Source organism: Leucopleurus acutus, assembly GCF_964270905.1.
Source record: "Leucopleurus acutus genome assembly, chromosome: 17".
Taxonomy (NCBI): domain Eukaryota; kingdom Metazoa; phylum Chordata; class Mammalia; order Artiodactyla; family Delphinidae; genus Leucopleurus; species Leucopleurus acutus.
The window spans coordinates 41,196,309-41,268,397 of NC_139159.1; the positions used below are offsets into that span (position 1 = coordinate 41,196,309).

At 38.7% G+C, this 72,089-nt stretch overlaps 1 pseudogene across 1 annotated transcript; it reads right to left on the minus strand.

The window, feature by feature from the left end:
• Nucleotides 1-31,691: 31,691 nt before the first annotated feature.
• Nucleotides 31,692-53,539, minus strand: LOC309974384 (brain acid soluble protein 1-like; annotated as a pseudogene). Its single transcript has 2 exons — nt 53,389-53,539; nt 31,692-32,524 (listed from the first exon to the last, which is right to left on the minus strand). The product of its transcript is annotated as a brain acid soluble protein 1-like (transcript).
• Between the last annotated feature and the right edge of the window lie 18,550 nt (nt 53,540-72,089).

The window sequence follows — 72,089 nt, forward strand, 5'->3', positions numbered from 1 at the left end:
TTCCAACACTCAAGGACTCAGAAACCACAGCTGGCAGGATCAGGGAGAATAAATGAGTGTGCAAAGGAAAGAAAAAAAGAGCCAGTCAAAACTATTGCCTGCCACAAGCTTTGGGCCTCCAGTCTGAAAGAGACCCGGGCTCCAGTTCCACCTGTTGGGAGGAAAGATGTTAATGTTAAATAAGTGTCAGAGTTTTTATTATTATAAAACAAAAACTGATATATTATGAATTTACTTGATATTGTGTTTTGGGACTGAATGTGACTATAGGAACTTCTATCACCTAAAAGTGTTTAGAAATGAGAAATAGTGAATAGAATGAAAGTGAATAGAATGAAACATGAACTCTCTAGAGATCACTCTAGACCCCTTACGTCAACACCAAAGAAGATTCAATGGGAGAATATTCCAACCAAATAAGAGTGATTGGGTTGCATTCTTCCTCTTAGCCAAGAGTTCTAAACCTGAGGTCCATGGTCCCTTAAAAAGAACAAGAAATATTTTATGTACACATGTACATGTGCCGTTTTCTGGAGAGAGAGTCCACAGCTTTTATCAGGGTCACAAGAAAAGTTTAAAATTATTCCCAAATCAGAGAACTTTTGGAATCCCAAGATAATCTTAGGCTTCGGCTTTAGATCTGGTTTGTTTCTCCTCCAGAAACAAACATTGGCCAGTACCCAGCTGATTCTATTTTAAAGAGGACCTGAGAGATGGGACACAGACTAAACCATTCTCCAGAAAACCCTTTTGACATAGTTTCAGGACACGTATGGTTTAGATCAGGAGAAGGTAGAAATTAGCTTTGAAATTCAGGGTATAGTTTTCTAGGCTACAGAAACCTACATCTTCTAAGAACTTTGTGGCTCCCTGAGGTTACCTCTGTTCTGACTACATTTTGAATCTTTTCAGTGAATTGTGACATACATGGGTTTTGAACCTGTGTTTTGACATAAAATGCATGTAACCCAAGTGGTCTGATTTCCTAAGGCTCAGTTCCTGACTACTGGCCTTCCAAGGCATTGGTCTCTCTCTAGTGTCCACAGTGAGATTAGCTGCTGCCTGAAGGGTAATGCTAACCCAAAGCATCAGGTCTCCATCAGGGGGCAGAGTCAACATGGTGATTTGGGAAGACGCAGAGTTAGCATCTCCCCATGACTAGGGCGTCTGCTGGCTGCTGGTGGGCCCTGATGCCCAAGGAGCAGAGAGGAGCCCCCAAGCAAATTGGTAGGACGTGGGGGAACTGAGGTGGGGAGGAGAAGTGGAGGCCAGACAGGATCAGTGTCCCTGAGGCTGGGGAGATCAGGAGAAGCAGGTGGGAGGGGCCCTCCCAGAGGAGGATCCAAGGGCAATTGCCCTGCCCACTCAGGCCAGGGAGGCTGCTGAGCTCCCAGGCCAGTCCCCTGCCCTCCAAGGCCCCCCATCTCCCTGGCTGCCTTGGTCCTGGGGGCACAGGAAGGAGGCCAAGGGGAGAACAGGAGAGGCAGGTGGGAGGAGCCCTTCAGGACCAAAGGAGCAGGAGAGGAGAGTAGGGCATTTGCTCTGACCACTCAAGCCCAGGAAACCTTCTGGGCTCCCTGGTGAGGTCCCCTGCCCTCTGAGACCAGGAATGGGGGGCACGCCTGGGTCCCTTCTGTTCCATTGAGCCTAAGCCCCACTCCCCCACAGGCACCAGGGCCTTTCCAGCCTTGTGGATCCTAAGCATAGGCCCCACCCACTGCCCAAACCTCACCCTTGCTTAGGCACAGCCCTCCACAGCCAAGGCCTTTCCCTCCCTTTTTTTTTAATATTCTTTCTAACATATCTGTTAGTTTCCTAGTCTAATTTTATTTTTTACTTTGTTATTGTTCTCTCTACTTGTGTGTGCGTGTGTATGTGCCGACCCATGCAGCTGGGGGGATCTTGGTTCACAAGCTGGAGGTCAGGCTGAAGCTCCTGCCGTGGAAGCTCCAAGTCCAAACCACTGGACTAACAGAGAAATTCAGAACCCAGGGAATATTCATCAGAGTGAGGTCTCATGGAGTTCCTCATCTCAGCACCAAGACCCAGCTCTACCCAACAGCTTACAAACTCCAGTCTTGTAAGCCTCAGGCCAAACAACCAGTAAGACAGGAACACAGCCCCACTGATTAAAAAAAAAAAAAAAAAAAAGAGACAGCAAAAAATATATCACAGATGAAGAAGCAAGGTAAAAATGTACAAGATCAAATAAATGAAGAGGAAATAGGCAATCTACCTGAAATAGAATCCAGAGTAATGATAGTAAAGATGATCCAGAATCTCGGAAATAGAATGGAGATGTGGATTGAGAAAACACAAGAAATGTTTAGCAAAGATCGAGAAGGACTAAAGAACAAACAAACAGATGAACAACACAATAACTGAAATGAAAAATACACTGGAAGTAATCAATAACACAATAACTGAGGCAGAAGAACGAATAAGTGAGCTGGAAGACAAAATGGTGGAAATAACTGCCAAGCAGCAGAATAAAGAAAAATAGAATGAAAAGAATTGAAGACAATCTCAGAGGGCTCTGGGACAACACTAAATGCACCAACATTCAAATTACAGGGGTCCCAGAAGAAGAAGAGAAAAAGAAATGGTCTAAGAAAATATTTGATGAGATTATAGTTGAAAACTTCCCTAACATGGGAAAGGAAATAGTCACCCAAGTCCAGGAAGCACAGAGGGTCCTGTACAGGATAAACCCTAGGAAAAGTACACCAAGACACACACATAGTAATCAAACTAACAAAAATTAAATTCAAAGAAAAAATATTAAAAGCAGCAAGAGAAAAACAAAAAATAATATACAAAGGAATCCCCATAAGGTTATCAGCTGATTTTTCAGCAGAAACTCTGCAGGCCAGAAGGAAGTGGCAGGATACACTTAAAATGATGAAAGAGAAAAACCTACAACCAAGATTACTCTACCCAGCAAGGATCTCATTCAGATTCGACGGAGAAATCAAAAGCTTTTCAGACAAGCAAAAGCTAACAGAATTCAGCACCACCAAACCAGATTTACAGCGAATACTAAAGATACTTCTGTAGGCAAGAAACACAAGAGAAGAAAAAGATCCACAAAAACAAAAACAAAAAATTAAGAAAATGGTAATAGGAACACACATATTGATAATAACCTCAAATGTAAATGGATTAAATGCTCCAACCAAAAGACATAGACTGGCTGAATGGATACAGAAACAAAACCCATATATATGCTGTCTACAAGAGACTCACTTCAGACCTAGGGACACATACAGACTGAAAGTGAAGGTATGGAAAAATACATTCCATGCAAATGGAAATCAAAAGAAAGCTGCAGTAGCAATACTCATATCAGATAAAATAGACTTTAAAATAAAGACTGTTACAAGAGATAAGGAGGGACACTGTATAATGATCAAGGGATCAATCCAAGAAGAAGATATAACAATTGTAAATGTTTATGCACCCAACACAGGAGCACCTCAGTACATAAGGTAGAGGAGCTTCAAGATGGCAGAAGAGTAAGATATGGAGATCACCTTCCTCCCCACAAATACATCGGAAATACATATACATGTGGAACAATTCCTACAGAACACCTACTGAACGCTGGCAGAAAACCTCAGACCTCCCAAAAGGCAAGAAACTCCCCACGTACCTGGGTAGGGCAAAAGAAAAAACAGAGACAAAAGAATAGGGATGGGACATGCACCAGTGAGAGGGAGCTGTGAATGAGGAAAGTTTCCACACACTAGAAGCCCCTTCGCAGGAGGAGACTGTGCATGGTGGAGTGGGGGAAGCTTCGGAGCGATGGAGAAGAGTGCAGCAACAGGGGTGCGGAGGGCAAAGCGGAGAGATTCCTAAACAGAGGATTGGTGCTGACCAGCACTCACCAGCCCGAGAGACTTGTCTGCTCACCTGCCGGGGAGAGCAGGGGCTGGGAGCTGAGGCTCGGGCTTCGGAGGTCAGATCCCAGGGAGAGGACTGGGGTTGACTGCGTGAACACAGCCTGAAGGGAGCTAGTGCACCACAGCTAGCCAGGAGGGAGTCCGGGAAAATGTCTGGAGTTGCCGAAGAGACAAGAGACTTTTTCTTCCCTCTTTGTCTCCTGGTGCGCAAGGCGAGGGGATTAAGAGCACTGCTTAAAGGAGCTCCAGAGACAGGTGTGAGCCACGGCTATCAGCGTGGACCCCAGAGACGGGCATGAGACGCTAAGAGTGCTGCTGCAGTCACCAAGAAGCCTGTGTGTGAGCACAGGTTCACTATCCACACCACCCCTCCCAGGAGCCTGTGTAGCCCGCCACTGCCAGGGTCCCGTGATCCAGGGACACATTCCCCGGGAGAACACACAGCGTGCCTCAGGCTGGTGCAACATCACGCTGGCCTCTTCCACCACAGGATCGCCCCACATTCCGTACCCCTCCCTCCCCGCTGCCTGAGTGAGTCAGAGCCACTGAATCAGCTGCTCCTTTAACCCCGTCCTGTCTGCGTGCGAAGAACAGATGCCCTCAGGCTAACTACACACAGAGGCAGGTCCAAATCCAAAGCTGCACCCCAGGAGCTGTGTGAAAAAAGGAGAGAAAGGGAAATTTCTCCCAGCAGCCTCAGGAACAGAGGGTTATATCTCCACAATCAACTTGATGTACCCTGCATCTGTGGAATACCTGAATAGACAACGAATCATCCCAGATTGAGAAGGTGGCCACTGGGAACAACGATATATATATATTTTTTTTTCCCCTTTTTCTCTTTTGGTGAGTGTGTATGTGTATGCTTCTATTTGTGATTTTGTCTGTATAGCTCTGCTTTTGTCCTAGGGTTCTGTCTGTCCATTGTTGTATTTATTTATTTTTTTTTTAGTATAGCTTTTAGCACTTGTTATCATTGGTGGATTTGCTTTTTGGTTCAGTTGCTCTCTTCTTTCTTTTTTTTTTATTACTTAAAAAATTTTTTTAACAATTATTTTTTATTTTAATAACTTTATTTTATTTTACTATATTTTATTTTATTTTATCTTCTTCTTTCGTTCTTTCCTTTTTTTTCCCCTTTTATTCTGAGCTGTGTAGATGACAAGCACTTGGTGCTCCAGCCAGGCATCAGGGCTGTGCCTCTGAGGTGGGAGAGCAAAGTTAAGGACACTGGTCTACAAGAGACCTCCCAGCTCCATGTAATATCAAATGGTGAAAATCTCCCAGAGTTCTCCATCTCAATGCCAAGACCCAATTCCACTCAACGAACAGCAAGCTACAGTGCAGGACACCCTATGCCAAACAATGAGCAACACAGGAACACAACCCCATCCATTAGCAGAGAGACTGCCTAAAATCATAATAAGGCCACAGACACCCCAAAACACTCCACCAGACATGGACCTGCCCACCAGAAAGACAATATCCAGCCTCATCCACCAGAACACAGGCACTAGTCCCCTCCACCACGAAGCCTACAGAACCCACTGAAACAACCTTAGCCACTGGGGACAGACACCAAAAACAACAGGAACTATGTACCTGAAGCCTGTGAAAAGGAGACCACAAACACAGTAAGTTAAGCAAAATGAGAAGACAGATGAGAAGACAGAAACACACAGCAGATGAAGGAGCAAGGCAAAAACACACCAGAGCTAACAAATGAAGAGGAAATAGGCAGTCTACCTGAAGAAGAATTCAGAATAATGATAGTAAAGATGATCCAAAATCTTGGAAATGGAATGCAGAAAATACAAGAAATGTTTAAAAAGGACCCAGAAGAACTAAAGAACAAACAAACAGTGATAAACAACAAAATAAATGAAATTAAATATTCTCTAGAAGGGATCAATAGCAGGAAACCTGAGGCAGAAGAATCGATAAGTGAGCTGGAAGAAGGATAATGTAAATAACTACTGCAGAGAAGAATAAAGAAAAAAGAATGAAAAGAATTGAGGATAGTCTCATAGACCTCTGGGACAATATTAAATGCACCAACATTCAAATTATAGCGGTCCCAGAAGACGAAGAGGAAAAGAAAGGGACTGAGAACATATTTGAAGAGATTATAGTTGAAAACATCCTTAACATGGGAAAGGAAATAGTCACCCAAGTCCAGGAAGCACAGATGGTCCCATACAGGATAAACCCTAGGAAAAGCACACCAAGACACATATTAATCAAACTAACAAAAATTAAATACAAAGAAAAAAGTATTAAAAGCAGCAAGGGAAAAACAACAAATAACGTACAAGGGAATCACCATAAGGTTAACAGTTGATCTTTCAGCAGAAACTCTGCAACATAGAAGGGAGTGGCAGGACATATTTAAAGTGAAGAAGGAGAAAAACCTACAACCAAGATTACTCTACACAGCAAGTATATCATTCAGATTTGACAGAAAATTAAAAACTTTACAGACAAGTAAAAGTTAAGAGAATTCAGCACCACCAAACCAGCTTTACAACAAATGCTAAAGGAACTTCTCTAGGCAGGAAACACAAGAGAAGGAAAACACCTACAATAACAAACCCAAAACAATTAAGAAAATGGTAATAGGAACACACATATCGATAATTAAATTAAATGGAATAAATGCTCCCACCAAAAGTCACAGACTGGCTGAATGGATACAAAAATATGCTGTCTACAAGAGACCCACTTCAGAAATAGAGACACATACAGACTGAAAGTAAGGGGATGGAAAAAGATATTCCATGCAAATGGAAATCAGAAGAAAGCTGGAGTAGCAATTCTCGTATCAGAAAAAAATACACTTTAAAATAAAGACTATTACAAGAGACAAAGAAGGACACTATATAATGATCAAGGGATCAATCAAAGAAGAAGATATAACAATTGTAAATATTTATGCACCCAACATAGGAGCACCTCAAAGGCAAATACTAACAACCATAAAAGGGGAAATCGACAGGAACACAATCATAGTAGGGGACATTAACACCCCACTTTCACCACTGGACAGGTCATCCAAAATGAAAATAAATAAGGAAACACAAGCTTCAAATGATACATTAAATAAGATGGACTTAATTGATATTTATAGGACATTCCATTCAAAAACAACAGAATACACATTTTGCTCAAGTGCTCATGGGGCATTCTCCAAGATAGATCATATCTTGGGTCACAAATCTAGTCTTGGTAAATTTAAGAAAATTGAAATTGTATTAAGTATCTTTTCTGACCACAAAATATAAAACTAGATATCAATTACAGGAAAAGATCTGTAAAAAATACAAACACATAGAGGCTAAAAAATACACTACTTAATAACGAAGTGATCACTGAAGAAATCAAAGAGGAAATCAAAAAATACCTAGAAACAAATGACAATGGAGACACGATGACCCAAAACCTTATGGATGCAGCAAAAGCAGTTCTAAGAGGGAAGATTATAGCAATACAATCATACCTTAAGAAACAGGAAACATCTCAAAAAAACAACCTAATCTTGCACCTAAAGCAATTAGAGAAAGAACAAAAAAACCCCAAAGTTAACAGAAGGAAAGAAATCATAAAGATCAGATCAGAAATTAATGAAAAAGAAGGAAGGAAATGATACCAAAGATCAAAAACTAAAAGCTGGTTCTTTGAGAAGAGAAACAAAATTAATAAACCATTAGACAAATTCATCAAGAATAAAGGGGAGAAGACTCAAATCAAAGAATTAGAAATGAAAAAGTAGACGTAACAACTGACACTGCAGAAATATGAAGGATCACGAGAGATTACTACAAGCAACTCTATGCCAATAAAATAGACAACCTGGAAGAAATAGAGGAATTCTTAGAAATACACAACTTGCCAAGACTGAACCAGGAAGAAATAGAAAATATGAACAGACCAATCACAAGCACTGAAATCGAAACTGTGATGAAAATTCTTCCAAGAAACAAAAGCCCAGGACCAGATGGCTTCACAGGCGAATTCTATCAAACATTTAGAGAAGAGCTAACAACTATCCTTCTCAAACTCTTCCAAAATATAGCAGAGGGAGGAACACTCCCAAACTCATTCTACGAGGCCACCATCACCCTGATACTAAAACCAGACAAACATGTCACAAAGAAAGAAAACTACAAGCCGATATCTCTGATGAATATAGATGCAAAAAATCCTCAATAAAATACTAGCAAACAGAATCCAACAGCACATTAAAAGGATCATACACCATGATCAAGTGGGGTTTATTCCGGGAATGCAAGAATTCTTCAATATACGCAAATCAATCAACGTGATATGCCATATTAACAAATTGAAGGAGAAAAACCATATGATCATCTCAATAGATGCAGAGAAAGCTTTTGAGAAAATTCAACACCCATTTATGATAAAAACCCTGCAGAAAGTAGGCACAGAGGGAACTTTCCTCAACATAATAAAGTCCATATATGACAAACCCACAGCCAACATTGTCCTCAATGGTGAAAAACTGAAACCATTTCCACTAACATCAAGAACAAGACAAGGTTGCCCACTCTCACCACTATTATTCAACATAGTTTTGGAAGTTTTAGCCACAGCAATCAGAGAAGAAAAGGAAATAAAAGGAATCCAAATCAGAAAAGAAGAAGTAAAGCTGCCACTGTTTGCAGATGACATGATACTATACATAGAGAATCGTAAAGATGCTACCAGAAAACTACTAGAGCTAATCAATGAATTTGGTAAAGTAGCAGGATACAAAATTAATGCACAGAAATCTCTGGCATTCCTATATACTAATGATGAAAAATCTGAAAGTGAAATCAAGAAAACACTCCCATTTACCATTGCAACAAAAAGAATAAAATATCTAGGAATAAACTGACCTAAGGAGACAAAAGACCTGTATGCAGAAAATTAGAAGACACTGATGAAAGAAATTAAAGATGATACAAATAGATGGAGAGATATACCATGTTCTTGGATTGGAAGAATCAACATTGTGAAAATGACTCTACTACCCAAAGCAATCTACAGATTCAGTGCAATCCTTATCAAAGTACCACTGGCATTTTTCACAGAATTAAAACAAAAAATTTTCACAATTTGTATGGAAACACAAAAAACCCCGAATAACAAAAGCAATCTTGAGAACGAAAAATGGAGGTGGAGGAATCAGGCTCCCTGACTTCAGACTATACTACAAAACTACAGTAATCAAGACAGCCTGGTTCTGGCACAGAAACAGAAATATAGATCAATGGAACAGGATAGAAAGCCCAGAGATAAACCCATGCACATATGGTCACCTTATCTTTGATAAAGGAGGCAAAATATACAGTGGAGAAAAGAAAGCATCTTCAATAATTGGTGATGGGAAAACTGGACAGCTACATGTAAAAGTATGAATTTAGGACACTCCCTAACACCATACACAAAAATAAACTCAAAATGGATTAAGGACCTAAATGTAAGGCCAGACACTATCAAACTCTCAGAGGAAAACATAGGCAGAGCAGTCTATGACATAAATCACAGCAAGATCCTTTTTGACCCACCTCCTACAAAAATGGAAATAAAAGCAAAAATAAACAAATGGGACCTAATGAAACTTCAAAGCTTGTGCACAGCAAAGGAAACCATAAACAAGACCAAAAGACAACCTTCAGAATGGGAGAAAATATTTGCAAATGAAGCAACTGACAAAGGATTAATCTGCAAAATTTACAAGCAGCTCATGCAGCTCAATAACAAAAAACAAACAACCCAATCCAAAAATGGGCAGAAGACCTAAATAGACATTTATCCAAAGAAGATATACAGATTGCCAACAAACACATGAAAGAATGCTCAACATCATTAATCATTAGAGAAATGCAAATCAAAACTACAATGAGATATCAACTCACAACCATCAGAATGGCCATCATAAAAAATCTAGAAACAATAAATGTTGGAGAGGGTGTGGAGAAAAGGGAACACTCTTGCACTGTTGGTGGGAATGTAAATTGTTACAGCCACTATGGAGAACAGTATGGAAGTTCCTTAAAAAACTACAAATAGAACTACCATAAGACCCAGCAATCCCCCTACTGGGCATATACCCTGAGAAAACCATTATTCAAAAAAGTCATGTACCAAAATGTTCATTGCAGCTCTATTTACAATAACCAGGACATGGAAGCAACCTAAGTGTTCATCAACAGATGAATGGATAAAGAAGATGTGGCACATATATACAATGGAATATTACTCAGCCATAAAAAGAAATGAAATTGAGTTATTTGTAGTGAGTGGATGGACCTAGAGTCTGTCATACAGAGTGAAGTAAGTCAGAAAGAAAAAAACAAATACCGTATGCTAACACATATATATGGAATCTAAGAAATATATGTATGCTAACACATATATATGGAATCTAAGAAAAAAAATAAAAAGGTCATGAAAAACCTTGGAGTAAGACGGGAATAAAGACACAGGCCTAATAGAGCATGGACTTGAGGATATGGGGAGGGGGAAGGGTAAGCTGTGGCAAAGAGAGAGAGTGGCATGGACATACATACACTACCAAATGTAAAATTAATAGCTAGTGTGAAGCAGCTGCATAGCACAGGGAGATAAGCTAGGTGGATTGTGACCACCTAAAGGGTTGGGATAGGGAGGGTGGGAGGGAGGGAGATGCAAGAGGGAAGAGATATGGGAACATATGTGTATGTATAACTGATTCACTTTGTTATAAAGCAGAAACTAACACAACATTGTAAAGCAATTATACTCTAATGAAGTTGTATAAATAAATAAATAAATAAATAAATAAAATGGACAGCTAGTGGGAGGCAGCCGAAAAAAAAAAATACATAAGATAATAGCTAACAACCATGAAAGCAGAAATTGACATTAACACAATAATAGTAGGGTATTTTAACATCCCACTTACAACCAAACAGAAAATAAACAAGGAAACATGAGCTTTAAATGACACAATAGATCAGATAGATTTAATTTATATTTATAGAACATTCCACCTGAAAGTGGCAGAATACACTTTTTTCTCAAGCACACACAGAACATTTTCCAGGATAGACCATATCTTGGGTCACAAATCAAGCCTTGGAAAATTTTAAAAATTGAAATCATATCAAGCATCTTTTCTGAACACATCACTATAAGATAGGAAATCAATTACAGGAAAAAACAAACTATAAAAAACACAAATACATGCAGGCTAAACACTGCACTACTAAATAACCAAGAGATCACTGAAGAAATCAAAGAAGAAATAAAAAGATACACAGACACAAATGACAATGAAAACATGATGACACAAAAACTATGGGATGCAGCAAAAGCAGTTCTAAAAGGGAAGTTTATAGCAATTCAATCTCACCTCAAGAAAAGTCTCAAGTAAGCAATCTAAGGTTATACCTCAAGCAATTAGAGAAAGAAGAACAAAAAATCTCAAATAAGCAATCTAAGGTTACACCTAAAGCAATTAGAGAAAGAAGAACAAAAAAACCCCAAAATTAGCAGAGGGAAGGAAATCATAAAGTTCAGATCAGAAATAAATGATAAAGAAATGAAGGAAACAATAGCAAACTTCAATAAAACTAAAAGCTGGTTCTTTGAGTAGATTAAAAAAATTGATAAACCACTAGCCAAACTCATCAAAAAAAAAGAGAGGATGCAAATCAATAAAATTAGAAATGGCAAAGAAGCAACCACAACTGACACCTCAGAAATACAAAGTATTATAAGAGACTACTACAAACAACTATATGCCAACAAAATGGACAGCCACGAAGAAATGGACAAAATGTTGGAAAGGTCCAATTTTCCAAGACTGAACTAGGAAGAATTAGAAAATATAAACAAACCTATCATAAGTAATGAAATTGAAACTGTAATTAAAAATCTTCCAACAAACAAAAGTCCAGGACCAGAGATCTTCACAGGCAAATTCTATCAAACATTTAGAGATGAGCTAACACCGATCCTTCTCAAACTCTTCCAAAATACTGCAGAGGGAGAAACACTCCCAAATTCATTCTACAAAGCCACCATCACCCTGATACCAAAACCAGAAAAAGATATCACAAAAAAAAGAAAATTATAGACCAATATCACTGATGAACACAAATGCAAAAATCCTGAACAAAATACTAGCCAAAAGAATCCAACAACACATTAAAAGGATCATGATCAAGTGGGTTTTATCCCAGGGATGCAAGGATTCTTCAGTATATGCAAATCAATCAATGTGATACACCATATTAACAAATTAAGGAATAAAAACTATATGATCATCTCAGTAGATGCAGAAAAAGCTTTTGACAAAATTCAACACCGATTTATGATAAAAACTCTCCAGAAAATGGGCATAGAGGGAACCTACCTCAACATAATAAAGCTCATATATGACAAACCCACAGCAAACATCATACTCAATGGTGAGAAACTGAAAGCATTTCCACTGAGATCAGGAAAAACACAAGGATGTACACTCTCACCACTTATTCAACTTGGTTATGGAAGTCCTAGCCACCGCAATCAGAGAAGAAAAAGAAATAAAAGGAATCCAAATTGGAAAAGAAGAAGTAAAACTGTCACAGTTTGCAGATGACATGATACTATACATAGAGAATCCTAAAGATGCCACCAGAAAACTACAGAACTAATCAATGAATTTGGTAAGGTTGCAGGATTCAAAATTAATGCACAGAAATCTCTGGCATTCCTATACACCAACACTGAAAAATCAGAAAGAGAATTTAAGGAAACGATCCCATTTACCATCACAACTAAAAGAATAAAATACCTAGGAATAAACCTACCTAAAGAGGTAAAAGTCCTGTACTCAGAAATCTATAAGACATTCATAAAAGAAATCAAAGACAACACAAAGAGATGGAGAGGTATACCATGATTTTAGATGGGAAGAATCAACATTGTGAAAATGACTATACTACCCACGCAATCTACAGATTCAATGCAATCCCTGTCAAACTACCAATGGTACTCTTCACAGAATTAGAAAAAAAAATATTTTACAATTTGTATGGAAACACAAAAGACCCCAAATAGCCACAGCAATCTTGAGAAAGAAAAATGGAACTGGAGGAATCAGGCCCCCAAATTCCAACTATACCACAAGCAGTAATCAAGACAGTATGGTACTGGCACAAAAACAGGAATATAGATCAATGGTATACGATAGAATGCCCAGAGATAAACCCATGCACATATGGTCACCTTATCTTTGATAAAGGAGGCAAGAATATACAGTGGAGAAAAGACAGCCTCTTCAATAAGTGGTGATGGGAAAACTGGACAGCTACATGTAAAAGAATGAAATTAGAACACTACCTTACACCATACACAAAAATAAACTCAAAATGGATTAAAGACCTAAATGTAAGGCTAGACACTATCAAACTCTTAGAGGAAAATATAGGAAGAGCACTCTTTGACATAAACCACAGCAAGATCATTTTTGACCCACCTCCTAGAGTAATTGAAATAAAAACAAAAATAAACAAATGGGACTTAATTAAACTTAAAAGCTTTTGCACAGCAAAGGAAACCATAAGCAAGATGAAAAGATAATCTCAGAATGGGAGAAAATATTTACAATTGAAATGATGGACAATAGATTAATTTCCAAATATACAAAAAACTCATAATGCTCAATATCAAAAAAAACCAAACAATCCAAATAAAAAATGGGCAGAAGACCTAAAGAGACATTTCAGCAAGGAAGACATACAGCTGGCCAAGAGGCACATGAAAAGATGCTCAACATCACTAATTATTAGAGAAATGCAAATCAAAACTATCACCTCACACCGGTCAGAATGGCCATTATCAAAAAAGCTAGAAACAATAAATGCTGGCAAGGGAGTGGTGAAAAAGGAACCTTCCTGCACTGTTGATGGGAATGTAAATAGATACAACCATCACGGAAAACAGTATTGAGGGTCCTTAAAAAACTAAAAATAGAACTACCATATGACCAAGCAATCCCACTACTGGGCATATACCCTGAGAAAACAATTCAAAAAGAGACATGAACCACAGTGTTCATTGCAGCACTATTTACAATAGCCAGGACATGGAACCAACCTAAATGCCCATCAACAGATGAATGGATAAAGAAGATATGGCAAATATATACAATTGAATATTACTCAGCCATAAAAAGAAATGAAATTGAGTTATTTGTAGTGAGGTGGATTGACCTAGAGTCTGTCATACAGAGTGAAGGAAGTCAGACAGAGAAAAACAAATACCATATTGCTAATGCATATATATGGAATCTTAAAAAAAAAAAAAAGGTTCTGATGAACCTAGGGGCAAGACAGGAATAAAGACACAGACATAGAGAATGAATTTGAGGACACGGGGAGCAGGAAGGGTAAGCTGGGACAAAGTGAGAGAGTAGCATTGACATATATACACTACCAAATGTAAGATAGCTGGTGGGAAGAAGCTGCATCTCATGGGGAGATCAGCTTGGTGCTTTGTGACCACCTAGAGGGGTGGGATAGGGAGGGTGGATGGGAAACACAAAAGGCAGGGGATATGGGTATATATGTAAACATATAACTGATTCACATTGTTATACAGCAGACACTAACACAACATTGTAAATCAATTATATTCCAAGAAAGACATTAAAAAAAATAAAACAAACTTATGATTACCAGGTGGTAAAGGGGGGAAGGATAAATTGGGAGGTTGGGATTGACATATACACACTACTATATATAAAATAGATAACTAATAAGGACCTGCAGTAGAGCACAGGGAACTCTACTCAATACTCTGTAATGGCCTATATGGGAAAAGAATCTAAAAAAGAGTGGATATATGTATATGTTAAACTGATTCACTTTGCTGTACACCTGAAAGTAACACAACATTGTAAATCAACTATACTGCAATAAAAAATTTTTAAAATCATTAAAAAAAACAAATACCATACACTAACGCATATATATGGAATCTAAAAAAAAAAAAAGTGGTACAGATGAACCTAGTTGCAGGGCAGGAATAAAGAGGTAGACATAGAGAATGGACTTGAGGACACAGGGTGGGAGAGGGAAGCTAGGACGATGTAAGAGTAGCATCAACATATGTATACTACTGAATGTAAAATAGTTAGCTAGTGGGAAGTAGCAGCATAGCACAGGGAGATCAGCTCGGTGCTTTTCGATGACCTAGAGGGGTAGGATAGGTAGGATGGGAGGGAGGCTTAAGAGGGAGGGGATATGGGGATATATGTAGGCATATGACTGATTCACTTTGGTGTACAACAGAAACTAACACAGTATTGTAAAGCAATTATACTCCAAAAAAAGATCTATTAAAAATAAAAAGTATAGTTGATTTACAATGTTGTGCCAATCTCTGCTGTACAGCAAAGTGAATTAGTTCTACACATATATACATTCTTTTTTTAATATTCTTTTCCATTATGGTTTATCCCAGGAGACTGGTTATAGTTCCCTATGTTATACAGTAGGACCTTGGTGTTTATTCATTCTAAATCTAATAGTTTGCATCTACTAACCCCAAATTCCCAGTCCATCCCTCTCTGTCCCCACCTCTCCCTTGGTAACCACAAGTCTGTTCTTTATGTCTGTGAGTCTGTTTCTGTTTTGTAGATAGGTTCATTTGTGCCATATTTTAGAGTCCACATATAAATGATAACATATGATATTTTTCTTTCTCTTTCTGACTTACTTCACTTAGTACAATAATCTCTAGTTGTATCCATGTTGCTGCAAATGGCATTATTTTGTTCTTTTACATGGCTGAGTAGTATTCCATTGTATATATGTACCACATCTTTACCCATTCAACTGTCGATGGACATTTAGGTTGTTTCCATGTTTTGGCTATGGTGAATAGTCCTGCTATGAACATAGGGGTGCATGTATCTTTTTGAATTATTATGTCCAGATATATGCCCAGGAGTGGGATTGCTGGATCATATGGTAATTCTATTTTTAGTTGTTTTTTTTTTTAACATCTTTATTGGAGTATAATTGCTTTACAATGATGTGTTAGTTTCTGCTGTATAACAAAATGAATCAGCTATACATATACATATATCCCTATATCTCCTCCTTCTTGCGTCTCCCTCCCACCCTCCCTATCCCACCACTCTAGGTGCTCATAAAGCACCAAGCTGATCTCCCTGTGCTATGTGGCTGCTTCCCACTAGCTATCTATTTTACATTTGGTAATGTATATATGTCCATGCCACTCTCTCACTTTGTCCCAGCTTACCCTTCCCCCTCCCCATGTCCTCAAGTCCATTATTTACATCTGTGTCTTTATTCCTGTCCTGCCCCTAGGTTCTTCAGAACAATTTTTTTTTTTAGATTCCATATATATGTGTTAACATACTGTATTTGTTTTTCTTTTTCTGACTTACTTCACTCTGTATGACAGACTCTAGGTCCATCCACTATTTTTAGTTTTTTAGGGAACCTCCATACTGTTTTCCATAGTGGCTGTACCAATTTACATTCCCACCACCAGTGTAGGAGGGTTCCCTTTTTTCCACACCCTCTCCAGACTTTATCGTTTGTAGATATTTTGATGATGGCCATTCTGACTGGTGTGAGGTGGTACCTCACTGTAGTTTTGATTTGCATTTCTCTAATAATTAGTGATGTTGAGCATCTTTTCATGTGCATACTGGCTATCTGTATGTCTTCTTTGGAGAAATGTCTATTAAGGTCTTCTGCCCATTTTTTGATTGGGTCATTTGTTTTGTTGTTGTCGAGTTGTATAAGCTGTTTATATATTTTGGAGATTAAACTCTTGTCGGCCACATCATCTGCAAATATTTTCTCCCATTCTGTAGCTTGTCTTTTCATGTTTTTTTTCTTTAATAGTTTCCTTTGCTGTCAAAAAGCTTGTAAGTTTGATTAGATTCCATTTGTTTGTTTTTGTTTTTATTTCTATTGCCTTGGAAGACTGACCTAAGAAACCATTGGTATGGTTTATGCCAAAGAATATTTTGCCTTTGCTCTTTTCTAGGAGTTTTATGGTGTCATGTATTATGTTTAGTCTTTAACCATTTTGAGTTTATTTTTGTGCATGGTGTGAGGGTGTGTTCTAACTTCATTGATTTACATGCAGCTGTCCACCTTTCCCAGCAGCACTTGTTGAAGACACTGTCTTTTCCCCATTTTATATTCTTCCCTCCTTTGTTGATTTATTTCTGAGCTCTCTATTCTCTTCCATTGATCCATATGTCTGTTTTTGTACCAATACAACACTGTTTTGATTACTGTAGCTTTGTAGTATTGTCTGAAGTCTGGGAGTGTTATACCTCCTGCTTTGTTTTTGATCCTCGGATTGCTTTGGCAATTCTGGTCCTATGGTTCCATAAAAATTTTTGGATTATTTATTCTAGTTCTGTGAATAATGTCATTGGTAATTTGATAGGGATCACATTAAATCTGTAGATTGCTTTAGGTAGTACTGCCATTTTAACAATATTAATTCTTCCAATCCAAGAGCATGGGACATCTTTCCATTTCTTTGAATCCTCTTATTTCCTTTTGTAATGTTTCTCAGCATATAAGTCTTTCACCTCCTTGGTCAGGTTTATTCCCAGGGTTGGTTTTTTTTTTTTTTTGGTACATTTTTAAAGGGTATTTTTGTTGTTGTTGCTTTACATTCTCTTTCTGATATTTCATTGTTATTGTAAAGAAATGCAACCAATTTCTGAATGTTAATCATGTATCCTGCTACTTTGCTGAATTCATTTATTAGATTTGTAGTTTTTGTGTGGAGCCCTTAGTGATCTGCATGTAGTGACAATTTTACCTCTCCCCTTCTAAGTTGGATATCTTTTATTTCTTTTTCTTGCCTGACTGCTGTGGCTAGGACTTCCAATACTATGTTGAATTGATGTGGTAAGAGCATCAGGTCTTAATGAAGCTAGTAGCCCAACCTCTTCCATTTACCCAAATCATAGGTATTTTCTTCCATTTGAAAGGCTATCTGATTGTCTGTCTGTCCCTAGCAGCATCAGTCTGCTAATGGTCACAGCAAGTAAGTCATTAGTATCTCAAGCTAGAATTTCAGAAATGATTTCATAGAGTGTCATAGGATATGGTTAATTGGAAACACAACAAAGTAAATTGGGAAACATCAACTCTCTTTAAGAATGAAGCACAAATAATAAAATTAAAATTGATCTATAGAAGAGATCAATTGACTGCTAGAAATAGTATTTTACAGTCAGTTCTCAACTATCCATATTCAGAAAAAGTGGCACAGATAACTGAACACAGCAGTTAATTTTTAAATAGTATTTGTCTTTAGAACCCTTTATTTATTTATTTGTACCAAGGTTACCTTTCTAATAATGTTTTGCTTATATTAACTTTTAAATGAGGATGTAGCTCCCTAATAAGCAGCAATTGATTACAGAGTCATAGTCATACTAGCTAAGAGTAGGAAGTCAAATGAGAGATTAAAATTTTACTATGCATTACATTTTCCAAACTCAAATAATTGAGAATGAGCTCTAAGCTTCTTGAATATGACCTCTTCAGCAGCTGCTCTCTGACCTTCCAGTTATACATGCCTGTGTGGGCCTCTCAATCTTCTTTATTTCTTCAGAACACTTACCACTCCACATATAATTATATGCTCAAGCTCTGTTTTCCACACTGAAGCACGAACTCCAAAGAGGCAGAATAGAGTCTGCCTTGTTCTGTATTTTATCCCCAACATCTTGAAAGTTCACTGATACACAGTAGGTGTTCAACAAAAGTTTGTTCATTGAATGAATAAAATCTTCATCATTCTTCTAAATCATCTATGAAAAAATGAGAAATAATTATTTAACATTATACAGAATACATGATCATGTCCCCATGAGAAAGCCTGATCCAGGATGGAGGCTCCATGGACCCCAGTGGTCTTGTTCACTGCTGTGCACCAGCTCGGGGCACAGTCCTTGATTGACTGTAGGTTCTCAGAAAGTAGAATCAAGTTAGTAGGCCTACCACCCCCACTCTCCCAAATTATATGTGCTTTTCTCCTATTTAAGAGGCTATCTCACTTGTGTCCCCAGGCATTGCAGCATCAATCAGCTAACAGTCACAGAAACTGTTTGGGACAATGAACAAGAAGAACCAAGAAAAACTTGTAAGACAGACTGTGCATATCTTTCCCACCAAGTTGCAGAGAGACAAAAGGGAGGTGTGATAGTTTTAATTTTAGAGAGGGCTGGTAGGGCTGAGAGTTAGTAAAGCTTTGCCCAACTAAGAAGAGAACCTGGGGCTCCTGATGTTTATTTCAATGGTAAAGTCATTAATTTTCGCTCCCTCTCTCCCATCCCCTCTCTGTCTACAGCTGGCCTAATCTCTACTTATCTGTACTTCCATCATCTTCCTTGGGCACATCAGTACTTTAGAGTATGTGCAACCAATCTCTCAAAGTATTCTTTTGTTACTTTTAATTTTTTGTTACTATCCCACCCTAATGTTTCCCTCACATACAGTGTTCAGAATGGTAACCTTGCCATTAGAATAAGGGTGGTCAGTGATATACTACATATTTCTGCCATGAGATTCAGAGATGGAAGAAAGAGTGAGGGACTTGAAAATAAGTCAATACAGGTCCCATAACACAGCCTTACACAGCAAAATGAATGCATATGAAACTTCCATCTGTCCCAACAACCATGGAGACCACCTAGTGCAGTGTCCTCATTTTACAAATCAGGGACACTGAGGCCCAGGCAAAATGACCATAAAATTTCAGAACTCACGTGAGATCCCAAGAGTCACCTGGATAACAAGGGAAACATTTTCTCTTTGTGGCAACACTCTAATTCAATGGATGGCTCCGTCCCTTCAGTATGTAAATAGACAAAGTCAACCCAATATTGAAAAAGTAAAATACAAAAGGATGAAAGCTTCTCCCTCAAGCAACCATCCTATGTATCCTAACTTTCATAACCAAACTCCTAGAAATAGAATTTGGCACTTACTGGTTTTATTTTCTCCCCTTAATTCCTCTTCAGAATCCCCACCCACTCTCTCAGCTCTGTCCAGCTGCTAAGGGATCCACTCCAGATTCCAGCACTTAATTTATTCCTTCTCCTCCAGGATATCTGCTTTCACTTTTCCTCTTGGGAGGAGAGGGTGGGTTGCCAAAAGCCTATGAAACAATCCTAAAAACCTCTCAATTAAATAAGATAATATTTATTACTTTTAACCTAAAGGGCTCTTGTTTCAACAGAATACAATTTCACATCTGTGCAGATGGAGCCCAACTGATGGAAGACTCAGTAGATTGGTGGAGTTTTAATAAAATCATATTCTTCCTGGTGTTTGAATGGTCCTATTCTCCTGCTATATGCAGCCAAGAAGAGTAAGTCAGAGCCTGGCGCTGTAGTGATGAGCTGGCATGTGGATCTTGCATTCTCGTCCCCCAAATAAACAAAAATTTCTTTATTCAATCCAATTTTCTAAATTTTGCAAAATAGGCAGGATATCAGTCAAAATGAATCCTGACCAATTATTCACATCATTCAAATCACATGACATCCTTGCTCTATCAATTGCCATGAGGTTGGGAAGAAAAGGACAGGTCAGTTCTTGACTAGAAAAGTCTGGGCTTTGCTGTTGGTATTGCCACAATCACCAGCATCCTTAGTGACATGGGAGATAAATGTCTCAGCCTGGAAACAGAACCTGGACAAGGGTGCTTTATTTGAAAAGTGGAGTCCAGAGGCAGTGAGAGTTAATGAAAGGGGAATGTGACAGGGCAGGTTTGGGAAGCCACAGCGTGTCACTGCACTGACCACCGCTTTACCAAAGCGACAATACACACAGCTGGTGGCTCAGCAGGTGCAACTACTCAGCCACCTGGGATGTCTCCAGATGGGCTGTGCAGAGAAGCTACTCAAAGCAGTCCCTTCAAGGAGGAAGGAGAGGAAATCTTTCTGTTCAGCTCCTTCCCATCTTCAGTCTCCCAGCTTCACCACACAGGGAGTTCCTTCCCCAAATTCCAAGTCAGGTCATCCAACTCCCTCAATGGCTGCTGAAAAAGCCCATCCCAGTGATGCAGTGACCTGCTGCATCCAAGCCTGGATACGGCTGAGGAGCCAGAGACCCCAGGGGTACAGCTGGCCAGCCTCAGGTGGCAAAACTGGACAGGCCCACACAGAACCAATCAGTCTCATTAGCAGCTGAGGGCCTGGAAAGTAGGTGAGGTTTGGAGAATCTGATGAAGTATAAAAGATTATACTATACAACAGGAGTTAGGATTAAAATCATATCCAAAGCACAGAAATATATCCTCCTTCAACTTTTACCGAATATCTCTTTGTGCTTCGAGCCTGGACTATGTCCCTAATGACAAAAGTATAGTAAATATGCCAACCTAGGCATCCCAAAGGCTCAAACCAAATCACATGTTATGTACCTGGGTGTGTGAGAGTGTTTGTGTGCATTCTAATTCCTTGAAAAAGACCTTGTGGTCTACTGTGAAGGCCACCAATGAGCTCCTAAGCACTAAATGCAATGAGTACCTTTCAGTGTTTACTTAACTTGATCTCTTTACAATATTTCACACAGCTGAACCTCTTTTCAATGTGAAATTTTTTCATCCCTTGGATTCCAAACCTGGTTCTTTTCTGACTCTCCTCTTCCTTTTTAGTCTCCTTTGGTGGGTACTTTTCTTCTGCTGACCCTGTGAAAGCTGATCTTCCTTGGGTCTCCTTTCTCAGCCTGATGCCCTTTAGTCTACATGCTCTTTCTGGGGAAACTTTTCTGTATCATTGCCTAAAACAGCTCCTCTGCACTAAGGATTCCCAAAGCTCCAGACTTATAAGATGCAATCCTGGCCCTCTATAGGGAAAAAAACAAAAGACATCAATTACTAGGACAGAGTGTAGGACAGAGTGCTGTCCTAGAAGGTGCTATGATAGCATTTGCACATGGAGCACACTCAGTCTGAAAAATTTGTTTCAACTAAGTTGAAAGGATAAGAAGGAATTATTTTGAAGATGAGAAGAAGGAGAAAATTCAGGGGAAAAAAATCCCCCGAGAAACAGAGGTCTGAGAGAGCATGGAATCAGAAAAGAAGCAATGAATCTGAAAGGAGAGTGTGAACAATCTACAGAGACATCACTGGAAAGGCAAGAAAGGGAGGGTCATAGAGGCCTTACATGCCAGGCCACAGCATCTGGACATCATCCCGACAGCAGGATCAAGGCAAGGTCACCTTTTTATTTTCTAAATATTCCTGTGTGAAGACTGTGGTTTGAAGGAGACACCATGCAGGATGGAAACCAACTAGGAGACTGTTGCCACAACCCAAGCAAGACACTCTAAACGACTGAGTTTTGCAACAATGATCTTTGGTTTTACCATCTACAGTAAATTGCACAAGGCAAATTCTGAGCTAATTCCAACATTTTTGTCTATATACTTATGGACAATGAATTGCTTTCTTAATTTTCAAACATTTACTTGATTTCTGGGTATTCCAGGCAATTGTTCATTCAGGGCTCTCTAGCAACTCTGAGAGATTAAAATTATTTATAACTGTCCAAATCACATTTTTCTCTAGAAGCTCCTTATGAATTTTTAAATTCATTAAATAATATTTATTGAACAGATACAAGAGAAAAAGTCCCCTGTCAGTTACTGTGAGTTATACAAAGAAGAGTAAGACCCAAGTCCTCAGGAAGTCACAGTTTAGTAGGAGAGAGTCAGAAAGAGCATCAGTTGTGAATCAGGACAGATGAGAGAAGGGCCAGGATAGAGGTTCCAGCAGTGTGACATGCTTGACTGCTGAGGAAGAAGTATGTAGCTATGTTTGGGAGGTTTGGATTAGGCATGACCTTGAAATGACTAGGATCTCAATTAGGCAGGGATGAAGGGACAGGTGTCTCTGACAAAATCCCAGGAGCATGACATCACTGTTAATTGGCTAGGCTTAGTTAAAGTAGAATGTGTCCAGAGGGACCTAGTGAAGGAAAGAAAAATGGTGGACAGATCAGGAAGACCTGAAGATCCAGGTTCAGGCCATGGCAGTTGAGCAGTTTGAGCAGATGTCTCCTGGAGCAACTGTGGTCCCCATGAGAGCATTCCACAAAGCCATTTGCAATGTGCCGACTCAGCAAATTATTCCTACAACTGTTTGAATTGAAGCAAATTGAATCTATCTTCACATTGAGAGCACTGCCTCTTCTTCTTAACCCAAAGAAGACAAGAGTTTCCTCACCAGTAGCAGCAGTCTGAGCAAATATCTAGATGCATCCTCAGATGTTCCCAGTCCCCTCATGGCACCTGAATATAAGCCAGCTTGAGTGAGCATGCAGGGTTATCTAGATATAGATTTCTTTTCACTGAGAGGAACCTCCATTCTTTAGACTTTAGAGGACAGGGTTGCTATTTTATGAAGTCTGTATGAAGTCAAAGTTTCCTAATAAAACATCAATATGTAACCTACTTAAATCCAAGAGGCCCAAAGCTAAAATACACTAGTGAAGGGACAAGTTAATTTGTTGAACTAACATCCTAAATTGAATTGACTGAGGAGATCTAGAAATAAGATCAAGAAGACTTATCCCCTTTAAGGGAAACTTGAGGAACCCCACCTCAAAGTATGGTAAAAGAGAGAGAGAGAGAGAGAACAGAAACTAGGGACCAAGAACAAAGTCTCTGACTTCAATAAGGGCCAAAACAATATACTCCAGGCTGTTCAAGACTAAAAAAAAAAAAACTGTTTAAAATTAACTGATGTTATGCACACTGTTGTGTTTGTTTTTTCAGCAGCTTTGGCAAGACATAGAAATATTTTGTCCCTAATTTGATTGTATAGTCTACCTACTTCATCAAATGTTAAGGTTGTGAAAAAGAAATCACATTACTTTCTCATTGTTAATTTATACCTATCCTAGATTTGTGTCTGTTTTCTTCGTTTGTGTGTTTGTATATTTATTTTTCAGTTTCTTCCCAAGGCCAAAATGGTGGACAGGAGGCAAGTAAAAAGGAACAAGGAGAGATATCGTGGTAAGCGTGCCATAAGAAATGGTTCCTATCTTTCCTCACATGTTTGGAATTTAGAACTATTTGCTCTATCTTTTCTGTCACCTCCCAGTGTGTTTATGACCTCATGTGAGTGCAGAATGAGACATGGAGGATGAGCAAGCTAGACCATGTTCTACACGGCACACTGTTCTTTTTATTTTGGTATATAGGAACCATAGGAGTTAAAGGTTCCTGTATTAGTCTCCTGTGGCCATTAAATATAACAAGTTATACCACAAACCTGGTGCTTAAAACAATAAAAATTATTTTCTCACAGTCCTGCCGGCTGAAAGTCCAAAATCAAGGTATCCACCAAGCCACACTCCCTCAGGAGGCTCTGGGGAGAATCCTTCCTTACCTCTTCCAGCTTCTGGTGGCCACTGGCATTTCCCGACTTCCTGTAGCTGTGGCCGTATCATTCCAATCTCTTCTGTGTCTTCACATTGCCTTATCCTGTGTCCTTTCTTCTGTCTCAAATCTCCCCCTGCTTTTCTCTCATAAGGACATCATAAGGATTTAGGGCACACCACATAATCCAAGATGATCTCTTTATCTCAAGATCCTTGACTTACATTTGCAATGATGCTTTTTCCAAATAAGATAACATCCATAGATTTCAGGAATTAGGATGTGAGGATAACTTTTTGGAGGCCACCATTCAAAGCACTACAAGACCCACAGAGATAGAGGTAACTTTCATGATGGCCTCCAGAGCCCTGCCTCAAAGAATCAACCATTCTCCCAACCAGTGCCCACAAATATCTTCCCAAATCTGAGTCAAAGCACTAAATTGGTTAATGTGTTTCTAAGAAAAGCAAATGGCAGTCTGCTCCTCTTTGACAATTTAGACAAAGGCTATGAAATACCTGATGAGCAATTCTTTCAGCAGAAGGTAGGACTTTTGAACACTAGTATTTAGGTACTTTATTTACATGCCACTTATAAACTATTTTAATATGTATAGGCTATTGTTAGTATGAAGTCTTTTGGAAAGAAATATGCTCAAAATGGTAACATTTTACCTCAGAAATGACATAGAACACTTTGCCTTCATGTACATTACATTTCAAAAGAAGGTAGATATTATCTTGTCTTGTATCAAATGACCTTAAGATTTTTTTTTTTGAAACTGTAATATAAAACATCTTTTTGTGTTTTGCTCTGTGTCGGTATCCATTACTTTTGAAATGACCCCTACATTTGACATTCTATATAACATTTTCCTGTCTTCTCTGGGAATTGCAAAAGATCCTTCATGGACACACTAATTGCTTGTGACATCCACAACCCTTTTGAACACTGGCGTTTTCTTGGTGAATCAGTAAATACTCTGTTATTTGGAGGACATATTGTTACAAAACACCTTGCCTGAATCTTGCTTTCTACTTAAACAACATAATCCCACCAGACAGAGTTATAGTTTCACTGCTGCCCTGGCATATTGTATTCAGTAGAGATTGGGTGTTACAGTAGCTTCAGAAACAACTCAGTCAAGTACAAGTAATGATTTCTTTTGTGGGTATATTAATCTCACAGAAACTAAGCATTGCATTTTAGACAATAAGGCTTACAAAAGATCTCTCAAATCTATATTTTTTAAAATGCTTTATATTATGTTCTTCCAAAACACACCTTACTTCATTGACCTTCAAGCACATTAACATCTGCAGGGAGATTTCTTTTTTTTTTTTTTTTTGTGGTACGCGGGCCTCTCACTGTTGTGGCCTCTCCCATTGCGGAGCACAGGCTCCGGACCCGCAGGCTCAGCGGCCGTGGCTCACGGATCCAGCCGCTCCGCGGCATGTGGGATCTTCCCAGACCGGGGCACGAACCCGTGTCCCCAGCATCAGCAGGCGGACTCTTAATAACTGCGTCACCAGGGAAACCCGACAGGGAGATTTCTTGAAATCCATATTTTGTGCATAAAGTCTCTAATTCAGCCTTTAGTGAGGGAATAGACTAGTACTAAAACGTCAGCAAATCATCCACTTCTGACAGTAGATGTGCTGAATGACAAAGAAGAGCATTAAGCTTGTCTTAAAAGAAAATGCAGTGTGGCTAAAGACACTGGTACAGGGACTTCCCTGGTGGCACAGTGGTTAAGAATCCACCTACCAGTGTAGGGGACACGGATTTGAGCCCTGGTTCAGGAAGATCCCACATGCTGTGGAACAACAAAGCCCATGTCCCACAACTACTGAGCCCGTGTGTCACAACTACTGAAGCCCCTGCTCCTAGAGCCCATGCTCCACAAGAAGAGAAGCCACAACAGTGAGAAGACCGTGCACCACAACGAAGAGTAGCCCCCTCTCACCGCAACTAGAGAAAGCCCGCACGCAGCAACGAAGACCTAACACAGCCAAAAATTAATTAATTAATCAATTAAGTTTTGTGGGGTTTTTTGCGGTACGCGGGCCTCTCACCTTCGCGGCCCCTCCCGTTGCGGAGCGCAGGCTCAGTGGCCATGGCCCATGGGCCCAGCCGCTCCGCGGCACGCGGAATCCTCCCAGACCAGGGCACAAACCCGCGTCCCGTACATCAGCAGGCAGACTCCCAACCACTGTGCCACCAGGGAAGCCCTAATCAATTAATTTTTAAAAAATTAAAAAAAAAAAAAACACTGGTACATCCAAGGCAAATGTTCAAAAAATAGGCACTCTTTAACACACCAATATCTGATTTACAAAGATTCCCAAATATAAATCGTAGGTTGCAATCTGTCACTAGCACCATGATGATACTCAGCACTATTTTCCACTACCCTGGCTACAGTCTCTAACTTTTCCTTTGTGGCCATGAGATAAATACTCTCATTTCCCCAACCTCTTCTCCCCACTCTCCTGTTTCTTGCTTTTCATCCCTCACAGCTGAGTGAATTTGAAACAGGTCTTCTTTTTTCTTAGTGGGAATATATTTAACATATAAACATTGTGTGAGTTTAAAGTGTACAACATGTTGATTTGATACATTTCTGTATCGCAATATGATTGCCCTTATAGCATTAGCTAACACCTCCACTCATGAAATAATTATCATTTCTATTTTGCGGTGGGAATAATTCACATCTAGTACCTTCTTAAGTTTGATGTTTATAATGTGGTGTTGTGGTCTGCAGTCACTGTGCTGTGCGTTACATCTCCAAGACTTAGTTATCTACTGGTTGTATGTCAGGCCTTCTTTCTGAAGTGTCCACACACCCTCATCTCTCTCTATCCCTTCCTTCAACTCTTTCTCTATTACTTCAGAAATTTTTCATACTCTTTTTTCTTCTTACTTTGTTGCATTTATATGTCAAATAAAAAGTCTATAGTCATGACTGTGAAGCATAAGTGTAGCATCCATGACATTGCTAAATCAAGGGAAAGGAAAGCCATATATTTAGACACAAAACATGGCATAATAAGGGACCAGCACCTCAACCGCCAAGCTCCTTGAAACACCCACAAAGGCTTCTCTCTCTAACTTAATGTCATACGTTCCTCTGGTTTGACCGATTTGCTTCTAGTGCTGACGTTCAAATAAATTCAAAACTATTTCTTACCTATTTTCAAGTTTTCTGTTTTGTGCTTTAGCACTATACATGATGGCTTTCTCTCTGTCTGCTTAGGTTTAGGGGTAACATTGTAGCTTGGAGCCATGGCCACTAAGAAACCAGTAGGATGTTTTACAGGTTCAGAAATCCTGAAGTCATCTTTGCAAAAGTTATGACAGCTCGATTTCTGACCCTGCCCAGCTCCCTACTGATGCAATAAGGAAAAAAATATCATAGAAATTGTGTAGGATGGAATTTCCTGGTAGTCCAGTGTTCAGGACACCAGAGTTTCACGGCTGAGGGCCTGGGTTCAATTCCTGGTCAGGAAACTAAGATCCCACAAGCCCCACAGTGCAGTCAAAAAAATGAAAAATTTAATAAATAAAGTCTATGAGGGAAATTAAAAAAAAAAAAAGAAATCATGTAGGAGGTAGTTAACCTGCGAACAAGTAGATATCTTTTGAACTTAGCCATGGAATAAGGCATGAATATAGCCCCAAGATTAAAATACGGTTTTAGACAATCATAGTCTAAACAAAATAATTTCCCTTGCTTTATTATCTTATGCTTCTACTTTATACTAATTTAAAGAGGAACTTTCAACTTTGCATTGTAAAACAATTATGAGGACAATGGGTGCTTTCTTTGACTCTTCCCTGGAGGCAAAGACATAAAGGCATAGCTTTAAAAAGCCTATTTAATTTGTTTGTTAGTTGGGGGAATGGGTGCTAATTAATCTAGTTTTGGGAATGCTAGATAATATCTATGTTCCATTGCTTGTACATGATGCTGTCCAAGTAATTCCTCCCAAGGACTTTTATACAAGACTCTTCAGCCCAAAACTTCTGGCTTGAAACTTTTCAAGGTCTTTGGGGTGACCATTAGAGAAGAACACGCTTAAGAAACTATCATCTTCTTTTATTCTTTCATCCTGGTAGGAAGCTGTGCTCTTCTCAAAGGTTAATGAGGTTGCAGAACCTCAGGGAGTGTGGCCAGGATACCCATTTCAATTGCTCTCACATGCTTCTCTTGTTTAATTTTTGGAAGCACAGTCTGGAGCCTGTGTTCTGAGCTGCCTGCCGCTCAGCCCACGAGGGCTTCCTTCAGAAGCTGGTTGGACCCAGAAACAGTCAGACGCCTGTGGAATCTTTAAACACTTTTCTGACAGAAGGTTTGGCCATTTCTTCTCCCGGTGCTCATTTTAAAGTTAAGCACATGAACACACATTTTTTGAATCCCAAAGAAGACTTTTAATTGATTCACTGAATATTTTAAGGTCTATTAATTCCATTGATGTTGCAAACACTGCAATTCATTCCAGCTCCTGTTCTAATCACATTCATTAACAGGCCTATTTTTACCTGCCACCTAATATTTTACATTGCATCAATAAATCTTCAGGTTTCTGGCCAAATTGTGCACAAAACATAATGAATTGCTCAACCTCCTGATTGTACCACAGGGGTTGGGTTAGCCAGCAGCCCTGCTTCTGAGGAGGGCTAATCAGGCATGAAGATAAAGGTGATAGACTAAAGAATGCATATACTACTCATTTGTGACATTACAAATGTAACATGGGATTATTTCAAGTACAGGTTTTCCTTGCATAGTCTATTCATTTAATTTGTATTTTATATTACAAAAAGTGTAAAAGGAACATAACCAGTCACTCAGATATAGGTGAAAGATCTTATAGTAGGTTAAAATAACTCATATACCAATGTCCTCTATGAGACACAATTTTTTTTTTCAGTAATGATGTTTAGTTTGGATGTATCCATTTACAGTAACTTTCTCCATCCTTGTGGACTGGCATTAGGCATTTCTGAAAAAATGGCTCAGAATTAGGTGTATAGCATGTGTCAGTAAAACGTAGAACAAGTAAATAATTCACACGGTAAACCAACTGAGTATCTTGGGGTCATTTGCTGACACTATGTGCACTGAAATAAGAGGAAGCAGAAAAGCTCATCGATAGAGTTCAGAGTTAGATCTCTCCAAATGATCGGTAAATATTCTGTCATTAAATGACAATTCAGAGAAATGTAGAATTACAATTAAGAGACCTCATGGACATGACTCCTAGCTTTGTTGCATACAAGCTGTGAGCCTGGGTAAGTTAATTAACCTGTGTGAAATCTACATTTTTCTTATACACTATGAAATAAAATCTTGCACATAAGGAGCTTAAAACAGTGCCTGGTGTATAATAAGCCCTCTAAAAATGTAAGCTAAGAAAAGTTGTATTTTGCATTCAACTACCATTGTTTCTCTTAAATTGGGTTTTATATCATAATAAAAGCCAAAACTCCTTCTACCAAAGCCCTAGTTAAATCACTTGACTCCCACCTTGTTACCTCTTCATAAAAACCCTTCTGATATCATCACTTCTACTCTCACACTCATTTAACTCCAGCCATCCCAGCCTCCTAGCTGATATTGGAAGATGTCAGGTACAATTCTACCTCAGAGCCTTTCCATTTGCAAATAGAAAACACCGTGTCTACAAATGCTCTTCTATAGATTTCTTCCTAGATTTCTTAACTCCTGTAGATCTTTGCTCAAACCTCAAGGTCTTCCCTGATCACCCTCATTTACAATTTCATATCATCCATGCTTCCCAACATTTCATATCATCCTTCCCTGCTTTATTTTTCTCTGAAATATTTATCATCATCTGATATACTCTATGTTTTGTTATTTATTTTTACTTTGACTGTCCCCCCAATAGCAATATACGTTCTGTAAAGATAGGATTTTTTCTGTTTTTGAAAGTAAAGTAAGAAGAAAATAGTAAACATGAAACACAGAAAATCAAAGAAGCAGTGCTTAGAATTAAGATACAAGACAAAAATAGCACAAAAGTTGAGAGGGTAGAAAATGGAGTTAAAGTATTTCAAGATCATTATAATGTCAAGAAAATGGATAAAAGAATCAAGCAATATTAGTTTTGGATGATTTAAAGATGCACCTTTTATTATTCAAGATAACCACTGAAAGAATAGTAATTGTATAGCTACCAAGCTGATGTTGATTGGGGGGAGGAGGGCAAAGATAGGATATTAAGAAAAATCTACCAAAAAAACAAGGCAAGAAAGAAGGAAAACAGCATAAAGAAAGTTGGGTTAATTGAAGATGAATATAAAATAGGAGATTTAAACCCAAAATGTCAGTAATTATATGCTCCTATTAAAAGACAAAAGTAGTCATATTGAACTTGTAAAATTTACTATTTGTTGATTATAAATAATACATCTCAAAATAAGGAACAAAAAGTTGAAAATTAAAGGATGGAAAAGATACCACTTACAATCTTTTTTATTTTAATTGTTTATCTTTATTACTGTTGCACCATTTACACAATTACATATAATTTCAATGCATCTGTTGTACACATTTTTTTTTTCCATTTTCTAATGAGTGATGTGTTGGAGTTTGTGACAGGATGGAAGAGAAAACTGGAACTGTGATGAATGCAGACTTTTTTTTCATTTCCACCGACCAGTAAACAGAACTACAGGTGCACCCAACCATGGACATACATTAACTGGTCATGAGAAATCTAGGGAGGCTAAGTAGGATGAAAGAATGTTTGTTACTCCCAAAAAGACCTGGGGAGGAAGAATGGAGTATTGGCATCAAGATACATGTGAACAGGCTAAGCAGGCTGTCTGAAAGTTGGCATTCATCCACAACATTAAAAAAATTTCAAAATAAGAAAGCTGTAAATGAAAAAGAAAACAGAAAATGCTGCCTTCATGAACATCCGATTGCCTCGGCACAGGTCCTGTGGGCAGAATCAAACGCATCACTCCCAATCCCCTTGCAGAAGACAAGATGTTCAGATCTTAGTGGCGGAGTGCATGTAACAGCAGTTCAGGTACAAAAGATGTACTGTACTTTCAGACATTGATCTTTAAAATCCAGGACTGATTGGTAGAGTTGACTGAAAGTATATTAGGTATTTACCCACAAAAATACTATTTGGATTCTCCCAACACCCTCCCTCCCTTGAAAGGACCACATGCTTGTTCTTGGGCAATACATACCATTATTTCCAATTTGAAACAAGTTAGTATAGGAGAGAGACAGAGAGACAAAAAGACAGAGAAGGAGTCAGAGAGACAGGTTGTTGTTAAGTGGTATTCTTAGTTCCATTGGTTGTCCTTCTTACTCTTTCACTGCTAAGGTTTGATCAGAATTAGCTGCTGGGGTCTCGGCAGGTTTGACCTCGTCTGTGGGGGCTGCAGGGGCTTGGCCTTGGGCATGGAACTGAGTGCTTCCATGGCTGCCAGGATCTCCATGGAGGATGGGGCAGGCTCAGTGTTGCCGGGTTTTGAGTCTTAAGATGGGGCCCCGTCACTTTTTGTCTCCTGCGCAGCAGGAGCTACAGGAGCCTGAGGCTTCGTGGGTTCCTCTCCCTTCTTGCTCTTGTCATCCTTGGTGGGGCCAAGGGCTCCGCAGCCTAGGTCTCCAAAATTTTAGGGGCGTTGCCACCTGCAGCTGGCCAGAGGCAGCCGCCGGCTCCTGCTCAGCATCCTTTGGGGACCCCGGCTTCCACTCAGCTCCCTCCGTCTGCTCCGTCTCTGCCTTCAGAGTGTCTTCCTTGGCCGCCTCTTTGTCTTTCTCACCTTCCTTGTCTTCAGGCTTGTTGGCAGCATCCTAGGCAACCTTCTCCAGCTTCTCCTCCTTGTCCTCCTTCACCTCTGGGGTCTCTGCAGCACCCTGGGTCTCATTGTCCTTCGGGGTTTTCCCCTCTTCTGTCCCAGCTCCTTTGGCCTTCTTGTCTTTGTCCTTAGCCCTCTCATCATTCACATTGTACCCCTTCTTCTTACTCAACTTGTCTCCCAACTTGGAGTTCGGGTCTGGGTGCCTGTGCTGCCCTGGGTCGCTGGCGGAGGCTCTCTCCCCGGTTCTATGGTGGAGACTGGAGCGAGGAGTGAGTTGGAGTGCTGCCGCAGCCGTGGTCTCCACAGACACTACTGCCGCCCACACTTGCAATCCTAATGATTGTTTAATACAAAAAAGCTAATTAAACTATACTAGTATCAAAATAGATAAAACACATAACTAGAGACAAAGAGGGAAACATAAGAAAGGGTCAACCATTTTAATCCTTTCTTAATTTGTGTTTACCTAATATCACAATCTTAAAATATAGAAATAAAATATAGAACTACAAGGAGAAATAGAAAAGCCAATAATCATAGTGGAAAACACAATCACAATTTTCTCAGTAAATGATAGAAGTAGAGAAAAGATCAGTAAACATTTGGAAGATCTGAACAGCATGATTAATAGACTTAATCGACTTAAACTAATTAATAGACTTAAACTAATTGACTTGTAGAAAACAGTACCCAACAACTGCAGAATACCCATTCTTTTCACACACACACTATGCATTGTTAAAAATTGATGCTATATGCTAAGTCATCAAGGAAACTCAACAAATTTCAAAGGATTTTAATGATCAAAATATGTTCTATAACTACAAATCTATTAAACTTAAAATCACTAACAAAAAAACGTAGAAAATCTCCATATATATATATGAATTAATAAGTATACTTATTATTTGACTAACTTATGATAATCAAAATATTGTGGAATGCAGCTAGGCCTATTCTCAGAGGGAAATACAGGGTATTCATTACAAAAGAAGAAAAGATGAAATCAAAAAGCTAAACATCTGTCTCATGAAGTTAGCAATAGAACAGTGAAATAAACCTAAATAAAAGAAAAGAAACTGAAAGGTAAGAATAGAAACTGATATAATAGAAAACATACATAAAATAGACAGTATTGACAAGACTAAAAGTTGTTTCATTATAAGAAGCAATGCATTTGAGAAACCTCTCCAAGACACAGATCAAGAAAAAAAGAGAAAAGCCACAAATAATCAATTTAAGTTAGAAATGGAGAACGTCAGAAGATATTTTAAAAAATGACAAGATAATATTGTGAAAAAGATCTTAAGAAGATATTGTTGAAACTATACAAAATGTTCACCAGTCCTTTTCAAAGTGGTACTGGCAATCTTTGTTAATGTAACAAGACAAGAAAATTAAATGAAAGGTACATAGATTGGGAAGAAAGACATAAAACTGTCTTTGTTTACAAATGACATGATTGTCTATGTAGAAAATCTCAAAGAATCAAAAAAAACCTTCTGCAACTTATAAGCAATTATAGCAAGGTTGCAGGATACAACATTAATATACAAAAGTCAATTGCTTTCCTATAAACCAACAATGAACAAGTGGAATTTAAAATTAAAAACACAATATCCTTTACATCAGCACCCCCAAAAATGAAATACTTAGGTATAAATCTAACAAAATATGTTCAAGATTTATACAAGGAAAACTACAAAACTCTAATGAACAAAATCAAAGAACCAAAGTAAATGGAGAGATATTTCATGTTCATTGATAGGAGAACTCAATGGTATCAAAATGTCAGTTCTTCACAACTTAATCTACAGATTCAAGGCAAGCTCATTCAAAATCCCAGCAAGTTATTTTATGGTTATTGACAAACTGATTCTAAAGTTTATGGGAAGAGGCAAAATACCCAGAACAACCAACATGATATTGAAGAATAAAGTTGGAAGACTGATGCTACCCAACCTCAAGACATTATAAAGCTGTAGTAATGAAGACAGTGAGGTACTGACAAAAATAATGTACAAATAGATCAATGGAACAGAATAGAGAGCCTAGAAATACACCCCCATAAATATAGTCAACTGATCTTTGACTAAGGAGAAAAGATAATACAATGGAGCAAAGATAATCTGTTTAAGAAATAAATAGTGCTGGAACAACCAGAGATTCACATGCAAAAAAACAAACAAAGAAAAAAAGAATCTAGACACAGACCTCTCTTTCCAAAACTTAACTCTAAATGTATCATAGGTCAAAATGTAAAACGCAAACTATGAAACTCCTAGAAAATAGCATAAGAGAAAACCTAGATGACCTTGACTATGGTGATGCCTTTTTTGATGTAACACCAAATGCATGATCCATGAAAGAAATAGTTGACATGCTGGGCTTTACTAAAATTAAAAACTTCTTCTCTGCAAAAGGCAATTCAAAAGAATTGGAAGACAAGCCAAAGATTGGGAGAAAATATTTGCAAAAAATAGAACTGACAAAGGATGGTTGACCAAATATTTTGTTAATGAAAATGTACAAAGAACTCTTAAAACTCAACAATAAGAAAACAACCAGGTTAAAAAATGGGCCAAAGACCTTAACAAACACCTCACCAAAGAAGATACGTAGATAGCAAATAAATATATGAAAAGATGTTCCATATCATATGCCATCACGGAAATGCAAATTAAGACAAAAATGAAATACTACCACAAATCTTTTGAATGGCCCAAATCTGAAACACTGACAACACCAAACACTGGCAAGGATTTGGAGCAAGAGGAACACACATTTGTTGCTTGTAGGAACACAAAATGGTACAGCCACTTTGGAAGACAGTTTAGCAGTTTCTTACAAAAGTAAACATACTCTTACCACACAATCCAGCAGGCATGCTCCTTGGTATTTACCCAATGGAGTGGAAAACTTATGTCCTCACAAAAAAACCTACACATGGATGTTTATAGCAGCTTTATTCATAATTGTCAAAACTTGGAAGCAACCAAGATGTCCTTTGGTAGGTGAATGGATAAACTGTGGTGCATCCAGACAGTGGAATATTATTCAGTGCTGAAAATAAATGAGCTGTTAAGCCATGAAAAGAAATGAGGAAAACTTAAATTCATATTACTAAATGAAAGAGGCAAATCTAAAAAGACTACATACCGTATGATTTCAACTATATGACATTCTGGAAAAGGTAAAACTATAGAGACTATAAAAAGATCAGTGGTTGCCAAGGGGTGAGGGTTGGGGGGGGAATGAATAGGAAGAGTACAGCATATTTTTAGGGCAGTGGAAATACTCTCTATGATACTATAACAATGAATATATATCATTATACATTTGTCCAAATCCATACAGAGTATACAAAAAGTGAACCCTAAAGTAAACTATAGACTTGGATGATTATGATGCGTCAATGTAGGTTCATCCTTGGTAATAGATGTACCATTCTGGTGAGTGATAATGGAAAAGACTATGCATGTGTGGAGGCAGGGGGTATATCAAAAATATCTATACCTTCCTCTACATTTTGTTATGAAACTAAAAATGCTTTAAAAAATAAACTATTTAAATATATATAGTGAAATGCACAAATCCTAAAAAAATTCAAAGAAATAGGAAAGTAAGAATAGTCCTATAATTATTAAATTTGTTAAATCAGTAAATAAAAATCTTCCTACCAAGAAAACTCCAGATCCAAGTTTTATTGGTGAAGAAATAACTACAAATCTATACAAGCCCCTTAGAGAATATAAAAATAGCTCATTTTTATGAGACTAGCATGATCTTGATGCCAAAACCTGATAAAACCATTATAAGAAAGGAGAATTATGGACCAATCTCATTCATGAGCATAGGATTCCAGTAATACAAGACTCAGTATTACAAATATATTGGTTCTCCATTAGATTTTCTATAGAGTCAAAGAAATCATATTTAAAACCCCAACATTTTTTTCTGAGGAAACTGACAATCCATTTCTAAAATTATATGGAAATGCAAGTAGCTAAAAATATGCAAGCTCTCTTCAAGATAGACAAGATGAGGGCTTCCCTGGTGGCGCTGTGGTTGAGAGTCCGCCTGCCGATGCAGGGGACATGGGTTCGTGCCCCGGTCCGGGAAGATCCCGCATGCCGCGGAGCGGCTGGGCCTGTGAGCCATGGCCGCTGAGCCTGCGCGTCCGGAGTCTGTGCTCCGCAACGGGAGAGGCCACAACAGTGAGAGGCTCGCATACCAAAAAAAAAAAAAAAAAAAAGATAGACAAGATGAGAGAAGTTGTTCCACTAGATAGCAAGATTTATTATAAAGCTACTATAATTAAGAAATATGATATTGGTGACAGTTTGACAAATAGACCAATGGAATAAAAAAGAAAGTCCAGAAATAGATCCATAAATATACAGTCACTTGATTTATGACAACATAACAGTGCAATCAGAGGTAAAAGGATAGCCTTTTAAGTAAATGGTGCTGAGTCAGTTGGATATCCTTGTGGGAAAAAGGAAACTTGACTCGTACCTCCTGCCAAGCAAAATATCAATTCCCAGAAGATAAAGGCAAACAGTAACACTTTAGGATATAAGAGAATATCTTCATTACATTGAACTAAGGAAATATTTTTTAAGCAACACACATGCCACAAAGAAAGAAAAATCACCATAAAGGGAGAGTCTTTGAATTGGACTACACTAAAACTAGGAACATTTTTCACCAAAAGATAACATTAAGAAAGTGAAAAGGCAAACCATAGATTGGAAGAAAATGTTTGTTTTATATCCATAAAACCAACAACAGGCAAGAATATATAAAATACTCTGAGAGCTCTTACTGTCCAAAAGAAAAATGGGCAAGAAACCATAACAGGCACTTCACAAAGAGAATATCTATGTAAGGAAACATACTCAACTTCATTAGTAATCGAGAAAATATGAGTTAAAAACCCAGTGATATGCCACTATGCAATTATCAGAATGTTTAAAAGAAAGAATGATGTTATGGAGTATTTGCAAAAATGTAGAGCAATGGGAATTCTTATACATGCTGTTATGAATATAAATTTGGAAAACAGTTTCTCATTATATGCTAAAGTTGAACTTAAATAGAGCCCATCATCCAACAGCCCCATTCCCAGATCATATACCCAGTAGTAGTGTATGCATAGCAGCACTATTTAAATTAGCCAAATTTGCAAAGAACCCAAAGTTCACCAACAGAATGGATAAATAATTTGTGGTGCATCCATTCAACAGAATAATACACACCAATAAAATTGACCTATTTACAGCTACATGAAACAACATGGACAACCTCACAAATACAATGAGCAGAGAAGCAAGACACAAAAATTGCACACTTTGTGTCTTAGCCTGTTTAGGCTACTATAACAGAATACTGTAGACTGAGTGGCTTAAACAAAAAACATTTATTTCTCACAGTTCTGGAGGCCAGGAAGTCCAAGATTAAGTTGCTAGTTGCTAGTGCATTCAGAGTCTGAGTCTCCTCTTCCTGGTCCACAGATGCCTGTCTTCTCACTGTGTCCTCAAATGGAAGAAGAGGTGAAGGAGATGTCTGCCTCTTTTAAAAGGGCACTAATCGCATTCACAGTGGCTCCACTCTCATGACCTAATCACCCCTCATAGGACCTGCCTCCTACACCATCACTTTGGGGATTAAGTTTCAACATATGAATTTTGGGGGGACACAAACATTATCTATAGCGCTATATAAATCAACTATATAGAGTTCAAAAGCAAGAAAAACTAAATTATAGTATTAAGATTAAAGAAGTGGAGGAGGGAAACAGGCAAGAAGTGGAATGGACTAGGAAGGGGCTATCTGAGGTGATGGCAAACTGTCTTTCTTGACCTCAACTGTGGTTACACAGGCTTTCCACTGGTGATGATTCACTGAGGGGCACATATGTTTCTGTGCCCTTTTCTTAAGTGTGATAACTTCACATAAAATGCAGTTGAAGTTTTGTAATAATATCTTTAAGTTTTTATTTATAGGAATTTTATTCTCAGATATCATGCATAAGAATATTAAAAATTAGATTCAAACATTATGAAAGCAGAAAACTGAAAACAGCTTAAATACCCATCAGTAGGTGACAGGTTCAATAAATTATAACACATCCAGGAACACTGTGGACACTTTAGAAAGAATGGTACTGATATGAGACAATCTTCCACATAGATTTAAGCAAACAACAAGCAAGAGACATAGAACCATGTGCAGAGTATGCTATCATTATATTTGTGTGTAAAACTGAGGTGGAGGATACATGTATGTGTGTTTTATATGCATATAATGTTTCTGGAAGAACAGGTGAAAAATAAAACCCCATAACAGTGGTTGTCTCTGAAGCGGGGAATTGGAACACCAGAGGTCATGGATGGGAAGGAAACTTTCTTTTCACTGTACCTGTTGGCATCATGTGAACGTAATCACAAATATGTTACCTTTCAAAATAATATATAAAAAGGTGAGATACATTTTTTAATAAACTGAAATAATTTTGAGAACTCAGTTCCCAATTATTGTTGCATTTGGATATTTGCATAGATCAAAATGCACTTTCTTTGGGAAACTGACACAGCGTGGAATAGAGGCTGGGAACAAGTGTCCATGAGGGGAAACAAGGGAGGCTGAAAGACAGGGGTCAAGCAGAGACCTGTCTGAGAAGCCAGGTCACATGGAGAAGGTCCCCTGTCTGAACAGGGCTTGCAGCAGGGATGAGCCAGGCAAGGCCAGAGAAATAGCCAAGATGCTCAGGTCAGGGAAACTAGACAATAGCAAACGCATGAGAGGCAAAGGGCCTACAGAAGGGAGACTTCCCAGGGTGGGAAAATGCCTGTGACATTCGCTGCTTGTTCTCAGGAGCCTGACATTGCTGGCAGAGTGAAACGAGCCAAGAAAAAGAAGAAATCATGCTCTCACCTACTTATTTGTATTGATCCAAAATATGACCAGCCCCAGAATGAAGTCTTTGTCTCCTCCACAGTACCTGTTTATAGTGCTGTGCACACAATGGTCTTAAAAAGGAGCTGTTGATGCACCCCATTTCCTAAAGTACAAAAATGTAAACTTTCCTCCCAGTGGCTTAGCAGGTTTCTAGACCATCTGCCTGGCAGTGACCCTGAGCCACTGGCTGATGGGCAAAAGGGTACATAAAAGATACCAGCCTTTGATTATCTTTGCCTTATGCCCCTGAACTGATCATTCCACAATTTTTCTGTTAAACAGATTCATCATGTTAACAACCATCGTATCAACTTTTCACCCTTAAAATTTGTTGAAGGGATGTAGGTTTTGAAGAATACATTCCGGGGTATCAGATGCCATACTAAGTGCTCTGTTACATCGGTCTCCAGAACCCTACAGACTCTCACGAGGGCAGAAAAGCATGTAAGGGAAGAAAACTGAACAGAGGTATAGTGCCAAGCCCACAGTATGAAGGAGATCCATTTTCCAAGTTATATTCTAGCCAACAGGGTTCTTTTGCCATTTAACACATCTATACCTTCTGTATTGTGATGCCAAGTTTATTCTCAGTGCAGATTTCTGTAAATCACATCCAAAATATGATTTGGAAAAAAATGCACCTTCTTATGAGCCCACTGTGTACTTGAAAGACCCAGTGCACAAATCATTTGCACCTGTACCATTTCCATCCAGTTCTAAGCTAATTTTAAAAAGGCTCTGAAAGCCTGCCAAGAGCACATGTGCACAGAAGATAAAATGTAATAGCAATTAATCCAATCATCTCTGATTTAACATTAATTTAACCCAGTGGATTATGCCTTGTTTTGTGTGCAACTGTGTTGATCCTGCTACATTTCAGAGAGCCCCCAAATCAATCAAGTCACAATCCCTAATTGCAGTCAAAATGGGGAATTCCACTCAGCAGGGCCCTTCTCTAGAGTATCTATTCCTCCCAAGGAAGAAAGGGAAGTCAAAGAAAGAGGCGTCTCTAATAGCAGGCTGCTAACATCGCAGCTGATGGTGTCAGAACTAGCAAGGAAGAGTGGCCTCCTGTTTGCTGGCATATTCAGTTGCACTGGGGCTTCTTGCCAGAATGAACAGGAAAGGGCCAGCAGAGAAAAGCCAATGGAAGCACAGTTGCTGTTTAAACTAGAAACAAACAACAACACAACAAATTCTGGAGGTGCAATGCTTTCCTTTCCCTTTATTTGCACTATAGATTGAATAACTACAGCAGTTAAAACCCTGAATTAGGAAGGCTGTAATTGAAAACTAATACCATGCTACCCACTGGGTCTGATTTAACTGCGTTAGAATGTAGGTCTGCATTCTTGGAACCAAGGCTGATTGTGAGAACATTTATATTATCATGTGCAAGGAATAGAGGAAGTTTCAAGTTGCTAATTCCTCCTGTTTGGATTTTATTGAGAACTGAAATAACAAAAAGTGTTACCTGGGCTCAGGGGCAGCCCAGAAGTTCAATTGTAGTTCAGCCTTAGTTAAGGATTACTTAATAGATACTTCACATAAAGTGCTACCATGTTCTTTTTCATAATTTTTCTCTCCCCTCCTCCTTTCCTTTGCAGCTGAGAATAATTAACTGTTCTTTTGTGAGTGTCATTTGTTCTCAAGGAATTAAATGCCACCTTATTTCCCAGAACAAGAATTCAACTGTCATAATTATAGCTTCATTTCAGAAGCAAAAAAAAAAAAATCATAATTTATTACAGATTGTTCAGCATGTGAGATAGGTTTAAATGTCATTGGAAGTAAATTGTGGCATGTCATGAAGGGGTTTTAGCCACCACTGTAATTGATTTATAATTTCACATTTAAAATGAACAACATTCAGCCATTGTTCTTGTATTATATAACTCTGACAGCAATCCCTTGAGAATGAGGCATTCAACTTGGTCAATACACAATAATAATAATAACAATAATAATAACAATGATATGCCAGTTGTAAAGATAAGCAATGAAATTAGCATAAGCACTGAGAACATATGTGTTAAAAATGGGAGCTCAATCTCTATAATAAAAGGTAAAAATCTATTTCAGAAGAAATGCATTTGAATATCAGCATTGAACTCCATTATATTAAATGACTCTCAGGGGTTTTAATGAAACTCATAAAATTAAGAACCATCAGAATTAAGGTTTAAACTATTTTCTACCCAGAGTTATAAGGAAAGATACAGTAATTAAAGTAGGTGGAGATGAATTTTTCCACATCTAATTTCAAGCAGATTAAGAATCAATTCCACTTTGAACAGTAATTTACTAGGTTTGCAATGTGATCCTAGTCTCCTGGGATTACACGGTGACCATAGGTGGTATTGGGGAGGGACTATATAAATACCTGATTAGACTATTAAGTGCCAGCAGATCTGTTTTGTGCCAGGTGAAGTGAGTCCTGTGATGGTTCTCATAGCTCAACATCACATCAATGGATTTGTGCCCCTTGAATGTGAATGTAGAAACAAATCCAAACTCACACAGTGACAGGAACAAACTGTGCTGTGGAGGCCAAACCATGAGTCACACTTTAGAAGCAAAATCAGAATATTCCCCAATCTATAGCCTTTTGAAACACCTTATTTTTCCCTTCTGGGAAAGCCAGTACTTTAGTCTTTGTTTTCAAAAAGTCAACTTTATAGTCTGGATACAGAAAACCTTTTGAAAGGCAACGTGTGGTAGGCTGAATAATGATACTTCAAAGATGTTGGTGTCCTAGTTCCCAGAACCTGGGAATGCCACCTTATATGGCAAAGGGAGGGACTTGGCAGATGTGATTAAATGTAAGGGTTTTGCAGTAGGGAGATATCCTGGATTATCAGGGTGGACCCTAAATGTAATCACAATGCCTTTATAAGAGGGAGGTTGAGGAAGTTTTGACCACAGTAGAAGAGAAGACGATGTGATCACAGGAGCAGAGATTAGAGAGATGTCACAAGCCAAGGAATGTTAACAGCCTCTCAAAGTGGAAGCCTTGGAGCCTTGAGAAGGACCAAGCCTGCTGACACCTTGATTTTAGCCCTGTAAGACTCATTTCAGACTTCTGATCTCTAGAATGATAGGAGAATAAATTAGTTTGTTTTAACACTAAGTTTATGGTAATTTGTTACACTGATAACAGAAAATTAAAACACAGGGAAAGAGTCTGATTTACTAAAAAGTGTGTCCAAAGATCAAGTTACCTCCATACTGAGAACTAACCCAGCAGCTGAGCTCCACTCTGGCTTTGAGTTGAGGCTTCCAGTTTAATCATGACCTAGACGCCTCCTCTGTTGCCACTTAAGCAGTTCCTGTAGTTGTCTTTCTGGGGGACAATGATCCAAAACTCTGACAACATTGTCAATTTAAGAAAGGAGTGATATTTAGCTTGATTTAAAAGAGTCCCTTTTGGGAGAGTTAAATGAATATAGTGCTCTAAAATGAGCTGTGACATTATTTATGCCTTATAAAAGAGAAATTGCATTTCTTTGAAAACACTAATGTATCACAAGATTTCCAAAATATATAGCTTGTGATTTTTCCAAACAGCATTCTGTTGACCTGGTAAATGATTGCTCTAGAGTTGCCACTTACCATTCAATAAATGTTTGCAGTACATTAAGGATTTACAATGTAAATTCTTGACCCAGTTTTTGATATAACTATTTATTCAGTCTGCCATAACGAGAGGAAGAAAAAATAAGACACTTCTAATCAACTATTGGGATGACACATAAAACGGTTTTATCTGGGTTCACTGGACAGTAATTTCCTATTGCAAATACAATGGGAGAATATTCATTCCACTTTCTTTGATCCCCCACCAGGGGACACCTTCTAAGTGTTTTTGTAACAGTTTCCATCTCTCTCCCCACCCTACCACTGACTGGATATGGGCCAGCTACCACTGGACCTAAGTTATTAAAAATCTAGGCAAACTCAGCCACAGGGAAAAGAATGAACACTCAGTCTAGCAACATTGATTTCACTGAAAGGTGAGCCTCATGGTCATTTTTCTAGCATCATTTCACATTCATTCATTTATTCATTCACTCAACAAATATCTACATTGTACCTACTCTGTGTGATGTCACCAAGGGAACTAAAAAGGTGAAGCAGAGAAATCCTATCCAGTGAATACATAACTATATTAGGTAATGACTTTCATTTATTGAGTACTTCCTATATGTCAGGGATGGTGATAGATCACTTCACATAACTTTTCCAATATGTTATGTTATTATTCCTATTCTCTATTTACAATGAAGTAGTTAAGACTCAGGGGATAAGAAATTCAGCCAAGTTTTGAGAAGAGGTTCAGTGGTAGACCCTCAAATTCTGTTCTAATTATACAAAGCCTGTGTCCTAACCTCCTTAACAAGATAAAGCAAATTAATTTCCAAAAGAAAAATATAAAGGGCATGATGTGTGGGTGTTGATTACATTCCTTAGGTGATCTGGGAAGACTTTGTAAGAGAAGTAGTACTTAATCTTCATTGTGAAGACTGAGAAGGAATTGAACATATGCTGATGGGACAAAATCATTCCAGGCAGAGTGAACCATCAGAGCAAAGACACTAAGGTGGGAAATCACGGAACACACAAAGGGAAAGGGAGTAACTCATTGTAACTGGACGTGGGGGGCAGCACAAGTAGCCAGGAATAAAGCTAGAAATGTTGTTGGCTTGGTGCCAGATCACAGAGGGCCTTAAGTGCAAGCTATGGAATTTGCTATGGAGGAAATAATGGAGAACTAGTGTCAAGCAATTGGTCAAGACTAGTTGGGGAAATGGGACATACCTCTGTCAATGATGTAGAATACTGTTGCAAGCAACAGATTAACATATTCAAATTAATGTTAATCATTAAATATTTAATGGAAAAAATAATAAGGGCTTTTAAGTAATTAGTATCACACAAAGTGAAACATAATTGCTGATAAAAGAGAGTGGTATTCCAAATAAATTTTCATTATTTCTGAAGCATACCACCTCTGCTCTTTATTTCAAAAAAACAAGTAATGTGCTTTGGCAACGTTTGAGGCTTGTAAGGCAGAGAACACAAAAACTCCTGCCCTCCAAGAGTCTACACTCCAGTGGGAGAGTGTGATAAACTGCATTACTATTCATAATTTTTGGTGGCCCTCCCTCCCATGGGAGTATAATACATCTCCACTTAGGATTTGCTTTAGCTAAGGAAATACAGGCAGAGGCAGTGTTTCCAGGCAGAAGAATTCAAGCCAGATGTGATCTCACTTATATGTGGAATCTAACAACAAACAAATTGATACAGTGAACAAATTGGTGGTTTTCAGAGGCAGGGGGTGGAGAGGGTGGTAAAAAGTACAAAATTCCAGTTAAAAAATAAATAAGCCCTGGTGACGTAATGTATAACATGATGACTGTAGATAATAAGACTGTATTGTATATTTGAAAGTTGCTAATAGAGAAAATCTTAAAAGTTCTCATCACAAGAAAAAGATTTGTATTTTTTATATGTGGTGATGGTTATTAATTAGACTAATTGTAGTGATCATTTCATAATATTATACATATATCAAATCATTATGTTGTTTGCCTAAAACTAATGTAATGTTATATGTCAATTATATTTCAATTGTTTAAAAAGCCAGATGTGTACTTTGCCATGATTTCCCCTTTTCCTCTGCCATGAACCCAATAATATCCCAGACAGAAATAGGGCTTGTTCTCCATTAGCCTGGGTCCTGACAAGAAGCAGAGCCATGACAAATCATGATGGAAATGTAACACAAGCGCATTGTCAACCTTTGTTGTTGTAAGCCAGAAAGATGTTGAGGTTGTTTGTTACACAGTATAACTTAATGTAAGCTGACTGCTACAACAAACTGAAAGCATATGTAACCACAATATAAGTTCAGGTCTATAAGAGAAATATGGGATTTCAAAGGAGGAAGAGATCATTTATTTCTAGGTCACATTATCATCAGCCCAGCCAAAAAATGTTCACCTTTTCTTCCAGTGGCTTTTTGTTTTATTTTGCTTGGCTTTGCTTTAGATTTAACACGAGTAAAACAAAGACCTGACAACTAACTAATCAGCTAACCTCAGCAGACCAACAATCATTCCCTCATTCTCTCCCTTACACTTGACCCTCAATCCCTACACACTTCAAAGTGTGTCATCAACAGTCAACCAAAGTGCCACCAGGCAGTGAATGAGCCCCTAATTCCCTCAACACACACTCATTAAGCATCTATTATGCATAGGTTCCATGAGCACCAGAGAATCAGAGATGGAAAAAAAGAGTACCTGAAGGTGCTCAACAGCTGGTGAAAGCTCAGACAAGAGTCACTCAATCACAATAGACTTATCTGGGTGCTCTGGGCTACCACAGAGTAATGGGGCATGAGAGAAAGATGTCTAGGGGGACCTGGCCTTGGGAGAGTAGAGGAGTGGTATCAGGACATACTTCCTGGAAGAAGTGAAACCTGAATCAGTGTTGAAGGAAGGAAAGGAGTTAATCAGACAAAGGAAAGTAAGGAACTATCATTTGCAAAAGCACAGAGCAGTGGGGCAGCTAGGCTTGGAAGAGCTGCCATGTTTGGACAGAAGGTATGAGATATGAGAGTGGAGGAACAGAGAAGGGTAAGATCAAGAAAGGCCTTATAAGCCACACTAAAATTTGGATTTTATCCTAAAGACAATCTGATGCAATTGAAAGCTTTCAAGCTGCAGCATGGCATGATCAGATTTGCATTTTAGAAAGATTTCCTTGTCAGCTCCAGGAAGGAGGGGTCTGAGATGGGGCTGGAAGATTTTGGATCAGAGAAGCTAGTTAGAAAACTCTTGCCATAAACCCAGGTGGGAAATTGTGAGAATCTGAACTGACATAGAGCCTGTTTCCTACTCTGAAATATGAAAGAAATAAAGCTTCTCAAACACATTTAAGAAGAAAATTAGCTCATAGTTAGTGAACTGCAAAGCCAGCAAGGAAGCACCAAAGCTTTTCTGATTCCACTCTGCCTCACTGAAGAGCTCTGAATTTTTTGCATTTATATTGTCTCTTTTGTAATTAAGTTCCATGCCCACAACTTGATTAGTTATAAAATTACTCTCCCACACTTTTCCTCTTCCTAGACGCCCTCCTCCATTCACACAGCCATATAAATATGTTCCTAACAAGTGTGCTCATTCATTCATTCATTCATTTATCCCACAACTGTTTATTGAGTACCCATTATGTAGCAGGCACTTGCTAGATGCAGTGTACCTAAAAAAACACAAAACAAAGTCCTTGCCTCCTGGAAGTGTCAGCCTACTGGAGAAACACATGATAAATATAAAAACAAATAAATAATTATAAAATGCAAATCCTTATGAATAAACAGCAGCAGAATACTGAACGCTAGAATGGCAGGTATGCACGTGTACTCATAGCAATGTCCTAAAAGGCTTACCCAAGAAGTCAATCAGTTGAGATGGGAGCACTAATATGTTTACATTTAATTTACATCAATATCATTTTAGAAAAGAAGGATTGGTACATCTAAGCTGGTGCTATTACCCCAAAATACTAACATTTAAAATACAAGGTCACATTTTCCTAGCTAGCAAGTCCCACAATTGCAGGGGCAGGGAGTGAGGGGTTGGGAAATGTGGCTTCCATCTCTGGGCTCACTGAGTTTGTAATGCTCAGGGCATCTCTGGGAGGCACTCACTGGAGCATTTCAGTATTGATTCAATACCTCTAGTAGGTCTTGCATGAGGTCATGGCGAGGCTGGACCTGGTAAGTTTGGTGCACTTAGGGCTGAGTTCTGAAGTTGGACTGACTTGCACAATTGCAGCTCATTTTCATGAAACAGAACCAAAATCCTTTTTAATGCTTTCTTTTTAAAATAGCTCCAGTTCAAGAAAAATTGAGTTCCTCATTAGTTGTAAGTTCCCCTTATTGCTAGCTCAGAGATTGAAATCCACAAATCACTCACCAAACAACATTAGCGGTGGGCCATTTTGAAGCAGTCTTTTCACAGATTAACTCTATATCTCCTCAAGATAAAGATCATCTGCTAGACAGGTAAGTCCAGTTCTGTTGGGGGCTGGGTGGGGCAGACTGAATTCAGGGCTTTTCTGTAGACTGTAGAGTCAGCTAACAACTAGGTTCTGGCCACCAGCTGGCAGCCAGCAGGACAACAAATCACTTTCAGCCACCGCCCAACAAGGTTGGATTTAAACCACTGACCAATAGGTCAAAGATCCTTTACTGCATCTTGGCTCTTCTACACCACACTTTCATCTGTCATTGTTGCCCCAGGCCCAATAATTGGATGAAAAGAGATTTGATTAAGCGTAAGATTTATGAGGTTCTACATTGAGACAAATTGTAATTCGATATAAGCCCATTCTTGAAAAAGGGCTAGAATATAAACAAAGTTCTTTACTCTTTTATCTATACCTTTACAAACACATGCATACACGCATGCCCATACAAATATCCATACATACTGTTTGTCAGCTTGTCACTCAGAAAGACTAATGACAATTATTCACCTTGAGCATTTGGCAGATATAATGGGACAGTACTTTGGCAGTGATCAAAAATCATCTTCCTTTATGGTTCTTAATCAAAAATGTATTTCCCATTGACTAACCCCAAGAAAAGGTTATCATCTACTTCTGCCTGTACTTATTTCAGTACTAACAAGAGATTCTTTTCTCTCCCATCCTCAGCAGTGCAGAATTACCATCATTCCAAAGACCTCTTTGGGTTCCTTGATCAGAAGAGGCATTTAACGATGTCATCCATGATGTATTGCGTATTTAATTGTACTATGCAGCTATTCAAAAAGCATTCAGAAGTAATCATTTAGCATTAATATCCCAGGGCAACCCAAGGTCACAGTACATTAAAAACTAATTCACAGTTGTTAAGAATGCATTTTTCATGTATGGAGTAACATAATTCTTTTATGATAAAAGTGATAGTGGTGTTACAGAATGATGAGATATAAGATATTCTGAATATCCATCATTGGACCTACTGTACAAATGGCAAAGTCAGACCTTTGTTGTTCTCATAACTCAACACACCACTAATCTGTATTAAACACCACTGACCATGTTAACCTTCTATATGACTGACCACATTTCAAGGAGAAACAGTACCTTATTTATTATCAGAGACAATACAAATATTCAATATTTATTGTGATCATTTCACTCTCCTACTTTATTATCTCCTATTTTCTATGGTCATTCTAATATCTAAAATTTCAACACATCTATAGGTAAAGGCTGTCTAGTGAAAAATTATACACACACATTTATGAGTGTGTGTATGTATTTTATCAACTTTCCTACAGGAATGCTATGGAAGATAAAATTATTATAACTTCCATAAAATATCTACCATGCTAAAATAATACTTTCCTGAGGCAACCAGCCCTCTACACAATGAAGCTTGGGCAGGCTCCATCCTCCAGGACCTATCATCTCTCACACCCCACACCATTAGCAGTGCTGTACTACAATTTGCTGCCATTCAGCAGGCAACATATGAGGAGTTATTTCAGCAATTCACAGGCAATATTGTCATTTGTTAATATACTAAACTCTGCATTCAAAAGTACCAGATTACCTTACCAGTCCACTGGTGTTATTTTTCCTATTTCTTTATATTTCACATCCCCAAATCCATCTTCCAAATCAGTCCATACAGATTGGATAGAAGTCAGACGTTTTATCCTGTTCAGAGGGTCATTCAAAACTATTAATAAGCATTATCATAACCTGTGTTTAGGGCACTATTCTAGGTGCTAGGTATGAGTTGAGGTTGGGCATATCTATATGGAGACATGATACTGAATTTATAAAACACAAATAAAATACAGGTAGACCTCATTTTATTGTTCTTTACAGATATTGCTCTTTTTTTTCAAATTAAATGTTTGTGGCAACTCTGTGTTGAGCAAGTCTATTGGCACCGTTTTGCCAAAAGCTTTTGCTCACTTCTCATCTCTGTGTCATATTTTGGTAATTCTCACAATATTTCAACCTTTTTCATTATTACTATATGTGTTATGATGATCTGTGATCAGTGAACTTTGATGTTACTGTTGCAATTGTTCTAGGGCACCACAAACCATGCCCATATAAGACAGTGAACTTAATTAAGAAATATTGTGTAAGTTCTGACTGATCCACCAACAGGCTATTCCCCCCATCTCTCTCCCTTTTCCTGGTCCTCCTTATTCCCTGAGATACAACAATACTGAAATTAGACCAATTAATAGCCTTACAGTGGCCTCTAAGTGTACAAGTGAAAAGAAGAGTCACATGTCTCTCACTTTAAATCAAAAGCTAGAAATGACTAAGCTTAGTGAGGAAGGCATGTCGAAAGCCAAGATACGCTGAAAGCTAGGCCTCTTGCACCAAACAGTTAGCTAAGTTGTGAGTACAAAGGAAACATTCTTGAAGGAAGTTAAAAGTGCTACTCCAGTGAACACACAAATGATAAGAAAGCAAAACAGTCCTATTGCTGACATGGAGAAAGTTTTAGTGATCTGGATAGAAGATCCAATAGCCACAACATTCCTTTAAATCAAAGTTTAATCCAGAGCAAGGCCCTAACTCTCTCCAATTCTATGAAGGCTGAGAGAGGGGAGGAAGCTGCAGAAGAAAAGTCTGAAGCTAGCAGAGCTTGGTTCATGAGGTTTAAGGAAAGAAGCCATTCCCATATTATAAATGTGCAAAGTGAAGCAGCAAATGCTGATGCAGAAGCTGCAGCAAGTTATCCAGAAGATCTAACTAGGTAATTAATGAAGGTGGCTACACGAAACCAACAGATTTTTCAATGTAGACGAAACCATCTGACATTGGAAGGAGACTCCATCTATGAATCTCATAGCTAGAGAGGAGAAGTCAATTCCTGGCTTCAAAATTTCAAGGATGGGCTGAATCTCTTGTTAGGGACAAACACAGCTGGTGACTTGAAGTTGAAGTCAAAGCTCATTTACCATTGGAAAAATCCTAGGGCTCTTAAGAATCATGCTAAATCTACTCCACTTGTGCTCTATAAATGGAAAAACAAAGCCTGGATGACAGCACATCTGTTTATGATATGGTTTACTGAATATTTTAAGCCCACTGTTGAGACCTACTGCTCAGAAAAATATATATATTTCTTTCAGAATATTACTGCTCATGCACCTGGTCATCCAAGACCTCTGATGGAGAAGTAAAATGAGATTAATGTTGTTTTCATGCCTGCTAACACAACATCCATTCTGCAGCCCATGGATCAAGGAATCATATTGACTTTCAAGTAATATTAGTTAAGAAATAACATGTCATAACGCTATAGCTGCCATATATTGTGATTCCTCTGGTGAATCTGGGCAAAGTAAATTGAAAACCTTCTAGAAAGGATTCACCATTCTACATGCCATTAGGAACATTTGTGATTCATGAGAAGAGATCAAAATATCAACCTTAACAAGAGTTTGGAAGAAGTTGATTCCAAACTTCATGGATGACCTTGAGAGGTTCAAGACTTGAATGGAGGAAGTAACTACAGATAAGGTAGAAATAGCAAGAGAATTAGAATTAGAAGTGGAGCCTGAAAATGGTACTGAATTGCTGCAATCTCATAATAAAACTTTAATGAATGAAGAGTTGCTTCTTATAGATGAGCAAAGAAAGTGACTTCTTGAGATGGAATGTACCCCTGGTGAAGATGCCGTGAATATTATTGAAATAGCAACAAAGAATTTAGAATATTTCATAAACGCAGTTGATAAAGCAGCAGCAGTGTTTGAAAGAATTGACTCAAAATTTGAAAGAAGATCTGTGGATAAAATGCTACCAAATAGCATTGCAAGCTACAGAGAAATCATTCATGAAAAGTCAATCGGTGCAGCAAACTTCATTGTTGTTCTAAGAAATTCCCACAGCCACCCCAGCCTTCAACAACCACCTCCCTGATTAGTCAGCAACCACCAACATCGAGGCAAGACTCTCTACCAGCAAAAAGATTATGACTTACTGAAGGCTCAGATGATGGTTAGCAATTTTTACCAATAAAGTATTATTTAATTAAGGTATGTACATTTTTTAGACATAATACTATTGCACAATTAATAGACACAGTATAGCATAAACATAACTTTTTTATGCGCTGGGAAGACAAAAAATTTGTGTGACTCACTTTATTGCAGTATTCAATTTATTGCAGTTGTCTGGAACCAAACTCACAACATCTTTGAGGTATGCCTATACGAGATTTGGCAAGTGATAACAGAAAACTGGAACAGGCATTGTATGACTAATAGTCAATGAGCAATGCAGATGCTCAAGTGTGAATTTGGAAGCAATAACATCACTGGTCTCCACCTGTCCTGTCCCTTTACCTCCAGGACAGCCATATTATAGCTCCAGGAACATATGTTCATGTTTCACCACCCTAGTTGCCTTTCTCCAGACTCCTGAGAAGTTCTTTTCCCAGCACTGCAAGGGGAAGGGAGAGTTCTAAGGATCTGATGAAATTTTAAAAATGTATAAGATCTGGGAAACTATCCCCAGGTTGAGCAATGGGACAGATCACTTAAACTATTATAAATCTCTATTTTCAAACAATTTTAACACAAAAAGCCATCTTTGGGTGAATTAAGGAAACCAGTCATTCTGATTGCCAGTACTTTACATAGAAAGCTCTCTGCATTCATTTAATTGACTATCAACTTTCCTAGTTCTAGTCAGTAAATCCAGAAGCCAGTGGAACCTGGGGAATTCTTCAAACACTTATGCAAGATGCTTTGGCCTCTCAGCCTCTTGGTGATGAAAAGTAAACCATTTCTTCCTCCTTCCCATTCTTTCTTTTTTCCCTTTGTCTTCCTCTTATCCTATTTTTTATGAGTGTAAGACTTGGAGAACTAGAAAGATTATACCAAATTCAAAACGGAAGAGGCTATAAGAAATGGAATAAAATATGGTGGGTTACCTAAAAATCTCTCAAAGGAGTCACTGTTACATTAGATCAATCTCCCACATTGTTTCCACATAGCCAACTTCTCCATCACAGATCCTTGGGAAAGCCAGTGACATTGACTGATACAGAATCATGTAAATCTAAGATTAGCATTGATTGGAGTCTGCATTTTAGCATTTCTTATTTGGAGAGTATCGTAAATATACACACCCTGGCTTTTCCCATCCTCCTGTCAATCAACAGTCTTGGACAAATCTTATAGTCTTAGACATATACTGGCCTCCCTCATGAACAGAGCAAGGGAAGCAGGATTTACTAATATAATAATTTCCTTCTAAAATGAAATAACTCTTCTATAATTTCCTCAGGCACATTTATTGTTATCTTCACCCCCCCATCAACAACGGTACTGTCATCAACATCTCCATGTGTCTGCATCCCTAACAAACGATGCAGAGAGATGAGAGAAGAAAGCTAGCTAAGAGTTGCCAGTCCTGAGTTCCAATGTCTGTCACTCTCAAGTTTTCTGATCATATGCAAGTCATATAAACACTCCAGTCTTATTTTTATCATCTCTAAGATGAAAGTGTTAGATAACTCTCCTGTGTCCCTTCTAGATTTAATTTTCTATAATTCTAATTTAAAATGTTATCAATGAACAAAACCTTCCCGGTTGGACAGAAACTATCATGGAAAAATTGATCCAGACACTAATTCTTAAAAATAAGAGGATATTGTTAGTCTTACCTTGAAGATTTAGAAACTGGAGTTCCAAATGGTTAAATTACTTGCCCAAGGTCAGTAAGTTTATGAGTGGTGGGGTCAGTAGTCAAATTCTGATATGGTAGAGCAGAGTCTATGGAGTCAGATCTGAATTTTAATTTTGGTTCTACCACCTGCTATGTGACCTCAGGCAAGTTGCTTGAGTTCTCTGAGCATTGATTTTCTCATTAATAGTATAAAGGGAAATAGTATATCACCTACATCTCAGGATTGTTTTGATTTAACACATGGGAAAAATACCTAGTTAGTGCTTAACACATAGTAGGGTTGCAGAAAGTGTTAGTGTCTTCTCTTGGTGACACCATGTTGCCCATGTGCATCAAAGGGAAGGTAAGCGTTTGGTCTAACACTGAGAAGGTGCTGGCAGCCATTGTTTGTTGTAGTGGCTGGTTGACTAGAATTTAATCTCTGTGTCCTACTGCCCTCTTCTGGATATCAAACATCAGATCTGCTTGGGAATTTAGCTTACTGGTCCCATCTAATTGAGCAAACTCTGGACCTGGTTCAATAATGCCCACTCCAGAGATGCAATAGAATCCAGAATCAATTTCTGGATGCAACAAGTGTACATTGACAAGAGAGCCAAGAGCTAGAAATGATAAGGGATTACTGACTGCCATACCTGGTAAGTCTATGGTATGATGAAGTGGTTTAAGGTGCGGTTCCTTTCATGTGTGTGCCAAGTAGTCTAACTCTGTTTGACAGTTCCAAATCCATTACAAACACTAACCAACATTAAACATGTGTGGATAAACAGACATGAGTAAACAAAAATACACTTTGAGATGGACTTGGAAGGGAACCCTAACCTGTTTGAGGTTACTCACACCTCCAGCCTATCTGTTCAGCCACTGGTTTTGAACACTTATTTTTATCCAAGCTTTTAAACATTTAATTGTATTTATTCACAGAAATATAATTCATCTGTTTCTAAGTCATTTACACCTTTTGTAACAAAGCGCTGTTTTGTATTAAGCTGATATCCAAAAAGCCAAAGACAACCTTCTAAGTATTCAGATATTTAGAAGTTTTTCTTAGGTGAACACGGTGAAATGTGTCAAATGAATTACAAAATATTTGCATTGAAAGTAGTTAGCATATCACAAGATAATGTACAGGGATTCAAAATATTGGAGAGTAAAAAAAGAAAAAAAAATTTTAAGTAAAAAATATTGGAGAGTAAAAGTCAAATTACATTTGAAATGTACAAAGAGAAATTATAAACATTCTGAAAATAAATCCTTCTATAAAGTGAAGAATGATTTTCTGTGTCTAATCACACTCTTATTTATGTTTTACAAATCTCTATTATCACACATTGAGTGTGTTAAAGTGGGATTTGCAAAGCAATATTACTTATTAGAAAACAGTAAGAACTGTCCTTGTTTTGACATTCATAGATGAGAAGGAGGGATGGAGTAGCAGCCCATCTCAGGACTACAAGATACTAGACATCTGCTATGTTCCCTTCAAGAACACATGCACACTTTCAGACACACACACATGCACACACACACATGCACACAATTCACATGTCCATCTATTCATTCAGCAAATACTAGCGGCCTATAATTAAGACCCAATTCAAAAATCATCTGATCAAAAAATCCCCAGCATGCCTCAACAAAATGAATGACCCTTTTCTCTATTACCCTGCCCACTTATTCATTCTTCTATTATTGTCTTTATTGCATTATGATTATTATTTATATGTCTACCCCTCATCTAGACCAAGAACTCAACAGAAGTATGATCTCTATGTCGTATTCAGATTTTTGTCCCCAGCACCTAACCTGATGTCTGGAACAAGTAGATGCTTCAATAAATGTGATTGTGAAAATCGATAACTTGTTTGAAATTCTCTGGTTGTTTTGTCTGTGTGTTGGGTATTACATATCTGAGTCAGTCAACTTCTAAAACACTTCTCTGCCCACAGACAGCAGCCACATCTCAGTGAATTCAGTAGAAGTGGTGGGTTTTCAGTCACAGACGATATTCAGTCATAGACTGGGCAACACCTCAGTGAGAACTGAAATATGAAATGGATGTATGGGCCAGATAACATTTCAGGTCCTTCCAGACATGGCCTCCTCTGATTCTAAGGGAATGTGTCCTTTCTCATCTACCTGTTCACCCTCTTTCTACTTTCTGAGAACCCAAGAACCTTCAACGATACTGAATTCCTGAATACCCAAGATGTTTCGCACATACTAGAGAAGCCAAAATGTACTAGGAAGGTGGACTCTGGCCCTGTAAGTCACTAGGGAACTTGGTTAGAGTTCCTCCTCTCTCTCGTCGTCTCCTAAATTCTAAGGTTGTTCATCATTTTTTACTAATTTGCACACTTTCCAGCTGGGGCTCATTCTCTCTCACATATGTTGGGATTCCCCAGTCACATGGACCCTCCCACCAGCTGTAATCACAGCTGAAACAAGCGCCACTATGCACAAGGCGCTCTGCTCGACACGTTACATTCATGAGGTCATTTTGCCCCTAACAGTCAAGTACACTGTGATACCCATGTTAAAGGATTAAGAAACAAAAACTGAGAACTTTGCCTGATTTCTACCACTAAAGAGTAGTGGAGCTGCAATTCAAGTCCATAGCCTTCCTATTCTGAGTTGCATTAACCCTAACCCCTAAGCCAGTGCTTTTCAGACTTTACTGTGCACACAAATGGTCTGGGGATCATAATTACAAGCAGGTCCTGATTTAGTCAATCTGGGGAGGGGCCTGAGATTCCGCATTTCTCACAAGCTCCCAGATGATGGATGTGCTCACCCTCTGATGACTCTTTCAGTAGCAAGACACTGTGCCATTCATATTTCCTAATTTCTGCCATGCCTTTAGGCTTTGAACAGCTAGTTCTTCTTGGTGTCTCCCCAGATTTGGAGCCAACCAAGAAGATAAGATGAGAGCACAGTGGGTGGGTTAATCATTTCTGGCACATGCACTCAGTCCATGAGTTATTTACCCACCCGACTAACTAGCACCATGACTGACCAGACAGAGGTCAGGTGCCTTGATGTGCCCTGCAAGCATCCTCAGTCCACTGAAGAAGAAAAAAGACAGTCTTGTAACTCATGCCCCTCTGACCTAAACCCATCAGAATTTAAATTTAACTGTCAAAAGCAATATATATATATATATATATATATATAAATACATAAACAATGCATGAAGCTATTTCACAATATGTTATTTTAACTATCTACTCTTAAAGCAATTGGTAGTAAAAGGTAAGGGTTTTTTAAGCTAAGTAAAAATACCAACATTGAAAGAAGATCAGGACAAGCAAACTTAATGACTTAATATGACACAATATAAAATCATTCCACTTGAACAACTTTTAATTCATTATAATGCATATATGCCAATTATGCCTGATTTATTAAGAGAAGTTCAGCAGCACTGGATCCTGATAACACCGGTTGCCATGGCATCCAGCATTTACAAGGACATCTTAAGGATCACAATGATGGTGTTAAGGTGATAAGTGTGACCTTCCATGGATTTAATGATAGATAATAATACTGTCCCATCAAAGAAAACACCTCACCTCAAGGTAGAGCATATATGCATATATGCAGCTTCTGATTTTATTAGAGATAGTTTAAAAGCACCCAGAAGGAAATTGCATCACTTAGAAGCAAGTTTGTGTGTTTGTGTATATATACACACACATATACTTGCATATTCATATATCACATGCACATACATTTAATTGACTATTACATTAGTCACCATATTCAATTAAACGACGAACCTTGGGGGAGGGAAGACTAAGTGAAGCACAGGGATTTTTCAGGCAGTGAAAGTATTCTGTATGATACTGTAATGGTGGATACATGACATTATACATTTGCCAAAACCCATGGAACTATACAAAACAAAGCAAGAAACAATGTAAATTATGGACTTTAGTCAATAATGGGTTGATATCAGTTCACTAATTCTAACATATGTACTTCACAAATAGAAGATAATTATGGGAGGATTCTGTGGGGGTGGGTGTGAATCTCTATACTACATACTCAAGTTTTTCTGAAAAATTTAAAACTGCTCTAAAACATAGTCTCCTTCATAGTAATAATTCCTCCTAGAGGAACCACTAAAGAAAAAGCTCATAAATTAAGATGGTACAGTCAAGAAATAAGTGGTACTGCCAGGTGAGAAATTAAAAATATCTGTCTCACAAACTGGCCCTTTTCATTTCTCACTTTCCATCCCCTTTCTGCATTCCCAACATGCACATGCACACACACAGTGTCCTCATGCTGCCCTGTGCTTGACCAGAGACTTCCACCATCCTCCTGACAGGAGTCCATCCATATTCCAGACCTTGACTTGCCCATAAAAACATACCCACACTATGCTCCACGGTGAGGACAGGGCTTCTGTCCTCACAGAAATGATGCCAAAGGGGAGAAGGAAGTATTCCAACCACATCATACAAGTGTCGTGTAGACACTTGCATTCACTCTCGCCAGATAACGCCATGGCTTGGCTTAATCAAAGTTGCATGTCTTCAGCAGGCACCCAAGAAACAATTTTAATGTCAAGAAAAGCATCTTTCAGATTCCCAGGTCTGGAAAGGGGATATTTTGAAAAATATGAGCCATTCAATGGCTTCAAACCCACCACAACCATCTCAAGAGCTGCTCTCTTTGCCTGTCAGTAGAAAAGGAAGGAAAGTCTACCTTCTGCACCAAGCCAAGTACATGTCAATGAAGCTCATCACATGAAGGGAAGAAAGTTCCTCTACATATGTGATTATTTCATTATGACGGTCCTGCTTTCATCACTGTCACTCCTCTTCTGGTTTTGAAAAACATTCTCACATGTTCCTAAAGGCAATTCTGTTTTGATCTCTGCCCAGGGATAGTGACTGCGGCTGCTGGGATTGTGGAGACAGAAGCAGAAGAAAGTTTGGTGTCAAAGACAGAAGAAGAAAAAGTAAAGGAGAAAAGTGTAGCTATTCATGAGTTAATAAATTGCTCCACATACTTCTTGTAAGGTCCTCCTACCCTTTAAAAAAGATCCTTCTCCTGGGTATTTTCCTTCTGTCCATATTTCCTCTCCCCTTGAGTACCCGACGACTGTCTCTGAACTTTATAGGAAGCATCGACCCCAGAGTTGCCCAGCGTTATTCTATTCCACTTCAGCAAGGAGGCCTGGGAACCAAAATCCCTGAAAGAATGATCTTCTGTCTACGATTATTGTTATAAGTGTTCCTCTGGAACTCACTACTGGCCGTATGGTCTTTAGTTTTATTTGAGAACATTCTTGGCTTGTTTTCTATTAAAGGCAAAGCAGGAAGAGAGCATAGTAAATGAAAAGATATTTCCAGCCGGGTCCTCAGTGAGATTTACTTTTCAGTAAATAAAGTACCCCCGGGAATAAACTGCTCATCCTTTGAGATGTATTACTATAGTTCCTGTCATATCTGTCAATTCAGGAAAAGAGACAATTTGCTAAGTATCCTGTTTCCCTGGAAATTAATTCTTCTGTGAACTGCTTCAACCGCTTTATCCTTTTACCTCCTAGATCAAATATAGACTCTTGGCTTCCTCTTCAGAGCCACCCAACACTTCAGCTCCCTCTCAGAGACTCTCTTGCCCTCTTGACAAGCTGCGCTGTGGCCAGCCCATCAGCCGCTTTCTGGCTTTCCTGCCTGTGCACGTGACAGCCTCAGACTCATTGAAAATGCCAACTGCCTCACCCATTAACTGACTCCATCCCAGAAGAAGACCCAAACTGATTAAACCAAGATGTTTATTCTTTCCCAGAACACCCCACTAGCTCCTTCTTTTTGGCCTTAATAGCAAGCAGATTGTTATCCTTCTTCTGTTCTTTAAAATAGTCTTCCATATTCAAAATGGATTAACAATGAGAACTACTTGAACTATCAGGTCCTACCTGTCCCAGTTCTGCCCACCAGCAAGTACTAAAGTCAGCAGATTTAGTCTTTCCTGGTACCCAGTGTTGGGGTTTGGGATTGGTAAGCAATCATCTTTCCCTTTCTGGGTTCTTAACCATTTGAGAGCAGACATGAGCAGCTAGAGAGGAATCAGAATCCCTGATTTATTGTTTTGAAAGCTGGATTGGAGAATGTGGCAAGGCTTCTGTCCTCCCTCCTGAAAATTGGGTCCTAACTGTCCCTGACTCAAGCAGCCTGTGGCCAGGGGAGAAGCTGAAGCCAAGCAGAGATCTGGTCAGGCCTGGGAGGAATGTGTACTTCTTGGTCTGTTTACCACTGGAGAGTGGAGACACAGTCTTCCATGATGATGGGGCTCCAGCAGGTCGAGAAGATCAAAAGAAGAGAAGCAGGTGCTAAATACTTCATCCATTAGCTGATCCTGTCCTAGAAGTTATACTGTAGAAACAAAAAGTCTCAAAGTCTCAGGGGCTTACAGACATCAAGAATTATTTCTTGCTCGTGTATGTTATGCGGCCATGTTCACCTCAGCTCCACACCATCTTAATTCTAGGAACAAATTAATTCATCTGGGGCATTGCCAGCCAGTTGGCAGAGGGGAAAGATATATAGCAAATCGCATCCTGGTATTTAAAGCTGCTGCTCAGAAGTGATCCACTACACTTCCATGTATTAACAGTAAAGAATCTGGCTTTGCCCAAAGAGCCATCTCAACTTTGCTCCCAGTTTCTGGGAGATAATCTATGTCCTGCCTCATAGGAATGTCTTCATTTAGGCCAAGGGCTTGTTATATGAACCTTAAGAGAGCCAGCAACACCTGATGGTCTTAAGGTGGGGGGTGGTCATGCCAGAAAAACCAACCATGGGACTTAAGAGAGGTGCTTTCAGTCAACCACCTCGGCAATTAATCAATAAATTATGCCGATGTAATGGAGCCCCAATAAAAACTCTGAAGTCAAAGCTCAGGTGAAACTTCCCTGATTGACAATACACTATGCATATGGTTTCACATTGATGCTGGGAGGGTGACACATCCTGAGCACAGTGGAACCCTTTCAGACTCTGCTCTATGTGTGGCTTCCTTCGGCTGACTTTTCATCTATATATGTTTCCTATAATAAATGTAACCATGAAAACAATAGCTTTCCTGGAGTTCTGTGAGTCTTTATAGCAAATATGAAAACTGAGAGTAGTGTGGGGAACCTCTGAACTTGCACTAGGTGTCAGAAGTGAGGGTGGTCTTATGTGGACTCTCCCTCTAACCTTGTAGCTGGTATCAGAATTTTTAAGCAGAATTGGCAGCCTGGAGGACTGTGCCCTCAAACTTTCAGTTTGGCTAACTCTGAGTAACTTCCATTCACATTTCTTCAGATAGAGCAAATCCTAGACCACGTTGTCTGAATTCATTGAGGCAGGGATGTATGGTCCTCCCACAAGAAGGAAGGCTCTACCACAGTATTTCAGGTAAAGAATTATAAAGACTTGAACTGAAGTGGCACCAGAGTGATGACAAGAAAAGACTAGATATGATAAAACAAAACCAAAATCAAGAAGATTTGGTGGTTGATTGCATGTAAGAGTAATGAAGTTAAAAGAAATGAGAATCATTTCCACCGTTGTAGATCGTTGGTGATATCATTCACTGAGAAGAACTGGATTGGAGATAAAAGGATTAATATTTAACATGTTAAATTTGAGGACCATTCAGGAAGAGGTGTTTGGTTAGATTGCATTGATCTAGAACTCAATAGAGGAGTGATAGCTAGAGATAAGGATTTAGAATACATCTCTGAATAGGGAGTAGTTGAGTGAATGAGATCACTAAGGGTATCTAGAATATAAAATGGGGAGGGCTGAGGATGGAATCCCAGGGCAATGCTTTCCAGCCTTTTTTCATGTCAAGACACATAGACATTTGTGCAGCTCACTGGGTTAAAAAGACAAGGCAGATCAAGTCTGCAGGCACCCAGCCTGTAGGCTCTAGCCACTGCAAGGACTGAGGGGGTCACTACCCATGATGATAGGGAAGCTCAGCCCTACAGAATAAATACATTTAGGTAACTGGAAAAGGACAAAGGAAACTGAGGAAGGAAGGAAATTGGAACAATTGCCATCATGGAGGCCGGGAGAGGGAAGATTTGTTAAAAGGAACTTCAGAGAGGTTGCATAAAATGAAAACTGAGAAGTATGAGCCAGTTTTGGCAAAGAGTAAGTCAATGATGAACTGAGAGAAAGGGATTTTGTGGAGAGGTGGTGTAGAATCAAAACTAGAGGGGGGGCTTCCCTGAGTCCATCTGCCGATGCAGGGGACACGGGTTCGTGCCCCGGTCCGGGAAGATCCCACATGCCACGCAGCGGCTGGGCCCGTGAACCATGGCCGCTGAGCCTGCGCATCCGGAGCCTGTGCTCCGCAACGGGAGAGGCCACAACAGTGAGAGGCCCGTGTACCAAAAAAAAAAAAAAAAAAAAAAAAAACCTAGAGGGAGATGAAGGATAAAAGTGATAGAAAAAGATAAAACATGAGTAGAGGTAACACTAAGGCTGGGCTATGGATGAGATGAAAGACATTGATGATAGCTAGAGTTTGTCATCAGGTGTAGGGGGAGTTTTTTTAAAAGATGGGCAAGACTCGAGCATTTCTAAAAGATGAAGGTGAAGTACCAGCGGAAGAGGAGAAGTTCACAGTGAGGAAAGAGAGAGGGCAGTGATTTGTAAACAAGGATATTCAGAGGATGGGACCCAGAGCCCATGTTAAGAGGAGGAAGGACAAAGAATAAAGGAAGGAGGATTCATTAGAGCAGATATTGTTGAGCCATTGGTGCTGGGTGGCAGGCATGTTCAACTCTTTTCTGTCTGAAGTAGAAATTTCTGCCACCTGTACAGTACGAAAGGCATGAGGCAGAAGTTCAGAAAATACTATAAGCAAAGGTGCACGTGGTGCTTCAGGGTGGTGTTCCATTAAACTTGGAGTGTAGAAAACCTTGTACCTTCTGTGTGTCTATATCCAAGTGAAGTAAAAAGGACTCACTCTCAGAAAATTAATTAGCCTCCAAAAAAAAAATCTGTCCTTTTTCACTCCATCACAAGACAATCCTCTGATTCATCACCTCCATTTTCTTCCTACCTCAATCCATTCCAAATAAATTGCCCCTCTTCTTGTTACTTTAATATAATAAGCATGCTCCTGACTCAGGGCCTTTATACAAGCTATTCTTTCTGTGTAGAAGCTTCTTTGTCCAGTTATAGGTATGACATCCTCTCTCAATTGTTTATATCTCTACTAAAACCTCATATTATTTTAGAAGATTTCCTGTTCAATTATTTAAATAATACCCTTCCCTCTCTTTATTCCTACCCTGTTTTATATTTATTTGTAAGTTTTATCCTCAGTGACATGTTTTTCATTTAACTGTTTGCTTAATGTCTGTTCCTTCCTCCAACTCTGACCTTCAAGACAGGGGCTTGGTCTGTTTCGTAACCTGCTGTACACCAGTGGCTAGAAGGGTGCCTGGAAAATTCATGGCAATAAACATTTGCTGATAGAATTCCATCTCCTTTCTACTTAGTGTATTCTTTAGTGAAGTTGCTTCCCCCTTTCCGGTGTCCATGTCTTTTCACTTCCTTGTCTTTCCATCAGATAAGGAAAGGATCTGCTGTTAGATAATTGTACCATAATTGCTTGATTACTCTTCAGTGTGATGATTTTTGGTCAATGTATTTCCTTAGATATCAATTTACAATCCAAAATTTTATTTCTATTTGTGTAATAAAATGCTTTTTCCATGTTAAAATAAATTTCAGCATCATAAGCAAATACTCAGAAATATTTTTAAACACAGGCCTTTTAGGTTGGCTAAGGGACGGGGGAGACAATGGGGAAAGTCTCTCTCTTAACTAATCCTGCCTTATTATGTGCCATTTCAGATCCTTTTGGTTTACAGTCCCCTGTTCCAGCCAGCACTGCACCAACCAGCCCCACACGGGCTCCAAACAACTTCATGCAGGTCCAACCTGACAGAGCCTTTCCTCATGCCACACTGTTGGCCTCTCATCTCATGTTCAAGGCTTCCCTCTAGATGCTGGCAGGCCCTACTTGGCATCCAGGAATGCACCATCAGGCAATGAAAACAGTTTATAGCCTGGGGGATAGAACTTTGGACAAAGAGAGATTGGAGTCAGTGGATAAATCCTTCCCCACCTTCTGTCTCTGCTGTGGAATTTTGCCTCAGGATGAATCACACCTGGAGTGTCACCCATATCTGATTTGGATGATATGTATATGAGATTGGGGACTTTAGACAGTTGATGCTGGAATGAATTAAGACTTTGGGGCTGTTGAGGTAAAATAAATGTGTTTTGCACGCAAGAAGGGCATGATGGGGGTGGCACAGAGAATGCTATGGACTGAATTGTGTCCCCGTAAAACTCATGTTGACACTCTAACCCTCAATGTGACTGTATTTGGAGATAGGGCCTGTAAGGAGGTAACTAAGGTTAAATAAGGTCAGAAGGGTGGAGTCCTAATCCCATCGGACTAGTGTCATTATAAGAAGAGGAAGAGGCACCAGAGTTTTCCCTCTGCCATGTGAGGGCACAGAAGGACAGCAGCCAAAGAACTCTCACTAGAATCCAATCCATGTTGACACCCTGATCTTGGACTTCCAGCATCCAGAACTATGAGAAAATAAATTTCTGTTGTCTATGCCACCCAGTCTATGGTATTTTGTTATGGCAGCCAAGCCGACTAATACAGCCCTCAAGCAAATTGTCCTAAAATGTACCTTATACAACTTCTTGTAAGACAGCCAGGAGATCAAGCAGTCAGTCTCATCTAGGCAACTAGTTTGATAATATACCTCATTGTATCTCTCACTCCTTCCCCACCTCCCTTCCCTTGGTCCTCATTTCTATTCTCTGTAATAACACCTCCTATTAACATCAGGCTAATAGGAAGTGAGGGGAAAGAGTTCTAGGCACAAAGACCTCAAGTGCAAAGGTCCTGAGGCAAGACATTGCTTCACGTTCACAGAAGCACCGAGATACCAGTATGGCTGGAGGGAGTCAGCAGGATAGAAAGTATCAGGAAATGAGATCAGTGAGGTAGCAGAGAACAAGATCATGTAGGCTCTGTTGGAGAACCTTGCAGGTCAATGTAAGGATTTTGGATTTTGCTCTGAGATGGCACCTTCGGAAGATTCTGAACAGTTGAGTGACAGGACCTGACTTGGGATTTCCCAAAAATATTTAAAAGGATCACTTTGAGATCTGTGATGAGAAGGGGAGACAAGGGTAAAAGCTGGGACACCAGTTAGGGTGAGGACTGGTGCTGTGACCTAGACAAGAGATGCTGGCTTGAGCCAAAATAACAGAGTGGAAATGTTTTTTTTTTTTAAATAGTGTTCAGATTCTGAATTTATTTTCAAGAAGGAACCATGAGGATTTCAGGAAGATCACATCTTCCTTGCCCACCATGGAATTCCCAATGCCTAGAATAGGTAAGTGATCCATCCAAACCAGACACTTCTCTGAGCAATCTAGAATCTTGTATGGGCTCAATATCAGCCTTACCAGGCCATGTCTTTCTGAAAATCCGGGCAACTTTTGTTCATATCTGGCATTCTGCCATCTCCCTCACATTTTCTTTAATTTGTCTTGGACTACTGGCAGCAAATCTGAGAAAATATCTAAACATCTATAAGTTTACATGTTTACAAGAAAACATTTGTCTACATAATTCCTCTGCATTAACAAGAATTGAATTCCTTTTAAACATAGGTAATTTCATTCTATTTTCTTTATTTATCTTGAACTTCTGTTTACTCAACAGTATCTTTTTTTTTTTTTTTTTTTTTTTTTTAACATCTTTATTGGAGTATAATTGCTTTACAATGGTATGTTAGTTTCAGCTTCACAACAAAATGAATCAGTTATATATATACATATATTCCCATATCTCTTCCCGCTTGCATCTCCCTCCCTCCCACCCTCCCTATCCCACCCCTCCAGGCGGTCACAAAGCACCGAGCTGATCTCCCTGTGCTATGCGGCTGCTTCCCACTAGCTATCTACCTTACGTTTGGTAGTGTATATATGTCCATGCCTCTTTATCGCTTTGTCACTGTTTACCCTTCCCCCTCCCCATAGCCTCAAGTCCATTCTCTAGTAAGTCTGTGTCTTTATTCCTGTTTCACCCCTAGGTTTTTCATGACATTTTTTTTTTTAAATTCCATATATATGTGTTAGCATACGGTATTTGTCTCTCTCTTTCTGACTTACTTCACTCTGTATGACAGACTCTAGGTCTATCCACCTCATTACAAATAGCTCAATTTCGTCTCTTTTTATGGCTGAGTAATATTCCATTGTATATATGTGCCACATCTTCTTTATCCATTCATCCGATGATGGACGCTTAGGTTGTTTCCATCTCTGGGCTATTGTAAATAGAGCTGCAATGAACATTTTGGTACATGACTCTTTTTGAATTATGGTTTTCTCAGGGTATATGCCCAGTAGTGGGATTGCTGGGTCATATGGTAGTTCTATTTGTAGCTTTTTAAGGAACCTCCATACTGTTCTCCACAGTGGCTGTATCAATTTACATTCCCACCAACAGTGTAAGAGGGTTCCCTTTTCTCCACACCCTCTCCAGCATTTATTGTTTCTAGATTTTTTGATGATGGCCATTCTGACTGGTGTGAGATGATATCTCATTGTAGTTTTGATTTGCATTTCTCTCATGATTAGTGATGTTGAGCATTCTTTCATGTGTTTGTTGGCACTCTGTATATCTTCTTTGGAGAAATGTCTATTTAGGTCTTCTGCCCATTTTTGGATTGGGTTGTTTGTTTTTTTGTTATTAAGCTGCATGAGCTGCTTATAAATTTTGGAGATCAATCCTTTGTCAGTTGCTTCATTTGCAAATATTTTCTCCCATTCTGAGGGTTGTCTTTTGGTCTTCTTTATGGTTTCCTTTGCTGCGCAAAAGCTTTTAAGTTTCATTAGGTCCCATTTGTTTACTCTTTTTTTTATTTCCATTTCTCTAGGAGGTGGGTCAAAAAGGACCTTGCTGTGATTTATGTCATAGAGTGTTCTGCCTATGTTTTCCTCTAAGAGTTTGATAGTTTCTGGCCTTACATTTAGGTCTTTAATCCATTTTGAGCTTATTTTTGTGTACGGTGTTAGGGAGTGATCTAATTTCATACTTTTACATGTAGCTGTCCAGTTTTCCCAGCACCACTTATTGAATAGGCTGTCCTTTCTCCACTGTACATTTCTGCCTCCTTTGTCAAAGATAAGGTGACCATATGTGCGTGGGTTTATCTCTGGGCTTTCTATCCTGTTCCATTGATCTATCTTTCTGTTTTTGTGCCAGTACCATACCGTCTTGATAACTGTAGCTTTGTAGTATAGTCTGAAGTCTGGGAGCCTGATTCCTCCAGTTCCTTCTTTCGTTCTCAAGATTGCTTTGGCTATTCGGGGTCTTTTGTGTTTCCATACAAATTGCAAAATTTTTTGTTCTAGTTCTGTGAAAAATGCCAGTGGTAGTTTGATAGGGATTGCATTGAATCTATAGATTGCTTTCGGTAGTAGAGTCATTTTCACAATGTTGATTCTTCCAATCCAAGAACATGGTATATCTCTCCATCTATTTGTATCATCTTTAATTTCTTTCATCAGTGTCTTATAATTTTCTGCATACAGATCTTTTGTCTCCTTAGGTAGGTTTATTCCTAGATATTTTATTCTTTTTGTTGCAATGGTAAATGGGAGTGTTTTCTTGATTTCACTTTCAGATTTTTCATCATTAGTATATAGGAATGCCAGAGATTTCTGTGCATTAATTTTGTATCCTGCCACTTTACCAAATTCATTGATTAGCTCTAGTAGTTTTCTGGTAGCATCTTTAGGGTTCTCTATGTATAGGATCATGTCATCTGCAAACAGTGACAGCTTTACTTCTTCTTTTCCGATTTGGATTCCTTTTATTTCCTTTTCTTCTCTGATTGCTGTGGCTAAAACTTCCAAAACTATGTTGAATAAGAGTGGTGAGAGTGGGCAACCTTGTCTTGTTCCTGATCTTAGTGGAAATGCTTTCAGTTTTTCACCATTGAGGATGATGTTTGCTGTGGGCTTGTCATATATGGCCTTTATTATACTCAACAGTATCTTTTATTTTTCCTACTAGCACCAAGAATGGAAGCCACCTGCAACACTGCCTGTAATTAATATGACTTTACTATTCACCTGTCTGCATTAATATGGCTTTAATATTCCACGAAAATTCTGCCAGGAAGTTTTCCAAGAAAATGAAGTTGCATTGCTTTTTGTTTCAGGAACATTCTGAAAATCCATTTCTCCAAACAATGAACAACTCTACTACCCTCATCAGAGTTAATAGCTCCTTCTGCAGAAATCGGCCTCCCAACCAGACTCACAACATGATAGTTTACCCTTCAAAATCCACCTGGCCATCATTTCTAAACAATTACATCATGAATTTTGCCCCATCCCAATCAGGCCCCCCTATTGAAAGAACTGTTCTTAACTCAGACGCCTAAAAACCTCATAAATACCCATTTTTACCCTCTTTCCAGTAAAACAGTTGTCTTCCTTACTGCTTCATTTTATCAAATGTGTCTTTTAGTGTCTTTTCAGTAAATGTTAACAGTTGATGGATTTTTATTCCTTTTTAGAGAATATGGAAGCCAAATAGGACCACGTAATATCTATTTCCCTCTATCATTTTAATATTAAATCCTCCAGTAATGAGACTATTTGTTCTCCCTTTTTTGCTTTTTGGGGGGACTTTTTTTCAATCTTAGTGCATTTAGAACTTTTTAATCTTCCACACATTGTTTCTTCTTTCACTTCTAAGCCTTCATCTCCTCACCTTCCAATGAGAGAAAATACTGCCTGCATCACAAGAAAATGAGGAGATTAAGCAAGATACTAATTGAGAATATATTTTGCTATGCAAATATCAGGGACAAAGTCCACCTTCATTTTCCCATAGCTCTTTGCATTTATCTCTATTTTAGTACCTACATGTGTCTCTCTCTCTTTCACTATAAACCTTGAAAAAGTAAGAGTTGTTATCCTTTTATCTGCCTTAAAACTTTGCACAGTCACAGTATTTGATCTAAAGTTGGTTCTTTGCAACACAGGGCAGAGAGGAAGGAGGTCAGACTGGGCAAAGGAGAGGGCTGCAGACAACGGAACAGGCAGAAGAGTGTTTAATGAGTTTTGACTAAACTTGGAGACCTGAAGGCAAGTGGGCAGGTGCTGAACCAAGGTTAGGATCAAAAGTTCAAGTGCATACATGGAGGCAAGTGGCACCAATTACCTTTTGGTGAGGAATATCCTTGTCATAGAGAGGCCAAGCCCCCACAAAGGGCAGATGTGTTCCTGAATTGCCCTACTACGGTCAGAGTCCATATTTCATTTTTATAGTTTCTTTTTCCTCCCAAGTAAGCTTTCCTTCTATGGTCTCTGGCTATAAAAACCATTAAGTCAACTCAAAAATTCTCTTTCCAACCTTACTACAGCATCCTGCTCTATCCAAAATTTTCTTCCTCTACCATTAGGAACGCCAAGATAACCAAGTCACTTTCTCAGAATATCCCACAATAGGTGATTGGAAAAGAAATCAGACTTACCCAGGACGACTGGAGAGCAAAAGGACAGTGTCTAACAAGTATTTAATGGACAGTTTTCTACATAATATCTGAGCCTCTTCATTCTGCGAGAGGACATCCATTTACTCTGGCTCACGTTCAAACTGCTCTGGACAGGAAAATGTTCTGCGCTTTCCCTAAGGGGCATTACAGTACCTTCAGATCAGAAGAGCAAGCTCCTGTAACCCAAAGATGCACACATTTTCAAAGGAATGCCATCTTTCCATGAGCTGAGGCCCTCTGACTTTTATTTTTGAGCATTGTAAATAGTAAGAAGACTATGCTACCAAAAAAGGAGAGGAGGGAATTTTTTTTCACTCCCAAACACAAGAAATGTACTACAGAATTTGCCTTAAGTTCCTTTTAGTTGGGATGCTTTATTTAAATATATTATTTTCATATCAGGAACTAGCAGCAAAACTAATTATTTACTGATATGTGCATATACGCAAACAAAAACACACACCTGTAAAACACCTTTCTAATGGATTTCTCAACAGTATTTCTAGTCAAGTGTCACAAAATCAGATGCCTCTAGGGATAAGGTAAAATGTTCAGTAATAGGGAATAGTAAAGACCATGGCAAACTTGCCAGTACATGCCCTGCCTAAAAATATTCAAATTTATTTTTTACCAGTACTATTTTTGCTAATTAAAGCTGTCCCTGGCCATATTCAACTATGGGGGTCCAAGTTTGCGATCTCTGCAAACAACTAACTTCTGTCAAGACTCCACATTCTATTTCTCTATCTCTGTTGCTCTAAATGGACCATAAAACTCTTCACTTTTGGTCTTACATGCAGCAAAACATTCTTGGAGACACCTCATCACAGTATGAATTCTAATCTCTGGAATGTTCTCCAGTTGTGCTTCTAATATCAATAGCATTCTATTAACTGGCCTCCAAAATATTATCTGGAGACATACTCAAGTTAATCAAGTGGCTAATAACAATAATAAAAATAGGTACCTTTTATTATGTGTATATTACATGTTAAACATGAAATTGTTGCTCCCCCCACATTTAATAAATAATACATAGTCAACAAAGGCAACATCTGATGTTTAAGCCACAATTCAACTGACTCATCTTGTGAAAATACATACTGTATTGCATGGGCAACAATCACTATATCTGTACAGTAGCCAGTTTAGACTTAGCTGTTGAGTGTTTGTGAGAGAGAGAGACAGAGAGAGAGAGTATGCTACAATCTCCAGGTAATTTTATCTTCCAATGTGTGAATATGTGTTTGAACAAACAGCTGGCTGGCATGTAGCTTTACCCACTACACGTTCAGCTCTCACTATCATGTAGGATCTCTCAAGCGGCTTTGCAAAGACATTCAAATCATATTATTTTTATGTTAACATAGTATTTAAAATTTGTTTCTCAATTTAATGAAATAACTAATGAAAGTTATTTTTCCCTTAAGGAATGATTCTAATTGTGTGATAACATGTAGCTCTGACAAGTCAGAAGTGAGGCAGAAGACTCTAAAGTATTAGCACTGCCACGGAAAGTTAGTCCAAGCTGCAATGTTCTTATTAGTAAGGATTAATTATTTGAAATAAACATGCTGAGTAACTAGCAGATACAAGGTTGTGATGTCAGGAAGTTTTTACTAAGGGCCTAGAATTCCTTTTAAAATTCTAGGAAGAATGTGTGAATATGAGTATAAAAATTCACCTTTTAGAGCAAGGGTGGAAAAACTTTTGCTGTGGAGGACAGACAGTAAATATTTTAGGCATTTCAGGCCATACCGTCTCCATCTCGATTACTCGTCTCTGCCCTTGTAATAGGAAAGAAGCCACAGGACAACAGCCAGAGACAATGTGTAAATGCTTGGGCATGGCTGTGTTCCAAAACAAATTTAAGGATGCTGAAATTTGAATTTCATAAATTTTCATGTGTCACAAAACATTATTTTTCTTTTGATATTTTACAATCATTTAAATATATAATAACATTCTTAGCTCATGGACTATCCACAAACATGCAGGAGGACAAGTCTGGCCCACAGGCTGTAGTTTCCCGTGTTAACAATCCTAAAACCTAAACTTCGAAAGGGTGATTGAATGAGATCTTCTATGGATTAAGAAATTCAAGGAAGAGACAATTAAGTTAGTATGGCTTCATAGTTTCCCCTCCCAGCATCATTTCATATTAACTTCCCTTCCTTTCTATGCAAGGCACTTCCGATTAACCATTGGACCTGGCAGAAGCCCTCTCCACCCTGATCTTATTCATATCTTCCTTCTCATATAAGAAGGCTAAAATGTGACCTAGGGTTTATCCAGTTTAATTGTAAAGTTAGACAAGTATTTTTGAGGAATAATTAGCACTATGGGAAAAAATGCTCACAGTATGTTAAGTAAAATGATCAGAAAACCACACTATATACACAATATGATCTCAATCCTTAAAGGAGAGTTACTTTTTGTTGATTAATTTTGAAGGTGGTTTGAATTTTGTGTAGATTGTTCTCAGACTTTTCAAAGACTTAATTAATTATTTAAGAATAAAACATATGACATTCTTTGTTTCCCTTCTAAATATCATCCAAACCCTTGGAGCTGAACTCCGTCCTGTGTGAGGCTTCCACTAAGTCTGATTTGAATCTCCTGACCTTAAATCCCAATCCTTAAGTTTCATCTTCTGTCTGAAAATAGAAACTCTAACAAGAGCCACTGTAAATAACAGTTGTGGTTCTAAAGGCTGCTAGACTGTTCTAGGGAAGGGAGGCCTTATTAAAGAGAGACTTTTAAAATCACTTTGTCCCTGTCTGTGAATGGCTTTATTATTTAGCTGTTACCTGATAATTAACACAGATCGACCAATTAGGCTAACATTAGTGTCACCTGATGCTTGCTCTGAATCCTGGCTTTTCTGTCTACTGCAAATCAAGCCTACTGATTAAATAAATTTGAATGCCAATAGATAAAGCAGAGCAAGAATTGATTCAAAAAAATACTATATTCAGTGGATTTGTTAATGCTTCCTTCCCAAATTGACATCGACTCAAAAGGAAGGGGAGGGCATCAAATTTAGCTACCTCTATGATAAAAAGTTAGAGTAGGTTAGAATTTGCAGAACTGAAGTAAAACTAAGCAACACACTCTACTACTTAAAGGGCCTAGTCCTACAGTCACTTCTTAGGCAATGTAAATATAATATAAACTGGACAGAGTTCAGATGCATTCGCTAGTTGCTTTTGCTATGCATTCATCTCACATGCCCTGTGTTCTTGGGATCAGGTGTCAGATAGCAGGGAGGGTCAGAGCGTAAACTGTGACAGTAGCAAGAGCTAGTTTTAAACATGTGACTAAAGTTCACTTGATGTGTCTTAGATTAAGGGTTTAGAGTTCTATGCTGATTTGTGTAGTCTGAGTTGAGTGCACAAAATGAAATTTTAACCCAAAACTCTACCATGCTCCCTCTTGCATTTATTCTTTCTAGTATTAGAAACACCACACTTTTTACTTTGCTATAACCTACTAGCTCATTATTCAGTCTCGCAATTTTGGCCTTTTCTCTCCTCTCACCCAACCTATGAA